The following is a 72089-nucleotide window of genomic DNA, read 5'->3' on the forward strand; positions in this document are numbered from 1 at the left end:
TCAATGTTGTTATTCATTTTTCAATTTAAGAACTGAACATTGTATGACAGGCATTAAATTTTCCTTACAATGCACATAAAATTGGAGTTGTCTATAATGCGACTTTTTGAGATTCCGGTGACGGAATCCGGCGGAAGAAATTGAGATGAAATCATGATTTGTTGCAGTTAAAATGGTTTTTTAACTGCATATTCGGATTCAGCACCCTGAAAAACCCCTGGGACGCTTTCATTGTGCAGAAACTAGTTATCAAACTTCGATTTCAATAAATCACTGCCGGATTTTCACCGGAAAAAATCGCCGGAAAGGCTTTCAAAAAGTCGCGTTAAAGACTACGGCCATAAAATTCACTTCAAACATATGTAGAAATAATAAAATAAATTAATAATTTATCTTTTTTTAATATTTAAATAAAAAAAATTCATATTTTATCCAATCAAATTTGTATTTTCCAAATAGACAGGGATTTCATTATTTTTTCCCTGGTATCAAGTACTATTACATTAACCTGTAGGTTAATGAGTTGATTATGATATAAATAAAATTAACAACTGGATTAATTAAGTTAAATACTATATTAAGAAGTTGTTTATGACATCAATACTATTAATATTAATATTACGTAAGTATTGAGGTATTTGTCAAAGTTTTATAATTTTTAAATTATAAGTAAAAATAAAATAATATATATAATTAAATAGAATTTATTTACTTATTTAAAATTAATTAGTATAATGTAAACAAATAAAAAAGTATTAGTTTTTTTAATTAATGTTTAATTAATATTTGAAAAATTATTATTAATTATGATTTTATAGAGTTCCATATTTTTATGGGCTAAATTTTATGTTAAGAGTGTTTTTATTGAAATATATAGTTTTTCTTTTCCATAAAATGAAATATAACATATGATAGTAAATGAAATGAAATTTAATTTAAAGAAATATTATCACTCATGAGTTTATATAAATTATATTTCAGGAATTATATGTTGGAATTTTATTATTCAATATTTATTTTCTTTCCACTTTATATTAATAAAATAAATGAAATTCAATTTGATGAAACATTATCAACGAAGACTCCATAAAAGTCAAACTTTTCATGAGCTGAATTTTTATGTTGTGAGTTTAACTACTAACACTTATTTTTTTCCATGGTGCATAAACAAAACATGTTATATAGCCAAAATGAAATTCATTGTGAAGAAATATCAATAATCATGGCTTTAAACAAGTTAATATTTTCATAAGCAAAATTTTATGTTGGAGTTTTGTTATTCAATACTTGTTTTTTTACCACATGACATGTGACAATAAATGAAATTCAATTTGGGAAAACATTATTGGTCATATCTTTACATAAATAAATTTTTGGTGAGTGAAATTTTATGTTGGGGTTTTGCTATTCAACACATTTTCTTTTCCACATTACATAAATAAAATATGGCGTATAACAATAAATGAATACATTTTGTAGAAATATTAATACTCATGGGTATACACAAGCCAATGTTTTCATGAGTGGAATTTTATGTTGGGGTTTTGCTATTCAACATGTATTTTTTTTCTTTCCATATTACATAAACAAAATATGGCATATAACAATAAATGAATACATTTTATAGAAACATTAATACTCATGGGTATACACAAGTCAATGTTTTCATGAGTGCAATTCTAGTTGCAATTTTCTTATTCAATACCTTTTTTGTTTTCCCTCTATTACGTCAACAAAATATCGTCATTAGTCATGGCTTAAACAGCTCAATAGTTTTATATGTAAAATTTTATGTTGGGGCTTTGTTATTCAACACCCTTTTTTTCCTACTAAGATATTACAAGTGGAAGTTATGCTGAATTTGTAGGGAAAGGTCTTCGGGTATGTTGTCACTTGGATTGTATAGGCACTACGACATCTGCTCAGGCTAGGGGATGTCACTTTGATCCCTGTCCACTTCGTTTTAGTTGTCTCCCAACAACAAGCTATGGGGAATAGTCCCTATGGAAATGAGGTGATGGAAAACAAGTTGGGAACCAACTTGTCCAGGAGACACAGTTGAATGACCTAGCTACTTGGTAAAATTTAGCAAGATTAAGGCATCGATTAGATTTAGAATTGAGATCAGTGCTTTATGCAGTCAAAATTTCTTGCTTGTTATAAATTAAAGCTAAGTAACCGGATATACAACTGCTACTTAGATGATTAACTAACCTATATGAAATGTAAGTCCTAAGATCTAGGTGAAATGCATGGATCTTGGTTACTTATAAGTTCTATGCCTAGTCTAAGTTGAACTTCCCCTCAGCTATTTTGATATCAGTCTTTGGAGTAGGTTATGTGATGAAAGCCAACGGGAAACAAGCAAAGGCTTGATTTGCAATACCTCCCCCTGTGTTCCAACCACCTACTGCCTCCGGCAATATAGACACTGTGGCTTTGGCAACTACAAGGTGACTGTTTTAACCACCAGAAAGAGTTGAATCCCTCAAGCTAAATGAGAAAGGGTTGTCCTGGGAGTCTATCAACCAAGCTTAAGCTTGAAGGTAAGTTATTAGTGCAGCTATACTTACAATAAAATGCAAGATGGATTAAGTGAGTCTTAAATTTAGGATTGTTTATATGATTCAAAACGAGAGTAATTAACAATTTATTGAAAGACAATCTTAAACAAGACCAAGTGCTTAATGATACAGGTGCCAACAATAAACAAGAGGTCCTTTATTCAAAAATTAGCCAATGAGATGCCAATAACCACTACTTGAGATAATTGAAGATCTTCCAAGATACTTCAACAAGATAAATGCAATGATGATTCCACAAACAAATTACTAATGATCATATTACTCAATGGCACTTACCAAGAGATGTTCAACTAAATTCACAAGATACTGATATGCCAAAAGATACTTAATACCAAGGAAAGTTTATGATTAAGGTGCTTTAGTGAGTGTTTATCATATATGAAACTTTGAAACTTAATGGTCAACTTACAACAACAAATATGTTAGCACACTTAACCATGAGCACAAATCAAAAAATATGCTTCTACTTGTCCTTTAGGGCAGCAACAAGTAAACCAATGTAGATCCAATAAACAAGCATATGGTCACTAGCGATGATCAATGAGATGCCTAACACTTTGCCAATGTAAACTTATGATTTTTAGCCAACTTTGAGATGTAATATTCAATGATATATCAGATATGGAAATATTTATTACAGTAGTAAGAAAATATGTAAACATTGAGTTAACAATGCCACAACAAGTGCTAAATTATGCCCAAAATTTAGAAAAAGCTTGCCAATCTGAAAAAATTAATTTTTGAGCCCTTTTAGATGTGTTATTCAGAACATATCATATCTGATTATTCAGTTATGCAAAGAAATTTCAGCAAGATAAAAACTAGATCTAGGCTAGATGATTAATTTCCAAGTGACCATAAATTTAGAAACATTTTATCATGCAAATTTTGATGTCTTTTGACCAATTATACGTGTTTCTAAGGTCTTTAGTTTACTATTATAAGTTATCTACTATAGCTATAGCAAGACAATGGAGGGTTTAGAGAGAAAACCCTAGGCCTAAGGCCTTGTAGATCACTTCTCCCAAATCTGTCAAAATTTTACAATGAAGTTTCCACCTGAAAATTCAAGTTTTTTGAGCCAAAATTTCTATAAAACACACCAAGCTTCAGTCCCAAAATAATCCCAAAATGGACAGAAGTTAAACTAGGACTAGAAGAGGGATAAAGGTAATGGAAAAAGCCAAAGGGGTCAATGTTGAGGCTGAAGAGAGGAGAAGAGGGCTCAAAAGGAAGGCTGAAAGGCAGAAGAAGGGAGAAAGGGTAGGGAAAATCCCTAAAAGGGCTACGCCTAGGCTCTGAGGGCCTTATGAACCCATGACAAGGCCTCTAGGGCTGCCGTCTAGGGAGAAGGAGGGGGGGATGAGGCCTCCCAGGCCCACGGCCAGGCCTTAAAAGGCCTAAAACCCTTGATGTAAGGCCTTAGAGGGAAGGTCAAGGCCCTCAGAGGGTACAACCAGTCCTCAAAGGGCTGAAAAGGGTGACACAAGGCCTTCTTAGGCTGACACAAGCGGCTAGAGAGGCAGACGTTGCCCTTGGGGAGGCTAGATCTAGGCCCATGAGGGCTGAAAAATGAAACTCTTGCTTCAGAAAAATCAATCTCCTTCAGGTCTGCAATTTCGCTCAATTTCCTCAATGGTTGGCCCTGCAAAATTTTTGGAGACTAGATTACCCTCAAGGGCCTAGATCTAGCTATATTCCAACTTTCTCCATGTGATCTCACCCACAAAAATAAATTTACAAATTCCCAAAACCCCAATATATATAAAAAATATCAAAACCCCAAATAAAAAAAATAATTTACAAACTACAACCTTAGCAAAGTTAGATGAACCACAATAAATATCTGAAGTCCAAACAAGGTCAGTTCATGCCCACAATTTGTGAACTCGGAGCCCAAGAATTGGGGAACCTGCAAACACTATATATTTTCTTAAGCAAGATTGTTAGACATATGGCGAATTAGATCACCTAAGATAAACCAATAATCTATCAATAGAATGATCTTATCCCCATATAATGAAAAACAAACTTTTAAAATATTAAGCTCAATATAGGAAATCTTGTACCCAACACATACCACAAATCAATGAACATTGAACACCATGAATTCCACCCCAAAGTGTTTATTATGATTAAAAAAACATTCCTAGCAGGACAATAGTGTTACATCAGCTTTTCTGCAGAAATTTCATAGCAAAAATTCCAATGGCTTGAGACTCAAATGACTCTCTATTTATAGATAAATCCTCCAAGTAGAAAAACAATGGTTATTTGGCTTGATTCTTATCAAAATAATCATGGTCATCTATAAATCTTTGATGGTATTTTAATCTTAGCCATTGAAAATATTTTTTTTGAGGAATTTTCAAATTTCTCATTAAATCCCTTTTTTATTGGCTCAAGATTAATTATTTTAAGCTAATTTCCTCAAAAATTTGACTTTGACTTAACCACCAAGGTCCAAGGGCCCAATTTTTGTTGAAATATCAATATTTACTTAGTGGGGGACCTCTAAAAATTAATTCCTTCAGACACACAAATTTTTCCACTTGGAGAATTTAATTTCTCTATCAATTTAAGTTTGACTCTAAATTAATTAATTTTATGGCTTAGGATTAATTTTGTTTTTGCGAGAAAAAATAATCAATTGACACTTGAGGGGATTTAATATTTCCCCACCCTTTAATATTTTAGCCATGGTAACTAATTATGAGGGACTATGCACTAAAATAAATTTGACATAAGATTTTTACAAATTAAACCCTTAAAGGGGGAATGCCCATTTGGCTTAGACCCTCAAATTACATATCCAATTCTCTGACACAACATGATCTAGTAGACCAAGTGATTTGTAATAAAATAATTTATCTAACTAGCTTAAATTATTCCCAAATCACTTTTACATAAGCCTCGACTAGAACGTTAAGACTCACCTAAGACTCTGACAAAGAATTCCACCCTAGCTTTGGGGTGAGGTTAGAGGGAAAAACTTTGCCGCCATCTGTGTTTAGAAACACATATGAGTCAATGAGATGAAAATCCTCCAAGGATGAAATTTTTTCCAAAATAATAGGCTTAGTTAGGTTGTTACATACATATAAGGTCTTACTAGCATCATTTACATTACAAAATTGCATAATGGTTTTACAATGGCACATAATGTTGATGGCTGATGATTTGATCTTTTGAAGAAAAAATAAGTACATCTGCTTCCTTAGAAATTTGATAAAAAGTGTGCAATAGGGTGTTCTTTAAAATTGGCCATTGATTAGATATAAAAGATGTGTTCAATTCAAAGTAAAAAAGTCATCGATCATTCTCCAAAGATGGTCTATTGAGCCTATTTCGATTATATACTATATCTCTAAAAGATATTCCACCAGGCATGTTTTAAAGAAGTTACCCAACCCTGAAAGATAAAGGCCATTGACCTCTTCAAAAACTTAACCAAAACTTCATTAATCCACTTTCAAGCATAACCCTTGACCTTGGAAAAAAGGCCTTCAACATCATTTGAAGATTCACCCCAACTTCAAAGGAAGTGTTCAACCTTCTTCAAAGTACTAACCATAAAAAAGGGCCATCAATCTACTTCAAAAGATACAATTCAAAGTAAATAAAAACAAGATATAAGACCATTGTGCCTTTTTGAAGTTATACCCAACTTTGAAAATAAAAAGGAAAGTAGGGTATTGATTTTTCTTGTAAGACCCTGATCCCAATGTAAAACGCCTTCGAGTCCTATTTTAATGCTATATTTGACTTCAAAAATCATCAAAGAGTCCAAACTCAAATAAATAAGAGATCCTCGAATGGTACACAAGGGCCTAATAGAGAACAAAGGGGTATGGAGTGGTACTAGATATGGTATCAGTGATGCATGGTGAGTATATGGTTGGAAATGCAGAGTGGTGGATGTGACAAGAGTATAAATAACAATGCATAGTAATGGATGTGACAAGGGCATTGTGCACTTATCAGAAGTAACCCATTGAGTGGGATGTAGTACATTTTCAAATAAGTGAATGAAAGAAATGGATGTGGAGATGAAGGTAAAGTTATTGCTGCCAATGGAGAGAAGTAGAGGGTATTGGTGGTCCTTAGAAAAAGTTGTGCGTGTTAAGGAAAAGATGTATGTTTCTGGCTTCTTATGTTGGATTTGATTTGAGCATTTTTTTATGATTTTTTCATTGTTCCTATCTGATCACTGAAGATAATTTTATTGTGTAGGTGCTAACTTAAATCAACATAAATGCACACACACACAAAAAATGGACATGATTTTTTTCTCTTTTCTCTTTTTCATTTTTACTTTTTTTTTTCTTATGGTAATGGTGCCATTTCTATTTTTTTCACCAATATCTTGCTTTGGAGAGCCTACAAAATGTTTTCTTGAAAAATAAAAAACCCTTTTAATTGCAAACTTAAATCTACCTCCAAGGAAGTTTTCAACTAGAAGCCTATCTTAGATACCACATTAGTTTTTTCACTTGGGAATTTGATCCAGGTGGATATTGGTGCCCACCCACCAATTCCACTTGGACCCCCACCATTTCTTCTTTCATTTTTTTAGTTTCCTTAATTGTAGCACAATTTACTATTTTTAGCAGTTTTTCGAGTCCTAAACTTTCAGGCCAAGGAATGGGGGAATGTTGAGCTCAAATGCATTGTCTCCCACAACCTCGCTAATGGTGTAAGGACCATATCAGAGTGTTATGAGTTTATGATAGGCTCTGGTAAGGTGTTCCTTTTGCAAATGCAACCTGACTTTGTCACCCACCTGAAACTTGTGTGGCACCAGATGTTGATCATGTCGCTGCTTGTACTTGGCATTTGATTTCTCCAGAATGTCATGGACCTGCTAGTGAATATGTTGGATGTGCTCAATGAAGTCGTTTGCTTTATCTGTTTCGAACTGGACATGAGCCGAATCTGCGTGAGTAGCTGCAAATGGCATGCCCACATCAATGGGACATAGTGGCTAGAATCCCAAGCCCACCTCAAAAGGGATGTGGCCAATTGAGCTTTGCAGAGCTTGGTTGTAGCTGTGCTGAACATAGGGGATGCTCTCGTCCCATGTGCGTGGATTTTTTGAGTTGTACATGTGTAGAATCTGTATGATCATCTTGTTGACAACCTCTATCTGGCCATCAATTTGAGGATGAAAGGTTGTGGACTTAGTTAGTTTGGTGTCAAGCATCGACCAGAGACTAGACTAAAATGTACTGAGGAACCTATTGTCGTGCTCTGAGATGATAGACTGTGGGATCCCAAAGTGTACCCACACTTGTTCAAAGAAGAGTTTAGCAGTGGCTTCTACTGTGATATTCTTCTTGCAGGCTGTCATAATGGCCATCTTCGAGAACCTATCGATAACCACAAAAACACAGTCGTTTCCGTGCTTAGTGGAAGGAAGGCCTAACATGTAATCCATGGAGATGGATTCCCAAGGTCAACTAGGGGTAGGCAACGGGGTATAGAGGCCTTGCTTCTTGATGGTCGGTTTGGCAATGATGCAGGCAGTGCATGATCTAATGTACTTCCCGACATCCTGTCGAATATTCGACAAATAGAAATATTTCTGCAGTACTGCCACCATTTTCTCGACCCCGAAATTCCCAACAACCCAACTGTAGTGTGCTTCCAAAATCATCTTGGCACGCTCGCTTGAAGGAACACAAAGGTGACCTAGGTGGCATAACAGGGCATCCTGGAGGTGAAAATATGGAACATGCTGACCCTCCAAGAGTGTTTGGTATGTGTGGCTGAATTCTAGGTCGCTTTTGTGGAGAAGTGGCCAATCAGAAGTCTCGTGCCCACAAGAGTTGAGCATGGTGGTTAACGCCATGATCGGTGGTCGACTGAGGCAATCTGCAACATTATTGGTGCTACCCTTCTTATACTTGATATTCAAATGGAACTATTGCAGGTATGTGAAAGTTGAAATATTTCATTTCATGTTTGATATTCTTTGTTATATTTTGGTAATGGTTACAACTTTAGTGATGACAACTGTGATATATTGGATTTTGAAATTTTGAAACTTTAAGATTGATGAATCATGAGACTCAATACATTGTAACATGTAACTTGTGGAAATGTGGTTGATGAAGATAATAACTTTTAGATGATTAGTGTTACATGGTTTAATCCATGTTTTATGCTTTTTTTATCTGATCCATCATTCTACATGCTTTTTTTGGACATATATGCATCAAAATATATAAATATAAATATAAATATAAATATAAAAATACATACATACATACATACATACATACATACATACATACATACATACATACATACATACATACATATATATATATATATATATATATATATATATAATTCGCTCCTGACCCGGGAGCTTTTGAAAATGTCGCTTCTTTCTCCCAAGCAACCTTGGTTGCAATCCAATCACTACGCTAAGTAATTTCATGCTCGAGCCACCAAACTCAAACACTTTCTTAAGTGGATGAAATTATGTATGTAAAAGGAGCTCACCAAAGCATCTAATTGCACTAAATTAAATTCATATGCAATCCAAACAAAGCCTTTTCCACATCAGTGGGTTTCTAAAAAGATGGTTACCATCAAATAAGAAAGCAATTGCATCACTAAATTTAAAGATAGTGAAAAAAAATTGTCAGCCACTATAGGACCATGCTCAATCTAAAGGATTAAAAAGGGAGCATTAGATGGACATGCAAATGTGCCCGAATTTTGTATTGCATTGGTTAAAACCAGAGCATGAACAACTTTGTGACCAAGAGATGGAATTAGATGAGTTGGTAGTTGCCCCAATGGAGATGGAAAAGGGCATCCCCATGGAAATTTTGTAAGGCCATTTGGAAATTTGAAAACCCTAGCCTTCTTCAAGGTTATAAAGAACCCTTAGAAATGTGTTCTTTGGTATAGCATATCAATAAAGGATTGATTAAATTTATTCCCAAGTAAGGAACAAATCACAAGTTGGAGGCATATAACCATACTCATTGTGTCTTAGGAGATCTTGACCAAAGCTCTGGCCACGAAATTCAAACACATCCCACATGCCATCATAAAGCCAAAGAAAACCATTTGTGATCAATTTATCTTACATACTATTAATCTTTTCTACAAGGCAATGAAGTGCATTAGGTACCTAGGCCTTGATGCTTTATTTTTCAAGATTCATCCTTAAAAGGCCAGCCTATAATAAGAGTTTTGTGTTCCTTCATCATGGAAATGATCAAGACCTTGGGTTTCAGCCAACTCTCCAATAATGCGATAGAAACCCTTTTCTTGAAGGCAATAACTTATTTTCCCATTAATCAAGCCAAGTCCTAATAGGGTGGACTCTTTCAATTAATTAGGCAAGCTTTCCTTCTCACTTGAACTTTGCATGTAATAGTTGTTAAAGTTTTAGGCTACCTCCCGAAGAACATAATGGCCCATGCATTAATCAACAACATTCAACACCCAAAGCCCCGCTATAGTGTTCTTAAGGAATTTTTGCCCTTAGGGTTTTAAGAACATAAAAGAATATCGAACCAAATTACAACACTCTTTACAACTTTCCCAATGACAATAAAGATGCAATAATGAACATATAAACAACATCAATAGAATACACATCAATAGAATACACTAGTTTATAATTCTCACAAGTTACTCCTCAATGCAATTATAGTATTGGACACTTAGGAGCACTAGTATACCAAAGTTTTCATTTTAACCATCCACAATTCATGAGCATGAAACTATATCTCCATGCATATGGATTTTAAGCACAATCCTTCACTAATTCACATGCATATATAATTGTTAAATTACTAGCTATCCTGCTAGCCTACTAATCTATCCTGACCTTATAACCGGCTTCAAAAATCAGTCATCTTACTACCTCTTGGATGTGAATTATCCCTGGCTACCACAGACTCAACTTATTACCCATATTAGCCTCTTAATCCACGGGGTGTGAGCCGCTCCTCCAGCTACTTGAGACAATCCTTGTTGTCTACTTGGAAGGACCATGATAAGTTGAAGGGATTTGGTACCTTTGGAGAATGATTTGTAGGCCTGAAGGGGCCTCAGGGATATTCTATACAACTCCAAACCCTCGTGCAAATACTGTAACTAAACCCTAGAGAGGGTCCTCGTTGTTCCACATTGCTCTCGATGCCACCTAGTAGGCTAACTAATAAGTGGAAGAGGGACCACTATCCTAGAGTAATCTCTGCTTGGATTTAATGGTTCTCGCAGTTAAGATGAATAACTTGTTGCCTCAGACAATTCCCCTTCAGAGTTGGCTGCAAACCTAAATTTGAGTTTTGGTCTGTTTTTGGGAGGGATAGACTCGACTCCTCCTGTGGTAGACTCCTTACTTCAACATGCAATCATTCCCAAACTACCCTATCTGGTCCACAGAAAAGCACCTTTCCAAAACCCTTGGAAAGCCAAAAACAAGATATATGCCTCAGAAAACCTCCATCAAATGTTCTTGTTTGCCCCAATCAGATAAGAAACATCTCAAGGTATTATGTTGCAATCAAAAACCAGCCGAACACTCCTTTACCAAAAACCAAATGAAGAAACTGCCTAAGAGAATCACATCAAACAATTTAAGAGAAACAAAAAGATTAGCTAGGGTGGGATCATCACCACCAAAACTAATCAAGAGAAGAAGTGGTCTTGAAACACTCAGAGCCTTGACTCACAAAACAAAGATATCCAACCAATAATTGATGATCAAATTATTTCATCTCTCTTATTTATAGATTCCTTATTTCCTTATTTTAGTGAGGGGTTACAAGTTTTTCCCCAACTACCCCAAATTTACCAATGTTGGCAAAAAACATTGGATAATGGGTTTCCAATTTATCATTCACTATAGCCTACAGGGTTGGATAGGCTACTTCATCCCACCTTGGGCAATTAATCAATAGGGAACATTACAATCCCCCTTGCCCAACATTGCTTGTCCTCAAGCAATTGCAAGCTCGGCTGCTGCAAAATTTGTCCTCCAAACAACTCTTGAATGATGGAATATTCCGGTGGTGTATGGTGTGCATGATATATATCTGCTAATGTTTTATTTGAGCATTCATTGTAATAATCAATCACTATGTAAAGCTTTTTTTTCACGATTTAGATCTTCATGAAGCCTGTCTAATAATACAACTAGGAACTCTTGCGCATCATCTTGAGGATAACCTGCAAACTTGTACAGTTGTTCTTCAACATCAAAACTTGTAGCATTGGTGCACTCATCAAGAATCCCAAACGTAGTATTATCAAAAAATATGCGATACATGCCAAGCTTCTATTATTCACCCAAAGATAGAATATATTCCCCATTAGTAGAGGTATCTAGACCCCCTTCTTGTTCAAGAAGATAGATGAGTCTAATATTCTCTAAAATATTTCTTAAACGTGCATCCAGTATCTATGCAACATCATAGTCACCATCATCATTCTTTTCATCATACTCTTTCCACTCTCTAGATTTTGGCATGTGTTCATCTACAACTTTGGGTTTGGGATGATCTGTGGATGACACAATCTTCTTATGATTTGAGATTTTCCCATCGCTTTTCATCTCTTCTTCCACTTCCTTTGCCACCTGTATAATAACCTCAAGTGCTTCTTCACTTGGAAACCTATATGCAGGATCCCTTGCAATGTCATTATTCATTTCAGTCCTTTCCTTGCCTCCTAGATTTCCAAAACTTTCAGCAATGAAGGAAGAAATGATTACTAAAGTAGAAAGATCTCTCTTGGACTATATGGATAGGTTGGATGGATTTTTCTAGTCTTCCAATCTAACTCCTTAAGAGTACTGCAATCTTTAGAGGATTTTGGTGCACCATTGTTTTCATTGTTTTTGTTTTCATCTAAGGATTTGCTTGGAGCCGATAATGTAAGCACTATATTCGGCAATTCACTAGATTTTCTATCATTTAGAGGTAGGCTAGAACTTTCTCCAAGTTCCTCTCATAGAGCTTGGGTTACAAATAGTGTCCTTCACATGATCTCATGCTTTCATCTCATTTACCAAGATAAGGATTTGGTGTTACAATCATTTCCAAATCGGTTACTCCATTAGAGTTAGGTCTGATATATTCAGAATTTTTCAGGGCATCCTTAGCATCTAGATCTGGAACTACTTCCATTCTCTCTATTTTTTTAGTAATATTACTTATTGGCAAATTTTCAAAATCCCACAACTTGTCTTCGTATCCTAGTGTCCAATTTCAATGCTTTTAGAGTTTACTAGGAGACTGTGTTGAAAAATTGGTAGCTTTGGTCGGTATTTTCTTTGACTAAATCAAAGGAAAAATTAAGTATTTTCAATTTTTCCAAGTCAACCTGCCCCAAGGGATACACCTCTTCGCATAGACAAATCACTATAGATTGAGCCTATTAGCTCACCTCCAAGGTAGATTTTTGGATCTCAAGTACCTTTGTTCTATGCGAGCTCTGAGGCAACATTTCTTTGTGGAAAGATGCAAGTTTTGTGACATAGCTCGTTCGAGTTCTATGGCATCATCATATGTGAGTTATGTGGCAAGTATCTATGTGGTTCATGCAAAGTTTTGTGACAAGTATCTTTGTGGTTCATATGAAGTTCTATGGGAAGTATCCTTATGGTTCATGTGAAGATTTTGTGGTGCCTATCTTTGTATTAAAGCAAAGTTTTGTGGCAAGTATCTATGTACTAAAGCGAAGGATTGAGACATTGATTTTTCTATGGATTATGCAAGTTCCAAGTCTAAGGAAGACGCCGAAATTCTTCCCTATATTGCAAATACTAACTGTGGGCCAGTGTTGATTATTTCTCTCTCCTTTGACTACTTTTGTCTTGGGAAATATTAACATCAGAAATTGATGTTTGGATTGGAATATTTTGATGTACTTTTGATGAACTGAATTCTCTCTCATAAGGAAAGAATTGTTGGGTTTTTCAATGGCCACTGGCCTAATTTCTGGTGCTCTTGTCTTATTGTTTACTATGATCTCTATTGTTAATGGTCGAAATTTTTCATGTATAAATTCTTGATGATTGGAATGCTATAAAGAAGTCTAATTATATCATTGGAAGTAGTTATCAGTTTGAAAAATTGTACTAGTCTTGATTGAAAATCAACAAATTGATGCCAATGTTAACATCCTCAATGTCACATCCATTGAATTTCTCACCAATCTACTTCAAAGACTCTCAAGTCCTATTATTTATTGGTTGGCCCTTTAGATGGTGATAACTCTTCTTAAATTCAAGAGTGCAACACTAGGGTGCAAGGGAGCGCCCCTCCTTCCCCCCACCCTACCCCGCTCTAGATGCATGCTCGGAATAGAAGTGCTTAGGGAGCAACCCGGGGAGTGCACTCCGAAATAGCTCTCATTTGGGAGCGATTTTCAAGAGCGCGCTCCCACTAAAAAAAATTGCTCCCTAGTAGATTTCTTTTTTTTTTCTTCACAAAAAAAAATCGCTCTATTGTTCAATGCTAGTGAGAAGGAAAAGGGTTGGAACAACAAATTTTACATGCTCCCATTATAAAACAACCTACACTAGTTCATATACTTGTGTAAGAAAGCATCTCGACAAGATTACACCATGTGATGAAAATAAGATTGTATGAGTCAAAAATTGTGATCAAGTGCTAGCAAAAGATAGGAATAAATACAGAATAATACCCGATCACAATACAATTCCCTCATATAAACCAAGGGTTGCCTTCTAGGGAAAAAACACTAAATTATCATAACTTCTACTATTAGATATTCCACCTAATGAACAATCCACACTAACTACAAAATTACAATATTTTACAAGGCAATTTTCTCAAAAAAATCTTTTCGGGGGTATTGCCCTCGAACCCCCGTCGGGGCGAGATCAAAAGATTGATGTCAACCCCCCTGCAAGAGTAGTGGGGAGGGAAAGTCCCCCCCATTAAATAATAAGATCAAAACATGACCGAAACAAGACCTCTAAATCAGGGAGAAAATTAGGCTCCACCGCAGCTACCCCAAATTTACCAATGTTGCCCCAAAACATTGGATAATGGGTTTCCCCCTTTATCATTGACTATAACCTACGAGATTGGGTGGGATAATTCATCCTACCTAGGGAAATTAATCAATAGGGAACATTACAGTCCCCCCTTCCCGACATTGCTTGTCCTCGAATAATTGCAAGTTCGGGTGCTGCAAAATTTGTCCTCCAAACAACTCTTGAATGATGGAATCTTCTTCTCGTGTTGTATGGTGTACATGATATATATATATATATATATATATATATATATATATATATATATATATATATATATATATATATATATCTATATATATATATATATATATATATGCTAATGTTTTATTTGAGCATTTATTATCATCATTAGTTATTGCGTAAAGCTTGTATGCTAATGTTTTATTTGAGCATTTATTATCATCATTGGTTATTGTGTAAAGCTTGTTTTTCACGCGATTTAGGTCTTCATGAAGCCCATCCAATAATACAACTAGGAACTCTTATGCATCCTCTTGATGATAACCTTCAAATGTGTACAGTTGTTCTTCAACATCAATACTTGTAGCATTGGTGCACTCATCAAGAATTCCAAACTTGGGTTATGAAAAAATAAGAGAGCCATGTCAAGCCTCTATTGTTCATCCACAGATAGCATATCTTCCCCATTAGTAGAGGTATCCCAAACCACTTCTCGTTCAAGAAGATAGATAAGTATAATATTCTCTAAAATACTTCGTATTTGTGCATCTAGTATCTCTGTAGCATCACAGTCACCGTTGTTATTGTTTTCATCATACTCCTTCCACTCTCTGGGTTTTGGCGTGTGTTCATTTGCAACTTTGGATTCCAGATGATATGTGGATGACACAATATTCTAATGATTTGAGATTTTCCATCGCTTTCCTACTCTTGTTCCACTTCCTTTGCCAACCTGTATAGCAACCTCAAGTGCATCTTCACCTAGAAACCTATAAGCGATCTCCCCCGTAATTTCATTATTCATTTCAATCCTTTCCTCACCTCCTAGATTTCCATACCTTTCAGCAATGGAGGAATAAATGGTTAATGAAGTAGCAACATCGCTCTTGGACTGTATGGATAGGTTGGATGGATTTTTCTTGTCTTCTAATCCAATCTCCCTAAGAGTATTGCAACCTTTAGAGGAGTCTGTTGCAAAAATATTTTCATTGTTTATGTTTTCATCTAAGGATTTGCTTGGAGCCAAGGATGTAAGAACTGTATTTGGTGATTCACAATATTTTCTATCATTTAGAGGCAGGCCAAAAATTTCTTCGAGTTGTTGATTTTTGTAGCTTGGGGGGTACTCCACATCCCTGGGCATTGGGCTTGTGTGTGTTGAGAAATCTAGGGGTAGCAACATAGGATGATTTCTCTTGCTTTGATAATTTTTTGTGGTATATTTTTACTTCACTTATTTAGTTTCTTCTTTCATTTATTTATTGTTAGTGTTTTCTTCATGAAACAACTACCAAACCATAAAGAACAATAAGACAAAGGACACAAGATATAGGCAATCAGCCAGGGCCAAACCTCTCCAATTGAGAGGAAAACCCACAAGAATTCTTATCTTCTTATAGACCTTCAATTTACAAATTCCAAGACCTAGACCCTTAACCAAGACCCCTCCAAGACCAAGTTTATGCCTCTCCTTGATGAGATTCTCTTTCACAAAGTCAACTTTTAGTCAATATTCCTTCCAGTAGTAGCAGCTACTTCTTCGACCTCTTTTTCGACCCCTGCAACTTCTAACTGCAATTTTCGATCACTACAGAAACCCTAGTTTCTGCACGTGTGGGAGAAAGATGGAGGTTTTACCTTTTTCTCTTCTTCGCTTGGATAGAGGCTCCTTCTTTTGCAATTCAGCTTGCAATATGAGTTGCCTTATCACTTGTTTTAGGCCTCCTTGGATGACTGCAATAATTTGGCTTCTGCTGCAACAAATGGTACCCTATCTTCTTTGCACGTGTGAGTAGCTTCAGCCCAAAACAAACTTCAAATTTTCGAATTCTTCTTCTAGAGTTTTTCTCTTCCTTCGCTGGCTTTTAGGTCACCTTTTCTTCCTTTGATCAAACTTGTTATTGCTTGGAATGAATATCTCCTTGAGTGAGGCGGAGTCCTCCTTTTTATAGTCTTCTTGTGGTCCCATAATAGGCCAACATGTCCTTCTAAGTAGGCTGACATGTCTAGCTCTTTTGAAGATCAACTTGAAGCTTACATCTTGGCTTGGTCTTGGAGGGTCATTTGACTCTATTTGACTAAAAATTCCTTTTACAATATGTAACATGTCCCAAATAGGTCATTCATACATGACAATAACTTAATGACTTGTAGACTCAATGACAAGCCCTAGAAGCTCACAATGGGAGCTTGACCTAAAAATAAATTTCCTTGAACATGAAACTCATGCCTCAAGAACAACAATAATAAATTTGTTTTTCTCATTACATCGACTACATAAAATCATGATTACATGTGCCATTATGAAGACCAAACCTAGTTACATATTTCAATAGTGTGAGTTGGCACCACAAAAACTATTTGTGGGCAAAGTACCCAAGCAGTGGGTTTTGCACCAAAATTTTGTGGGCACAAAACTAGGATTTATTTTAATGATTGGACCCTTGTAACATGTGTGGCACCCTTAATGGAGTAAGGGGCTACTAAGGCAACCAAGGGTGGCATTCTCAAGTGAGCGAAAATAATTTTTTATTTATGTGCAGTGGGCTTGTGACAAGAATACAAGTCGGTTGGCTTGTAGAAATTCCCTAGAAAGGGCTAGTCATTGCATCCTTTAGAAACATATAAATAAAGAAAAGTGAGACTTCATTTGGCACATCACAATTGCAAATATCATAAGGTGAAGGACAGATAAGGGAGCCACAACCTAGAGGAGTCTTGCCAAGAGAAGAAAGGACAAAATCTGAAGTATCTTTTCTATGTTTGGGAGGCCAAGATGGGAAGAGGGTAGGCCGAAGTGTTTGAGGAAAAATCTAGGCAGGTTTGTTGTGCATGTTTATTGTGTTCTTTCTCTATTCAAGCCACAGGTTGCTCTATGTTATTGCAGGTGGACAAATCACCTTTTTGGGAGGGTTGAGAGGCATAGAAAGTGGCTAAAACTTGGTCGTAATCACATAGAACAACAACACATGTGTAGGAGCCTTGAAGTGGAGGAATTGCGCAGTTGTATAGGGGGTTTTGGGGCAGAGTATTAGCACTAACGTGGACTAGCTGAAGCCCTAACTAGAGCCAGAAAAAAAAACTCAGAGTACAGTGCACAAGCCAATAGATTTCAAGGGCAGAAATCATCATCCAAACAGAGGTATGTTGTGTCCTTCCAAGATTGATGTTTGTTATGTGATGGTCCAGATTGGGATAGATTTGGTGGCAACTTAAGAATAGATTGGAGGATTGTTATTAGTTGTCATATTATGCCCTAAAGTACAACATTTGTGAAGGAGTACAAGTCTATAAGGAGGGCATAAATATTGGAGCCTAAGGTGCTTAACTTTGAAGGACTAAAAGGGTAGCCAAGAGGGCTAGTGAACCAGCCCTAGTTCATTGTGTTGAGAAGGAAATTTTTAGTGGAAAGTGGGAAGCCTCCAATGCCTTAAGATCTGTCAACAATGAGCAACAGTGTGACAAAAGTGGGCAACATAATAGAAGACCCTAAGTGTTGTAGACCTTGAAGGGCAAAGGAGCAGCTAAAGGGCAGAGTTGTTTGGGCCTATGTTCAGTGACCTAAAGGAGTTAACTTGACTGATAGAGGCAGATTGAGGAGTTGCAAAAAGGGAAAGCAAAGGATCGCCAAAAGTGTTTAGGGTAAATGAATGAAAGGAGCTGAGGAGCGCGCTACATCAACAAGTAGGTCAGTTGTACTTTGTTCAGGGAAGAGCGGTTATCATAGTTGTTGTTGATACCTAGCCATAGTTATCTTGTATCAAGTGCCATTATCCCTGGTACAAGAGCCCGAAACTGTTGTATTAAATATTGCTAATATAACAAAGTTGGGTTGAAAAATTGTGCCTTGAGTATGAGTTGATTCATTGTTATTGTTTTCCACTATGGAAAGTAGTATTGTTGTGGCATTTAAGTGTGTTTGTGTTTGAGATTTTATGACCGAAACCAGATTCTTGTGTGCCATGGAAATTCAACACAAGTCTCCTCTCACAGGGCTTGGGTTCCAACCAATGACCTTCACTTGATCTCACGCTTTCATCTGATTGACCAAGATCAGAATTCGTTCCAAATTGGCCGCTCCATCAGAGCTAGGGCTGATATATTCAAAATTTTCCAAGACATCCTTGGCATCTGGATCTGGAACTACTTTTGTTCTCACTGGTTCTTCAGTAAATAACTAATTGGTGAATTTTCAATATCTATCAAACCACTTGTCTATGTATCTTAGTGTCTAATTTCAATGCTTTTAGAGTTCGCTATGAGACTGATGCAAGCGCTAGCATCCTTAATGCCACATCCGTTGAATTTCTCACTAGTTTGCTTCAAAGACTCTCGAGCCCTATTATATATTAGTTGCCCCCCTAGATTATGATAACACTTCTTAAGTTCAAGAGTGCAACACTTAATGGAACTAAAACAAATATGTGACTCTAATGAATGTCATTCTGTAGTGATCTAGGGCTTCTTAAGTAGCTAGGGTTTTGATCATTCTTTCTTGTTAGTAGTATTGTAGACATGCAGATAAAATTTCCACTAAGCAATGTTATTCAATAAACCATTTGATACAAACTGCAACTAAATCATTCAACCATTAAACAACTTGATACAACCCAATTTCAACGATCCAGCCCAATTGGAATCTATCCCAATTCAATTATTATTTCAACCGAATGATATTTAATAATTCAAATGTACCCTATATCTTATCAGATTAAGCTAAAATCCCTAGCTAGACATAGATCTGAACCTTTATTATAGGGTTGTACGAGAGTTTGAGAGTCCAAATAAGCTCAGGAATGTAATCAAACCCTTATCTACTTCAGTACTCCTTCAAAAGTCAGTCCCGCATCTGCGGCGTTAACCCCGAAAAACTTGAAACTGTTTCTAATATTCATTTATGCTCAGCAAATTCTCAGATTGTTGTTCATGCTCAGTTCGATGACCTCAGAGAGGCTTCATCCACACTTTGACCACAAAAGATTAATGGGAAGCTGACGTTAACCGAGAGATGCTCTGCCATATTTCAATTTAGTTTCTCTTTACCACAAGAAGGTTGTGCAAGGGTTTGATCACATGGGACTTCGATATGAACTGGATTATTAGGCTCAGTATTGAAAGCTTCACTCTGTCTTAGAAAGAATCTGCTTAGCTTAAAAATTTCTCTTTGTCCAGAAATAGCCTCAGAGACAACTCAAATTTCCTTGGAAACTTAATGGAAAATTTAGATGGTTGCAGGAAGGATGCCAAAGGATCTGTCCAAGATAACCTTGCATAAATTCGGCCTCAGAGATACATAAAAAATGGCATTCAATCGTAGATGAGGCTTTGGCCTTCTCATATGACTCACTCGCAAGTATTAAGGTTAAGGAAAATCACTATTAATCGTTGCCACTTTACATTTTCTAACATGAAGTTGGTCACAGACCTAAAAGTCTGAGTTTCGGTCTATTTTGGGGAGGGACAGTCCAGCTCCTCCTATGGTAGACTCCTTACTTCAACATAGTCACAATCATTCTCGGACAACCCTATCCAAGCCACATAAAAGTACCCTTCCAAAACCCTTGCTCCTCCTATGGTAGACTCCTTACTTCAACACAGTCGCAATCATTCTCGGAAAACCCTATCCAAGCCACAGAAAAGTACCCTTCCAAAACCCTTGGATCATTGCAGACAATATATAGGCCTCAGACAGCCTCCATGGAATGTTCTTTCTCGTCCCAATCAGATGAGATATGTCTCAAGGTGTTATATTGCAATGGATAACCCACTGAATTCTCCTTTGCCAAAAACCAAATGAAGAAACTACCTTAGAGAATTACGTCAAACAGTTTAAGAGAAATACAAAGATTAGTTAGGGTAGGATCACCACCACCAAAACTAATTAAGATAAGTGGGGGTCTTAAAACCCGAAGAGCCTCAACTCACAAAACAAAAATATCTAACCAGTCAATGATGATCAAATGATTTCATCTCTCTTATTTATAGATTCCTTATTGGGGCTCTTCTCTTTATTTTTGTGGGGGGTTACAAGCTAAGTCACATGACAAGAGGACACGAGACATGGAGGACACGTAAATATGAGTATTTGACATGAGACACAGGGACCCCGAAAATAGGAGACGAGGGACACATTATATATATATATATATATATATATATATATATATATATAATATTGAAATATAGTGCCTAATCCATATAGATATGAATCATGATGATATCTATTTAGTATTTAGTATACACTATTTACTATTTAGTAATTTACTAGTTTGTCTATTAATTTACTACATAAGTGATGTTCACAGTTCAATGTTCATTGTTCATGTTATAACTTTTGTTATTAACTTCAAATAGGTTCGATCATGTTCAAAATTCACATAAGGTAGTTTATAAATTATAAATTTATGTGTGTTCAAACTTCACTGTTGACCAGAGCATTAATCGAGTTTTCCCTCCCTTTAGACCTCAAAGTTGTAGTGAGTAGTGAGCACATGATGGGGAGTTGGGCTTTTTATTTCAATAAACGATCTATACATGGTCACTGGTGTATAATAAAGTTAAGTTCCATAGGCTATAACACAAGTTACAGGAAATTTAAGTGCTCCAAACTCTCAACAAAGCATGTGAACACTCATCTCTTGCATCTCTAGGTCCAGGTCGATGTGAAGTTGTGAATTGTGAGCATTGCGCTCGAATTTGATGGAATTCCTCACACTATGCAACAAATTTGATTTCGACAGTGATCAAACTGGAATTTGACGATGAACAATGACAAAAAAAAACCATGTTGCAGGTTTTAAATGTCACTTTTCATGTGACAGGTGTCCTAAAAGCCAAAAATGTCAGGGCATGTTTTCGCCACGTCCAAAACACGTGTCTCGATGGGAGGACATGAAGGAAAACGTCTTTGACACGATTTAGGGCACATGAAATACATGACACGAGACCCTGAGGGACGTGTCCTGTGACTTAGGTTACAAGTTTAGCCCCAATTTTGACTTCCTTCTCGAGTTTTGCCTCGGCTACCCCAAATTTACCCAATGTTGCCCCAAAACATTGGATAATGGCTTCCCCCTTATCATTGACTATAGCTTATGGGGTTGGATAAGCTACTCTGTCCTACCCTGGGCACTTAATCAATAGGGAACATTAGACCAACTTGAACAAATGGTTAATGGCCATTTTATTGATAATTCTTTCTTGACCATTTTGAAAGCAAATGCTTGATGGGCAACATGATGGATTTCCTATGAATTATTGTGAAGCCTCAAGTTCCAAAATCCAAAAGGAAAAAACACAATGCTTCCTACAAAGCCATAATCATATCCATGAATGGATTTTGACTCTAGGGTGGTCTTGTAGATACAACATGGCCTAGCTTTCAAAATTATAGAGATCCTCTTTACCCTTCAAGCCTCTCCCAAAAAGCTACAAGATAAAGTGGTTCAAAAAATGGAGAAGAAGATAGGGAATTGGATCAAAAGGCAATATCTTTGCCTACCAAATTCCAATCTACAACAAAGTAATGGATGCCACTCATGTTTATCATTCCTTTTGATAGGTCCCCTCTCTAAGTGCTAACTAGAGAAAAGCTAAATTCCTCATCAATTTCTATTCGGCTAACTTTGATGAAGACAAAATTTCACAAAATAAATTGGAATCGATGGTCTTTCTAGGGATTGGGAGAATTGGGGATAGTAAACACACATACCTAAGCTCTAGCCCTATGTGCAAAAAAATCAGTATTATTATAGTTGATGGTAATGAAACTTGGAAGGTAGGAACTACATAGTAGTGAGAGATCCCCTAGGGAAAATTTCTTCAAGAAATCTTAATTTGAAAACTCTTTTCAGCACTCCTACTCATGTGGAAATCAAAGGCAACTTTGTGTCCAAGTGTGCTTGGAACACATGGAAGGTTGTTAAACCAAAATTCAAATTTGAAGAGGGGCCCCTCAAATTAGGCATGTATTTCAATTATCAAACGATCTAGTGGCCCAAAAAGTTGCATTACAATAGTATTATCACATGATTTGGTGGTCTACTATGTTGCATTATAATGGTAAACCTATGGAAGAAATGGCATAATTTATTGCCAAGCACTTGTACAAGTAAGGCATTCAAAAAAAAGATGTGTTTGACCCAAAGGCTAGAGATTGGAGGTCATGGCTAGCTTTGAAGGAGGAATTCAAACTCAACATATATGGTAGATTGATTTTGAGGAGAGCTAAGAGAGACTTGTTCCTAATAATCTCCTCATCAAAAATGGTGCTTTAAGCATTTGTTTCCTAAAGGTGTGATTAGCGCTAGAACCATTGTAAAACATTTAAGGAATATATGCCTATTATGGTTATAGATGCCTCTAGCCTAAGCCCATCCTTGACGTGAGGCTCAATAAGCTATGGAGACTCAATTCCAAGCGAAAAAATTGGTTGTTTCAACTGTAAACAATTTACAAACCTTTCATTGAGATGAAAAAGGGTATCTTTGCATGGTCTCTCACCCTAGGAGGTTTGGCCCTAGGAGATAGTAATGTTCTAAAACCTAGAACCAACATTGACCAAGGGTCAAACTATACCAAAATCAAAATTAGTTGAGGGTTGACCAAACCAACCAATGAATCGGTTTCTAAACTATTTTATTAAGAAATACCCAAAATACAAATACACGCACACATGACGGTCAAGGGATGAGCAAACCAAAACGAGAACTAGCCAACGAATAAGTTTCTAAACTAGTGTACAAAAAAATACATAAAATATGAACAAACACACACACACACACACACACACACACACACACACACACACATATCTATATATATATATATATATATATATATATATATATATATATATATATATATATATATATATATATATATCTATATCTATATCTATATCTATCTATATATATATATATATATATATATATATCTATATCTATATCTATATCTATATCTATATCTATATATATATCTATATATATATATATATATATATATATATATATATATATATATATATATATATATATATATATATATATATATCAAAACCATTAGGTACCATTTATGAATATACATGGGGTATTATTATATAGCATAACTTGGGATTTGGGAGAAGTGGGGCACTATTTTTTAAATTTTTTTGGAAAGGCATAATAAGATTGTATCATTCAAACCGAATTTTGAATAGGTCAATTTGATTCACACAATGATCTAGGTCCCCAAGTGAACCAGTCAAACCAGCCAATTCCACTCCTAGTCAGACTAATTTTTAAAACACTGGGCCATAGACTACAGTACTTGGGAGTAACTCGAGCCAAGTGCCTGATCTATGCATGAAAAGAGACAACGAAACATCCCTTTTTGTTCTATGGTTTTGATCAATCAGCCTAGAATTGGGTTTATAGGTTCTATAGTCAATTACTTCCCATCTTACCTAGAACAGGTTGAGAAATCTAGGGCATCAAGATAAGGTGATTTCTCTATTAAAGATAACTACTTGTGAATTATTTTTACTTCAACAGATTAGGATCTTTCTTTAGTTACATTATTATAGTGTTATTCTTCATCAAACAACTACCAAAGCATAAACAATAAAGAGACAAGAGACACAAAATGTAGGCTATCAGCCACGGCAAAAACCTCTCCCACTTGGGAGGAAAACCCAAACGAATTCTTCTTCTTATACAGAATTCAATTGATGAATACCAAGACCAAGACCAAGACTAAGACCCTTGGCCTATTTCCTCTCCAAGACCAATTCACAAACCTTCCTTGATGAGATCCTTCTTGAATAAAACTTATTGCTCTTTCCTCCTCCTTTGTTCAATGCAAGTCAAACTATCTGCACTTCTGAAATTTCAGTGTCCTTCCACAGATCTACAGTCTATACTTCTGTAGTTTCACACATGTGAGGAGTGAGAATGAACTTGGAGATGCCTTCCTTCCTTCACTATTCTTGAGGACTCTTCTAGGTGAATTCGGCTAGTAGTGGAGCTGATGAGGAAACCCTTTTGGCGACCTTTTTCTTGGACTGATATACTACTGCAGAAACCCTAGTTTTTTGCCACACATGTGAAGATATTAGCCCAAAGACAATGCCAAACAACTCGATCTCCTTTGCTTCTTCTCATTGATTATGGGGTTGATTTCCTTGCGAACTTCACACTTATTTTGTCACTTCAGAGCTTGACCAAAATTCTTCCTTCTGAAATGAGGCGGAGCTACCTATTTACAGTGGTTGCCCATGAAAATAAGCCAACATGAGTTCTATGTGAGCTGACACGTCCTTTGATGTAGATCCTTTACTCCATCTTGAAGTCGAGTTGATGGAGGCATTTGTGCTTGGTCTTGGAGGGCCTTTTTATTCTTTTAATGACTCACACAAATTTGTAACATGCCCAAGAAGGGTCCTTCACATACGACATTGAACTTCTATGTGAGTTGACATGTCCTTTGATGTAGATCCTTTACTCCATCTTGAAGCTGACTTGATGGAGGTGTTTGAGCTTGGTCTTGGAGGGCCTTTTTGTTCTTTTAATGACATACAAATTTGTAACATGCCCAAGAAGGGTCCTTCATACATGACATTGACTCAATTTCACTTTATGACCAATCCTAAGGGCTCACAATGGGAGCCTTACCTAAAAATAAAATTCCTTGCTCATGAAACCCATGAGACAAGCATTACAATAATAATTTTATTTTTCTTCTTTGCATCAATTACATAAAATCACAATTACACATGTCATTATGAAGACCGAACCTAGTTACACTTTTCAACACTCCCTCTTAACTAGGGAGGTATTCATAATCTATACAAGGTACTTAGACATTCTCAATCTGAAGAATTCTCATAAGAAGAGTCAGATTGGTAACCCATCTATTTAGCATCATATCAACCAGCATTGTCACATAGCAAGGCCTTGACTAACAGATTTATCTCTCCACAAGATCATAGCACAATGCTGGTGGGACTAATGATGTATAGACACCCTCCTCATTGTCTCTCTCGGAACATACTCCACCCGGGTTCTCAAAGTGTGTTCCACCAGGACTATTCTTATCTTGAATTCCCAGTCCTCAAATAATATTGGTCCTCTACAACTGCTCTTATCTTGGATGCCCTAACTCATCCTCAAAGAGTATCGGATGCCAAATGTTTACCCAATCCTCCATTCTGTCTTCCCGAGTAAAGATAAGAATGATGTGTCTATCTCTCCCTATTAATTAGGGAGGACATACCTATTCCAATGGAGGAATGAGGAATGTACCTAAGCTCCCTCTTGGCTTAGGAATTTGCTTCCAAGTTTCTACCAATTAAGAAACTTGTTTCCAGGATCCCTCTTAATTATGGACCTACAACAACTCCTCAAGTGGAGATAATGCGACAACCAACTGTTGGAATAATCCTCCTCAAGATGTCATGAACTTATCCTCTTTATTCACGGGTCTTCATATTTTGGGACTTCTTCGTAGGGAATAGACCATCCATCACTTTCATGCATGAGTTAGTGATGTCATTATTCCTTTCATTGGAAAGTGATCCAACAATTCCTGTTTGGCTTCCTTCATGGCATGCTACCTTCTACATGCCATGTTTCCTTAAGGATCGTTCATCATACTACATGGACATCAGGGGTGGAAGATATCCATAGCTCTTCCCTTAGTAGCCCTGCATAAGCCCATCCAGATATTTGTTCACAAATAAGAAATGAACACTAAATCAAAATCACCTTTGTGATGGTATTTCATCATGACACCTTTTAGTTTGCATCAGCATCATGCATATGCATTTGACACATCTCCAAAAGATATATACTGTCAAGGGTCTCTTTTATCTTTTAGACTTCATCAGAGTCTTCATATCTTTCATGGAGATATCCTCGTCAAATCTTCTAGTCCTTAGATGTTGATTACCTTCTACATGGTTGCATATTCCACGATCTCTTTCCTTCTCACTTCACACATTCCCATGAACTTCCAATCAAATTTCTTCCAATTGTTGTCAACCACCTCATATTGCATATGTGGACATATTATTTTGATTTCATCTAGACAATGTGTGACTCATGCCTTCCGGCATCCTTTCAGAGGAGCATATCCCTTTCTTTTGATCATGCTCTCAAAGTAGAGCATTCATCAATGTTATGTGCAACCATATGACATGACTCTAAAATATCGAATACAAGCATACATACCTCATTTTCCTTTAGGTCATCTTAGACTTCCTTGCAGCTTTCTTGATTGAAAGAACTTCAATCCCTTGTTCTGATTCACCTATTTTGATATCATGCCATCAACCCATCAATTACACAAGTTGGAATTCCTAATGAAACACTTGCTTCCCCTCTTGATCGGTGAACCTTCCGATGAAGATTCCATTAAAGAATCTTGGGGATATCGATGTTGATTTGGGGTAGCATCGAATGTGCTCTAGCCACAAAATTTGGTGGAGAGGTTGGGGCACATGAGATCTCCAATACCCAGAAAGGGTTTGGGCAGATTCTAAACAGTTCAGGAGATATTAAAATAATTAATATTTTTAATGGAGTCCTTAAGTCTAAACTTAGGGAAATTAAAATATTAATGTGAATTAATATGAAACTGTGTTAGAATGGTCCAAAAGACATGGATCAAGCCAGATCTAATCTTAGCTGTTTATTAGAGACTTAATCTAGGTCGTTGATATGTCAACGAGAAAAGTATAAGAGGAGGCTTGAGGGTCACTTGGAGAACGCACCAGATGATCAATGATTCTATTCTCTAGAGCGGGGTTTGCTAAGAGAGATAGAATCAGTGATCAGGAGAGCAGCTAAGGGACATTGAGTAAAGGGAAATAGAGAAGGCAGAGATTGTGCTGGGAGAGCAACGCATCAACCAAGGAGGGTGATGCAGAGCCAGCAAGGGCTCACGTAGAGGCAGCCAAGTGCTGCATAGAGCACCAGAGAGGCCAGCGCAGCTGACGCAGAGGCTCCCAGAGTTTACGCAGGGCCTCTTGGGGCTGACGCAGGGCCAGCGTGAGACAGAGAGGGGTTGACACATTCCAGTTTTGGAATATGCTTGGGTTGCAAAGCAGTTTTGTGCTAAGGAGCTGCCGAAAGGGTTTTCCGAGGTTTTAGCCAGGAGATTTCTCTCAGCCTGTGAGGTATAGCTGCTAAGGAAATTCTCTGTTGGGTAGGCCAATTTCGGCACCCAGATTGTACTATGATATTGCTTAATAAGAAAACCCTCAGATAGCTACACCGGTTTTCCCACATTGGGTTTTCCGGGGACATTGGTCCAAAAATAATGGTGTCATGTGGTGTGTTTGTTCTTGTTTCTTTTAGTTGCTGATCTGTAATATGTTGACCATGCACTGGTGTTTATTTCCAATATATACTTTGTAAATAACTTGTTAAAGAAAAATAACAAGTAGGTAGGAATAAATCAGAAAAAGTGCATGGAGGGTTTCTAAACTAAGTAAACTTAGAAACTTCAACACTCGAGTATCCCCATCCAGCAAATGTTTCTTTTTTAATGATGTACGATGAACCTTGTCCTGGATGACTTTTTCCCTTTTTCCCATAAGTGCCACTTATGCTTTTAATGAGGTTATCAAGAGCTACATCCTTCCATAGACCTAATTCAACTATCATTCATGCTTCCCTATGATGATGTCATGAGCTCTTGCTTCTAATGCCTTTATGATGCCATGATGCATCCTATCATGCTCTTCTAATGATCCCTATCATGATAGTTATACTTTGCAACTGAAAAGAAACTTGAAAAGAACTAGGTGACGAAGACTATCTCAATCATAATAGAGATCTTTTACTTCCTCTTTCTTAGACTTCTTCTTTTCAGCTTCCTCTACTTCTTCAGTGATATGGGCTTCTTCTCTTCCTCTTTTGTTATTGGCCTTCTTGATCTTAGGACAACCTCCCTTGTAATGCCCATATTCTTGACATTCATAGCATTGAATCTTAGCCATGTTCTTCTTCTTTTTCTGAGGACCAAACTTTCCAAACTTTTCCTTTATTTTTGTCATTGTAGCATCTGCTTGATTTTGCTCACTAATCCTACATCAGATTTTTCCTTTAGCCTGGATTCTTCAATCTTGCATAGTGACCATATATCCTAGGATGGAGTAGCTTCTTTCTTCCCATAAATAATTGAAGTAAAGTTACCCCACTCCTCCGGTAGTGCATTTAGTACTACTGTGGTCATTTCTCTATCAGACATGACTTCTCCCAGATCTTGAAGTTGATCCCTGATTTCAGATATCCTCATAAAGTATGGGGCTATTCCTTCTTCTCTTGACATCTTTAGCTTGTATAGTTCTTGCCATAACGAGATGACTTCTCCTGTAGTGCTTACAAAATAAAACTCTACCAGTTTGTCATAAATTTCTATTGAAGTTTCTAGTTTTGATACATATGGAATGAGGGGATCATTGATGGATTCTATGAGAATCCTTTGAGCCCTAACTTCCCCTTTCATATATTTTGCAAGTGCTTGAGGATCTTCTTTCGTTGGTTTGGTAATATATCCTTATACATGATCCATGACCTAATTTTTAATGAGATTTAGATACGTCCTCTTCTTCCATGCAAGATAGTTTGAATCCCCAACCAATTTGTTGCTTTCCTTGCAAAAATACATTTTGACAGATTCAGATGTGGACATGAATATACTTACTTGTTAAGATGCTTCTTCCACTTGTTGCTTCCTGGAATTTGATGATGATGTAGATAATATAAAACTTCTCCTTGATGAAGATAGTTTTCTTCAAGAATGATCCTTCACAGAGAGAGAGAGATCGCTTCTGGTGATGATTGATGATGAGTCCTTGATGATTTTCTTCAAGGGTAAGGATTTTCCTTGCTTCAACGAGAGTGCCTTGGAACCTTTTGAAGATTATGACAACGTCCTTTGTTTCCTTTGAATGAATAAACTTCAAGCTATCTTGATTTGTAGATCTCTTCAACTTGATGAGGGTCTTTGTGGTCTTTTGATGATGACTGGAGGTTCCCAAGAATTCCTTTTGATGTAGATTTTTTCTTTGATCTAGGGTTTTGTCACTTCCTTGTAGATCTTGACTTTGTTGATGATCTTCTTAGATTTGCTTTGATGTCTTTCTTGAGATTTGATCCTTGAGTGTCTCTTGATAAGATGCCCTTCCTTGACTTTGTCACAAGTTAGCTTTGATACCATGTTGAGAAAAATAGGGCATCAAGATAAGGTGATTTCTCTATTTATGATAACTGCTTGTGAATGATTTTTACTTCAATAGATTAGGATCTTCCTTTAGTTAGATTATTATAGTTTTCTTCTTCATAAAAAAACTACCAAAGCATAAACAATAAAGAGACAAGAGACACAAAATGTAGGCTATCAACCAAGGCCAAAACCTCTCCCACTTGAGAGGAAAACCCAACGAATTCTTCTTCTTATAGAGACTTCAATTGACGAATACCAAGACCAAGACCAAGACTCTTGACCTATTTTCTCTCCAAGACCAAGTCACAAACCTTCCTTGACGAGATCCTTCTTGAATCAAACTTATTGCTCTTTCCTCCTTCTTTGGTCAACGCAAGTCAAATTATCTACACTTCTGAAATTTTAGTCTCTTTCCACGGATCTGAAATCCATACTTCTACATTTTTACACGTGTGAGGAGTGAGACCAAACTTGGAGATGCCTTCCTTCCTTCGCTATTCTTGAGGACTCTTCTAGGTGAATTCAGCTAGTAGTGGAGCTAATGAGGAGACCCTTTTGGTGACCTTTTTCTTGGACTGATATACTACTGCAGAAACCCTAGTTTTCTGCCACACATGTGAAGATATTAGCCCAAAGACAATGCCAAACAACTCGATCTTCCTTTCCTTCTTCTCGTTGGTTATAGGGTTGCTTTCCTTGTGAACTTCACACTTCTTTTCTCACTTTAGACCTTGACCGAAATTCTTGCTTCTAAAATGAGGCCGAGTTGCTTATTTATAGTGGTTGCCCATGAAAATAAGCTAACATGAGTTGTATGTGAGCCGACATGTCCTTTGATGTAGATCCTTTACTCCATCTTGAAGCCGACTTGATGGAGGTGTTTGAGCTTGGTCTTGGAGGGCCTTTTTATTCTTTTAATGACTCATACAAATTTGTAACATGCCCAAGAAGGGTCCTTCATACATGACATTGACTCAATTTCACTTTATGAGCCTTACCTAGAAATTCACAATGGGAGCCTTACCTAGAAATAAAATTCCTTGCTCATGAAACCCATGAGACAAGCATTACAATAATAATTTTATTTTTCTTCTTTGCATCAATTACATAAAATCACAATTACAGATGTCATTATGAATACCGAACCTAGTTACACTTTTCAATAGAACACTCCCCTCCTTAGGGACAAACTTTCGTGGATCACTAAGTTTCAAGCCACATCACATTTAATTAGCACTGAAGTTCATTCATAAATGAAGCACTAAATGTTTAGAAAAAATTATTATGATAGAAGACTTCCTGAGGATGATGGCACACAAATATGCAAAAGTTTGAATTTGTAGATTACAGTTAATTAAAAAAAATTGAGATGGAAATAGCGTATTTGAAACAATTGCTATAATATGAGGTGGTGCGCCTTGCACAATGAGTAAGGAGACATTTACAAACTCCTCTTCCTATTATGCTCTATGTGGTGAGCCTACTAATCTTCCATAGCACTATGTTAGTCATGTAGTCTTAGAGCATCAAGAGAGGCGCCACAATAGGCATCCTCCACCTATTCCTCCAAATGATAAGTTTCCAACATTAACTCTTGTTATATATAAAGATGAGAAGCCTCCAGACCCAAGTATGACAATGATGAGTGGGAGCCCATCATCATTAATCTAGAGTCAATGGTTGGAGTGTGGGGCTAGCCCCCAAAGACAAAGATGATCCTCCACCACACACAAGCATGATTTCTAGTTCTTTCAATATAGGTTGACTAGCCTTTATTTTTGTTTATGACACTTATTGTTCACCATATGGTAGTGTTTATTCAAAGTATTAGTTTTGTATTTTAGTAGATCTCTAGGAAGCTAGGCACTTTTGGGCTCTATGTTCATGGTAGTTGCTCTATGCAACCCAAATTCTTTTTTTATAAAATGTATAATGCATACTTTGATCATATTAATAGATAAAGAAAGCATTTTATTCATAAGAAAATTTGAATAAAAAAAGGGATGATTTACTCAACAATGCTACCAATGCTACCTTTTGACAAACAAAATTATAGGACATGCATTATTGAAAGAAAAAAATACCAAGAAGCACTCTCAAGACAACTTATGCTTGGGCTTGTTGTTGAGCCAAGCTAACTTATAACCTAGCCCCAAGTCTGACTCTTTGTCATCGAGTCAAACTTACCAACAATAATTTATACCTATAGGTCACTTGTAGCTTACTCACTACCTAGGGAATCCAACCCATAAGCCAATGAAAAAACTTGTCAACACCACATACAAATTCTAAAAAGGAAAAGAAAAACACTCAATTTTCAATGGTTTTTGTTGTCAAAAATCAGTTGCACTAAACACTACAACCGAACAAGCTGAGAAACATTTAGCATACAAATTAGTCATAGGGTACAAAGATTCAGACAAAAGTATGTTTGTAAGTAAACCCAAAAGGCAAGTTTAAATTAAACTTTGTTTCAAGTCCAACAACATCTTGGTTTTTGAAAATGATGTAGTAGTTGCAACATTTATCAAGCTACTTTATGTAGTGTTTTGCTTTATTATTGCAATTTAAGTGTCCCTCATTTTCTTAGCAGATGAGAGGCGCACTCTCACGGACATAAGTTCAGGTGGAGGTGGCAGACTAGGTTCCAAATGCAAGGCATAATAGAGGCCACTACAATCAGTATATGTACATTATAAACATCTCTTAGCATTTAAAATTTCTCTTGGTAGAGTACTTTTTGATAGGAGTGAAATCAAGGAGGACATCTTCCTGAATTTGAATCAGATGCAGAGGCACACGATATCAATGGATCAAAGTCTCGGGCATCTCAAGAAGAACATGGGCATTCATCCTAATCCTAGTTGCTCCCCAGGCAGCAGCAAGGAGCCCATTCCAGTCAAAGCCACCAATTCAGTTAAATTTGTTTGAATGTCTTTCTGGTACTCTATCTTCAACACTTTTATGTTTTAGTTATGTAATTTTCTGTTTAAAAATGACCCTAGAGGCTCAACAGCTAGTCATAGTATTTTCATTTTTAGAACTTTGATCAATACTCTCTCTTTTGCGATTTTAAAACAACTGAAGTTCTGCATCTGGTCTTGTTTTGCCCAATGGCAGACAAGAACAGTTGTCAAAAGACATGAATGTACACCTATGATTTAAAGGAATGTTAAAATTTACTTTACCAAAAAAAAATGTCCAACAATTTCTTATCACCAACATACATACATTTTAAACCCGGATCTATTAAGTATTGAGAGGGGGAATCAAAAGGAAACCAAGGAACATATTTCAGGGTTTATCAGTCTTTTTCTGTTACAAACCCTTATCGTATTTGCAGGGCTTGCGGTGATTAGAAAACCCCTCAATGGAGTTCAAGCGTTGCATCGCCCGTTTTGAATGAGCGACGAGACACGAGAATTGGATGCCGAAAATGAGACTGGATTGAGTTTGATAAGGGCAGAATTCATTGTTAGTGGCGCACAGGGGAGCAAAGCTCAGGGGATCGACGATACCGGTAGAGGTGAACTAAAGGATTGGGGAATGGGATATTGAACAACGGGAAAAATATTTGTGAACTGAATTATTTATTTTTTACTGCGCACATGATAAGGGTTTTGTTATGGTGTGGAGAGGCGACGACAAGGATGTCAAAGAAATATATAAATGATCCTTTATATTTGTCTTTAGTGAGATGAAATAGTATTTGGCAAATGTACAAGGGTGTGATGATCACAGGATTTCAAGAAATATACTAGTGGTGGTGTTTGGGATTTAAAGGTGAGGGCAATTAAATTTTTTGTTTTTTCATTTTAGGGATCTTCGGAGAGAGAATTTAAATTTGATATTAATAATGTTGAGAATTTAGAGAATTTGAATTTGATTTTGATATTAATAATGTTGATAATTGATTCTGATGGGGTGTTTTTTAAGAATGATGAGGGATGGGTGGTGTTCTTTTTTTACGTGGGGCATTAGCTTAGCATGATTGGGATTAAATGCGTTTTGGGAGATTGCTTGTGGAAGTTTCTCGATGCAGGCCTGAGAGTATTAGGATGAGTAATTGAAGCGATGGGTATTATTTTCTACAAAGATATAAGTCTATTTTTTTTGGAGAAATAGGTTTGGGTTAGAGATTGGTTTCCTTTACTCGTTATCCCTCTGTTGGTGGCGAGATAAGCCCAGGAAGGTGACCCTCCTCACTCGTTGGCTCGTTGTATTTCTCAGCCTCCGTTGCAGTCGTATGTCTTGGAATCTCGGCGTGGAAAAAAGCATACATTGGGAGTAAGATGGTGAGGGGCGGAGGCAAAAAGGTAATGTTGAGGTCGTTGAAGCAGCTCTCAACTTGACCCAAGCTTTCGCTTGGGTAATTCATTGTTGGTTTATTTATTTTCAGGTGTAGTTTTTTGTGTGGATAGGAATATTTCCAGCCACGGGAGTTCCTTGGCCTTGCTCTGGCGGGGAAAAGGAATAGACTCTCTCATCGTCCTCAGAGGTAGAAGTTGGCAACCCCGACAATCCTGTGGCTGGAGGTTAGTGAAGTCAAGGCCGAACCCGAAAGTCAAAACCTTGCTGCAAGGAAGAAAGTGGGGTGTATTTTCAATCTCGTCACTAGCAGTCAGCCCTGGTATAAGCCTTAGAAAGAATTTGCCTTCTGGTGGCACGGTAAGTAAACTAAAGAGAGGTGGGGCGACCGCGGGGAGGAGCTCTAGCAAACCACACTGACAATGTGGAAAGAGGAACGACGGTCACTGCAGATGCAACGACAACGAGGACAATCACGGAGGGGAGGAGGAAATTAAGGACGAGAGGAGCATGAGGGGGATGGAGAGTTGGACCCTCCTTTCAGGGACTCGCCTAGCCGAGTGAATTTGCCTACTCTTTTTTATTCGAGAGAAACTCAAATCCACCTACTCTAACGCATTGTTGAACAACTATCTCAAGTCCAGAATGAGGACAACGTTGAGTTGGTTGAGCGTTTGTCACGGATCCGCAAGAACCAAAGACGTATCTTAGACCGTCAGGCTGTTCTGCGAAGGAACTAGAGGCGTCCTTAGGCCTACATGGACAGTTTCAAGACTCGCATGGCTCAGATGGAACCTCACATCCCCGAAGCCTTTCATCATCGAAAATGTTGCCCAAATAACAAAGGTCAACCCCACTTCTCCTCCACTTCTCCTCCTTAGTTGCTCAAATGATTACTAGTTGTTTATATTTTTTTGGGTAAATTGTTAGGTAAAATTTCCTCATGGAGGGCAATGGATGTAATGAGTTCTTGTTTTGTAAAGTTTCTTTTTTTGGTTTTTTTATTGAAGGCCAACAAATTCGTTCCGAGTGAAGCCAATTTTGCACTCTTTCAAAACTCCCCATGATGTAACATTATTATGATATAACGAAAAAATGTTGACTTACCAAAAAAAATGTTGAAAATTAAATTTTGATTAATTTATATAATTTTTATGTTTAACATGAAATAGAAGTTGTAACAATATATTATATGAGATATTATAGTGAAATGTTAAACAAAAAATAATTATTATTATTCGATTTTAAGGTCACGGCCAAGACAAACACTAAATTGGTGTATGAGACCCCCTTGTTTGTGGGACAAGGGACCCACCTCTGCGCAACGATTTGACTGCTAACTCTATAGAAGGCATGCATACTCTACCCCCCTCTGGTTTTTAACCTATGAACTCTTAGGAGGAAACACATGCTCTTAACCATTAGGTTTAGTTTGAAAAGTAATAAAAAGACAAGTCAATTCAATTCAATTTATTATTTTAGAATTTTGTTTTTATTAATAAATTTATAAAAAATAACAAGTGTAATATGTAGAGTTGTTGTCTACTAAATGCTTTTTATGCAAAAATATTTGATATCAAAGTTACTGTAATTAGGATATAAAGAATACTACTATTATGTAATAAAATTATCTATATTTATAGCAATTTTTTAGCATATTTTTCTAAATAAATTACTATGTTGAATAGCAAAGTTACTTTTATACTTGTAACGATAAATGTAATAAAAAACACATAAATATTATTATGAAACTTATTTTAAATATATCATAATTAATATTTTTTAAAGATTTCAAATCTAATTTTTATATTTACAAAACATATAGTATTCAAACATATGAATTATTTTATTATAAAATAAAAAAAATGACTTGCTTATATGACCAATGTATAATTTAATGAAATTAATGTATAATTTAATTAATTTTTAGAAGATATAAAAACAAGTATAATATAATTTTACAGACAATTTTTCATGTTTCATTTTAAAGTAAATATAATAAAATTTCATTAATTTATAATTTTAATCCAATTTTATTAATCAAAAACCAATTTAATAATAGATTATTTGAAATTTTTATAATATATCAAATTTCTATTATTTTATAATTTTAATTAAATTTGATTAATATAAATTAATTTATAAATAAAAATTGATTTAAAATTATTTTTGAATTTTGTTAAATTTAAAATAAAATAATAAAATATTTGAAATTTTAATATATATGAAATTTCTATTTAATTTTTTATTTGAAATATAATTGGAAAAAAATATTATTAAAACAAGTGCAATATGTATTGTTGTTGCTTAATACCTAGCTGTAACATCCCTAAAATGACTCATGGTAAAATAAATAAAAAAAAGTTACATATCAGTTATGAAAACTAATTCTAAATAAGGATGAAATCAAGAAAGGAGGAAAAACTGTTCGGTAGAACTGCGGGATGTGGAAGAGGTGGCAAATGTATTTCAGTTGTGAACTCGTGGATGGATAACACACCGTTTCGGATTTTCGGAGGAATCTTTTAAGCTCGAGGCGGAGGGATTTTTAGTTCTTGGTTTTTTGATGCACGTATTCCTGGTGGAGAGGGATGCCGGTGAATTAATGGTGAAAGAGTAATGTGAAGGAAGGGGAAGATGGCGAGTGTGGGAGGTATTGCAATGGGGGAGTGGCAAATCTCTTGACTGTCACTGCGTTTTCCGTTGGCATTTGCATTTTCTGAGGTTGCAGCTGATGAATGAGAGAGAGTACTTTCCGAAAATTGCTTCTGAACCAAAGGAGTATCAACTGTGCGTAAGTACAGAGCGCACATACGTTTTCTCAGTTGGATGCGGAAGGCTCGTTTTCTCAGTTGGATGCGAGAAGCTCTCACAATGCTAAAGTCGGACATCATTGATCATGCCGGTCTTGACTTTGTTGTTTTCCATAGGATCTATATTGTGGGTTTTTAGAGATAAGCTTCTTGGTGGTCAACTAAAGAGATAAGTATATGTTGTTTTGCTCATAGAAATAACTATTTCGGGTAAGGAGAAAACATATTCAAACAATAACTATTGCATTCTTGACATATTAAAGAAAAATAGAAGTAAATATTGCATTCTTGGAGAAGAGAATGCACATTAAAGAACTAGATGTAAATAATGCATTCTTGGCATATTAAATGAATAGAAGTAATTATTGCATTCTTGGCATATTAAAGAAATAGAAGTAATTATTGCATTCTTGGCATATTAAAGAAATGGAAGTAAATATTGCATTCTTGGAAAAGAGAAGGCATATTAGAGAAATAGAAGTAAATATTGCATCTTTCGAAAAGAGAATGCATATTAAAGAAATAGAAGTAAATATTTCATCTTCGGAAAAAAAAATGCATATTAAAGAAAGGGAAGTTAATATTGCATTTATGGAAAGAAAGAATGCATATAATAGAAATAGAAGTTAAGTTGGATTTTATTGGAAAGGGAATATGCTTTATTGCATTGGGATACTAGTTAATTTAGAAGTTTCTTGTGGAAAATTTATGCATTGCATGCATAATAGAAATTGCTAATCATTCTAACCTTCTTGAAGAAAAAACTTATGTTTTATATCCACAAATATAGTGTCTTTTTAGGAAAAGAGAGGATTCTTCATGCATGGAAATAATAACTTATTAAGAGACTTTTTGAAAATCAAAGATAGAGATTCTTTCCTTAAAAGACACACATGAATAGTGTTCATGCAAGAGCAAGAACCCTTACTTGTATCATTAAAAGATTATGTGCACTGCATATACTAAAGAAGGGCTATTAGGATAAACTAATGGTTAGATCTCTATGTGCAAGGGCGCATAACAATAGTTATTACCTGGTATGTAAACATAATCATTGTGTTATATGTTTAAAAAGAAAATATGGACTTGTAAAACTAATGGTATCATTGTGTTATATGTTTAAAAAGAAAATATGGACTTGTAAAACTAATGGTTAGATCTCTTAGAGAGAGATATGTACTAGTGTGAATAAGCATTGTGAAAGGTAGAACATGAATTTACTTGAATAGATGCACTAGTTAGCTAGTATGTTATGCCTGCTCATGCAGATGAGTAGATGTTAAAAGATCACTTTTAGAGATTGTTTAATGAATTATTAATAATGTATCTAATATTGTTGCCAAAGCTTGTTGACAACTACATTGACAGGAAACAATGGCGGTTGGTGCCAAAGGGGAAGTGATGTTTAACATTATGGCAGGAAAAGGATTATTTTGGTCCATGCAGACGAGTTCAAGTTGTAGGGTTGTCCATTACTAGAACAATCATGCCACAATGAATGTTGCATGTGGCGGTATGTAACCGAAAGATTACATGGAAATTGTATTAGCTTTTAGCTAGTTATGTGATAACTTAATGATAACTCATTGTAATGATTTTATAACAATGGTTAAGGGATGGAATCCCTTATAAGCCATTGAGTGAGGGGTGAAATCCCTCACGAGCGTTTAATAATAAGAGTTGCTGGTTTTCACCCTACGGGGTTTCCAGGGTAAATTGGTGTTCAAATGGTGTGATTGCCTTTTGTGTCAGTTTGATAATGATGAGTCCTTGATGTTGATGGTTCTTTATTTGATGTGACAACCATAATGTCCTAGTACATGATTATATAATATGGTTAAGGATATCAAGAAATGGATGCAAGGATTCATGAGACAATTTATGTCATTACACTACCACAGTGGTGGTTAATGGTTATGCAATGGTTATGCAACTTACTGTCTTGATGGGAATTTACTTGATGTACTAATGAATATTATATTTAATGGTTAATGATGAATTGTGGAGTTGTGAATTGGTTAATGACTTGTGGTAATTTGTATAAAAAAATTCTAACTCCCCACTTTTACATGCGAGGTTACCGGGGTATGTGACTCTAGCTCTTATGCAAAAAGTAATTGGATTTTGAGATGAAATGAGTACTACAATATTTGAAAAATAAAAATCAAAAGTTGGTCTTACATCACGGATCTTGTTGACACACATTATCAAGATGTGCAAAACATATTTTTAGAAATCTAATTGTTTCAACAATGTAAATATAAATGACATACATGATCAGACCATGCAAAAGATTGATTTTAAAGTTTTATATGTATCCTTTTACATTGGACTCTAAGAGAAAGCATAAAGCCTGTCGGTAGCCATTTTGTAAGATTTATGAGAAGATAATCTAAACATCACACATATAGCAAGTTTATGTAAATAGTACGAATTTGTAGAGCAGACAATCCAAAGTGTTTTTCTTCAATCCTGATTTGCATTAAATTACAAACTGATCCACCCACTTTATTAAACACAATACTATATATAATTGTAACAGATATTATATATTTATGAAATTAATCAAATATATTATATTTAACAAAATCCTTGTGAATGATTAGGCTACTATTGGGCCTAGAGTATGCCCTAAAACTGTCTTTGTTATCAAATATATTATATTTAACAAAATCCTTGTGAATGATTAGGCTGCTATTGGGCCTAGAGTATGCCCTAAAACTGTCTTTGTTTGGCTAAGAGCTCGTCTTCCTCAAACTTAAGGAAACATGTTAATGACGCAAGACCTGGAGGCATTTGGCAGGAGTGAAAGTTTACCCCCTTACGGACAACCTACGGACTATTCTAGAGTATGCCCTAAAACTGTCTTTGTTTGGCTAAGAGCTCGTCTTCCTCAAACTTAAGGAAACATGTTAATGACGCAAGACCTGGAGGCATTTGGCAGGAGTGAAAGTTTACCCCCTTACGGACAACCTACGGGCTATTCTAGAGTATGCCCTAAAACTGTCTTTGTTTGGCTAAGAGCTCGTCTTCCTCAAACTTAAGGAAACATGTTAATGACGCAAGACCTGGAGGCATTTGGCAGGAGTGAAAGTTTACCCCCTTACGGACAACCTACGGGCTATTCTAGAGTATGCCCTAAAACTGTCTTTGTTTGGCTAAGAGCTCGTCTTCCTCAAACTTAAGGAAACATGTTAATGACGCAAGACCTGGAGGCATTTGGCAGGAGTGAAAGTTTACCCCCTTACGGACAACCTACGGGCTATTCTAGGTGGCGTGGTTTTCCTTGAATAACAATGATGAGTCAGCGTGCATTCGTGGATAGCAACCAGAAATGATTGTCCTCACTATTGGTTTGACAACTGAAATACGATAGGGTTTCCCCCCTCGTGAAAAAAATATTGGGCTACCACTAACAGTTTGACACTGTAACATTTGATAGTGAAGCAAGGTACACCCACCCATCTTGGAACACGTTAAACTTTATTGTTATTGTTGTACACTGAAAAAAATCCCTTCTTCATGCATTTAGTTAGTGATATATAAATTGCACTGAATTTTTTAATAAGTTTTTTCTCAAAGCTTGTGGAGCCATGAAAGCTCCTCACATCAAAAATGCATCTAAGTCATTTAACAATCCCTCTTACCCTTATGACATTATTTATAAATCTTATTAGGAAGCTACAAATCCAAGTAAATGATCGTCATTTTTAACCCATTAAGTGACCAATGTATTAACTATATGAATCAATTTCAAGGATGTAGTGCAATGGTTAGTTGGAGAGATTTAGTCCCCACAGATCTCGTGGTCCATCTTACGTATATATATTTGAAAACCAAAAATAAAAAAGTCAAAGGGTAGTATTAATTGTATGAATCAAGTTTCTTTCAAAAGTAACGATTAATTTCTGGAAGGATATTCACAAACTCTCGATAAATTTTGTGAATGCGACTATCATAGATAATATGATGCATGAAAAACAAATTTGAGAGCAAGCAAACCATACAAGAATCTTCGAGTGAACTCTGCTATGGATACAAAGAACCTGAAAATTTGAAAGTGATAGAGACATTACATTACATGAGATTTACAAATTTATATGGCTAAGCAACTGCTTCTGCAACATATACGGAATGATAAATTTGTAGGTTTAGGCTTTAGGTTTGGTCTTCGGTGGATTGGCGACCATCTGTGCAAAAGCAGCCACCCTCTTCTAGGGCGCGCACCAGTCTATAGTAAAATGCATTGCAACCTACAATGCCCCAAAATCTTTATACAAAGAAAATTAAACTCGAAAGGTTTAGTAGAAAGAACAGACTGAGGATTTTAGCAACGTCTCCATAATGAAAATATACAGTAGAAATACACAGAAATCTGCAAGAAGTAAAATTACGAAACCATGTGTTGGATTAAACAAATAAGATGACAAACCGGGCAGGCTTGAGCTTGGGCTCACCCCAAGATGATATCCCATGATTTGTCAGAGTCGACCACCAGGACGCTCAAACCTATGACCTATTCCTGGGTATCCATGACGCACAGAGTGCTTGCTTGATGATTTTATTTGAGGTTGTTATGGGAATTTTGTAGCGGAACTCAACGTTCTTAGCAGAGAAGAGAAGAGGGTGTTGTGTGGAGAAGACGAGGTGGCCTTTTTTTTTTTCTTTTCTTTCTTTTTTCTTTTCTTTTTTTTGGTCTTTTTTGGGACAATTCCTTGAACGAAATGATTCTGCAAGTGGGAGTAAGTAAAACATATTCTTTTGGAAAAATATCGAAAGATACTAAGAAAATGAGCAAAATTAATAAAGGAAAAATATGAAGAAAATCAAAAAAGGAAAAATGAGTGTAGGATGCTTTTCCTCTAGTAAAAACCCAAAACATAATGTAATATGCAGAGTGACTACTTTTGTTTTAGTAAAAACCCAAAACATAATGTAACATGCAAAGTAACTACTTTTGTTTTAGTAAAAGCCCAAAACATAATGTAACCCTCAAAGTAACTACTTTTGTTTTAGTAAAAGCACAAAACAATATTAAGTTGTGTTTTGAAATTTTATTATTGAAAAAAAAAATCTCATAAATGATTTTAACACCATATAAAATAGTAAATTTTGATTTTTAAAAAAGTTAGAAAATAAATTTTAATTTAAAAAAAAAATGATTTTAGCACATATAAAATAGGAAATTTTGATTTTTAAAAAAGTTAAAAAATAAATTTTAGTTTTTTAAAAATTTATTTTAATATAAAATTTTAATGTTATTTTTTTATAACCAGAAACAATATAACAGAGATGTTCCTCATATAAATTATTTTTATAATTTTAATATTTTCAAAATAGATTAATTCATAAAACAAAATTAATGTTGATGAATATCACATGGTTGTGATAGTAGTGAATATGTACAATAAATTAAATAATTAATACTTTTAAGTGAGTTTAAAACTAAGTGAGTTTAAAACTATGGATATCACTGTATTTAAATTTAAAAATTTGTTTAATTTTTAAAATGATAAAATTTAAAATTTAAATTTATGGTTTAATTTATTTAATTGATTGCATTGCAATTTCAATTTATATATTTTAAATATAATTAAATTTTAAATAAATATAACATATATTATTTATGAATTAAGATAAATATTAGTTATTGATTTAAATGACTTCCTAATATATTTTAAATAATTTAATATTATTTGTTTAGAATGGAATATTTTACTTCATTTTAGTATAAAGGTTAGCTCTAATGAAATTTTATGTTGCAAAGATATGTAATTAAGTTAAAATTTCTTGTAAAGAAGTAATAATTAAACGGGTAAATAATGTATTCTACTCTTTTATTAGTCTTTGTCATGGCATATTCGCTTGTTGATCACTATTAGTTTAATAGTATAATATTAGTAAATCCAAGTTATAATGTTTAACTTTGAAAAACAAATAATTATTTTTCAAACATTTGATTGGACCATAATTAAGGTATAGCCTTTGTGCCATGTGGATAACTACTTTAGATTATTTTTCTATAATTATAGATGTAGTTACAATATTTATGCCATGATTTTAAATATTTGTGCAATGATTTTTCATTCTTAAGCTTCATAATTAAAATATTTGAAAATGGTTCATACTCATGTAAATAACCTATTTACTATCATTTATTGCTCACTATAAGTATTTACCATTATTTGTATTTTTTTCAATGCTTTAACATTTAGGAGTAAAAGTGTAAATGTGCCAACTTAGTAGTGGTTACTACCCACCAAAATTCACGCAAATCTATATCTTTTAATAAACAATTAACTTTTTTAGTTCATATATCAAATTGTATTTTTTCTAAATGCATAACATCCACTTAAATGATAAAGACTAAACAAATAAAAGATTGGTTAAAAAAACCCTAAATGATTAACCATAATCGTTGTCCCATACTAAAATCCATAAGTTCATAAATCCAAAAATATTTAAGGTTTGAGAATGACACTGAGCGACAAACAAATGTTTCCCTCAGAAAAGTCATTATGGCAATTCGATTTTCAATTGCCTTCATTGTCTCGTGCTAAAATCACAATTTCATAAATCAAATAATTTCAAAGATTAAAGGTAGTTGGTGTGAGAAAAGTAGTCCAAAAGCATTTAAGTAATTTGATTGAGTTATAAGTTTTTATTTTAATTTAAATAATTTAAATTAGCTTTTTTCCTATTTAGGAAAAAATTAATTATAAATATTTTAAATTAATTGAAACATTAAAAATATATTTTAAATATAAAAAATTAAAGTTTTGCTAGAAGTTATTTCATTTAATTTAAAAATTAAAAAACAATAATAATTTTAAAATTTTGGTAGAAGTTATTTCATTTAATTTAAAAATTAAAAAAAAATAATAATTAAATTGAGATTAATGTTCCCAAACAGGAACTATACATTTTTAATAGGTAACAAACATTAGGGATTTTAATATTTTTAACCAGATCTAGAATTACTACTTGAGTTGAATATTATGTATTATAATTATTTTGAACATAAAAAATTAGAAACTTATGTAACGTATAAATTAATTAATTTTTAGAAAATAAAAAGAAAAGTATAATATAATTTTATAGTGAATTTTTATATTTCATTTTAATCAAATTTAATTAATATAAATTAAGTTAAAAAATAAGTTAAAAATATAAATTGATTTAAAATTGTTTTTTATTTTTGTTAGATAAAAAAAAATCAATTATATATCAGATTTTGATTAATTTGTAATTTGATTGATATAAATTAATTTATAAATATAAATTGATTTAAAATTTGTTTTTTATTTTTGTTAAATTTATAATAAATATTTGAACTCTTAATTATATATGAAAAAAGAAACATTATTAAAACAAATGTATATGCAAAAAGTAATTGATAACAATTATTAAATGCATGAACAAATTCTTAATAATAAAACATATTTGAATACGAAGAAAGTAATAGAAGTAATTAATGGACTAAATAACCTTGGAGCAAAATAGAGATAGGTGCATAGAAAATTTTGGATTAAACATTAGCCCCAACATTATTATTTGTTACAAAAGTTAAGGGTTTATTGAAATGTGTTTGTGCACATTTTATTCCATCTCTAGCTTATGGGACCAAATAAGAAGGAGAAAATACAATATCTAGTATCTTTATATTAAATAATGTATATATATGATATAAATAAAATAAATAATGCCTTAAAAAGCTAATTATTGTAACAAACTATTTATTTAACTTTAAATTTATACTCATCTTAATTCAATGACAGACAAATAATATATGCTAGAATTTCTATGTGGAAAAAATCAAATTCATATTTAATAAAATATCTACTAGCAAATGTACCGAGAGGTGCAAAGCAACACCGATAGGAGGAGTGGGGGAATGTGGAAGGCAATATTTTGCACGTTATTGTTTGTAGTATTTCGAACTTGCAGAAGCGAAAGATCATATGCCACTTTATCATCTCAATATAACCATTCAAAATCTATGAGTAAATATTATGCATACTACATTGTACCATCAAATTGACCATTCGATCAAAACGACAAGTGCACGGATATAACATAGTAGCATGATGCAATCATATTGCCCTTAAGTGTGCATAAATTTGATAGCAGTATGAAATTCGATGAATTTTCCATACAATTTGTAAATGATTTGGGCAACCTACTTTCCACTACAACCCAAACACCTCAAAATTATTTTTAAAAACCACTAAAAAAAACATATAAACCCTCCCAGTGGTACGTCCTAGTTTCTAGAGTCATGCCCTATGTCTGCAATTCAATTCTATTAACCCCAAAATTCACTATCTTGATAGACTTGTCTGTAGATATGAGCAGATTATCAAACTTCATATCCCTGTAAATAAACCCAATACTCTGCAGATACTCCATGCCCCTTGCCACATCCAATGCGTGCTTCACTGTTAATTTTAAAGGCACTGGGCGGTTCTGTCTCCTACTAATTTTAAAGGCCCTGGGAAATTCTGTCTCTTTGCCATAGACTACCTCACAAAACCCCCCTTAGAATACTCCAATACACCAAACCATAGGTTTCTTACAACCCCATATGAATCTCACCACATTCTCATGCCTCAGAGTGGCGAGCATCCTAGACTTCCTATGTGAATTGTTGCTCCAAGATTTGGACTTTCTCTGTATTATCCTCCGGTCTCTCAAGGATCTTCACTGCAACATCCTCACAATTGTAAGTACCTTTATAAATTTTACCAAATGCCCCATGTGCAAAAGGAGGACCCGTGTTGAGTTTTCTTAAGTCAATGGTCCACTCATCATATTCCTCAAGGCCATCAGTAGGGCACCTATCATCCATAAGCGCATGTGCAAGGCCATCTTCTCCAATGGTATGAGTGGCTATGTTATTATGGGCCACACGATGGGCTATGGATCTGAATTTTGCTTCATTTCATATCCATAAAATTGTTCCCTTGTATGCCTGTCACCATTATTGTTACAGGGAAAAGTGTCTATTTAGAACTGCTCTATCCCACTAAGGTGTGACAGCTGCCTTAGAAACAAATAGAGAAAAACTACTTTTGTATTTCCTTTATGAACTATAGATAGAGAGGAATAGAAAGAACCAACCTGTGTCTTGCGCTAATCCTTTGATCCAATCCCTCTCTTCTTTGATAGTCTCCAGCTACCTGCTCCCTTACTTGCCCAGCTTCAAAAAGTACCTGTAAGATCACAGAAGAAGAACACTATACAAAGACATGGATCTATATTCATAAACAACTCAGGATCAGATTTAAGTTAACCATACAAATGTAACAAGCATCAATGATACAAAAGCATGGAGGAAAAACTCAAATAGTTTTTATTGATAAACAAGAAAAGATCCAGGAGGAGTTACAACCGGTGGTTCCTGACCCAGCATCAACCTCCCAGCAAAGAAGCCCCTCTTCACCTCAAACAAAGCATAGATCACCCAATACTCTGATGTTTGTCTCAAAAACCAACAGCAATTCCTTACAATATGCAAAATTCCAGCCTCTGGATCTCTGGGATGAGGGATCCATATATAGATATCTGTAAGGAGGATGAGTCAGCTTGTGATTTGATTAGTGTCTTCTCTCTGTCAGTTCTTGCTTCCACTTGGAGACTGAAGGCCTCTTACTCATCCTTGGTCGAATTCAGTGAGGCAAGTGTCACAGGAGAAGATTCTGGAAGCTTCCATTGTCTCTCTACCTCGCGGAATGACATTGCCATTTGTCATTTCTCGCCCATCGCACCCCATAGAAGGGAATTTTGTGATGCAACGCACCCTCATAGTGTATTTAGGTGCAATGCAACGCACCTAGCCAGTGGAGCAGCTGAAATGATCCTGTTTTGACTTATTCTGAGCAGTTTCTGGTGGAGAACTTCTGGGAGAAGCTGTAATCTGTTGACCTTGTTCCTTTAGGGGTTAGAACAACACTTTTAGGGACTTAGGAGCCCTTGGTTTATGGACATTTCATACTTGGAGTTGTAGGGCACAAAAATGTCTATAACAATTATTATTGTCTATTATGTCCTTCTTGTCTCCTTGGGCAGGATAATCATGATTCAAATTCAAGTTCATGTTCCCACCAGAATAATAATTATTCATGTTATTATGCTGACCATCTCCAAAATTCCTCTCTCTATTCTGTTGGTGTAGTGGTAGTCTCCAAGATCACTCGTCGTCATCCCAATTCTGAGCCTCCTGAAGTGGCAACAATCTGCGGGGAGGAATACTAGTCGGGAAACATCGTAATTCGCCCTCATTCTTTGCAGCACCAAGTTGAGGGGTGATAAGATCGTTGGAATGAAAGTCCGTTTTGGACCAAGCAAACGTTTCATGTTTGGATTTTGTATTATTTGCATGTGCGTGCTTCTCTGCCTTCTTTTCATTCTCATGACTATCCTTAGAAACAACAAATAGTTTGATTTCCCATGGATTATCCACGCTCTCCTTTTTCAATGGTGAGGGGAGCAAGGGGTGGATATGGTTTTGTCTTTGTCGTGTTTGGCTATAAGGGATCATTGCTTTTGTCATGAGAGAAGGAGCATATACCCCGAGGGATTGTTTCCATTTGTTGTCAGGGTAACAGGATTGGGATTTGGCTCTTTACTCCCATAAATGTCGTTGAGGTTCATCGAGGTGAACTTATTATTCCCTCTTCCCATTCAAATTTCATAGAATGTCACAATGAACCAGATAGAGTTCGAGGAAATTGGAGACAGATCTGCAATGAGACATGTTTCAGAGGCTCATGTTGAATCCTGTGAGAATTGATGTTGAAGGTTTCGTTGCTAAGAAATGAGAGAAATAGAGTCAAAAATGTTGAAGCTCTTCCGATCAATGGAACATTGTGGATTCTCAAATCAGGATGCATCAATATCATTGTTCTCGAATTGTTTGAGCCAACACTGTTGTCCATAATGGACATAGACATAGACCCACCTCCATTACTTCTCTGCAAGCTTCCCATACTCTTCACAGACATGCTCTTCTCCAAGCCTATGATAAAACCATTAAGTGAAATCATATTCCACTATTCTATAATGTTCTCCTTCTATCATTCTCAGATAATTTATTTACCCCCATCCCCATTTTTTTTTCTTTTTTCTTTTTTTATCAGAAGACCCCCATGCACAAATTGATCACCTTTAGTTAAAAATATTTCAATCTATCAAACCCAACCTTAAAAAGAACACGCTACTACCATCAAAATTCAAAGAGATACACTATACCCACAAGGTTTATTTGCATATCAATTGAAACAAGCATAGACATTGTCTATTTTTGCAATACAAAGACATGTCTAATCCAAAAATTGTTGGCTATCTCTAACCAAACCTAGCTTTGGTGATCTCCTAGGGTTAAGAAAACCCACGGTTCTCTGCATGGGTATCGTTGGGTGATAAGTAAACTTGGATATATTGAAAACTTTGTCCAAATATCTAAGTTATTGTGTATGTGTAATGTTATATTATTTTGATAATTAATGTCATGCCTTATAACTATGTGCATTTTTTTCTTCCAACTTCAACGCAATGTAGTGTTTTGGATATAGCTTACCCAACTTCATTTGCTCATAGTTTATAACAAACATGGTTCGTATATGTCCTTCGAGAGATGTGATGCCAATTCTTTTCATCTATGAGCTTGTTCAATATTATTTTCTCAAGTGAATACTCATTGATTAATTTAGGAATCTTAATAGTTTGAGTTTCACTCCTTTAGATTCTTTCTTAATGATCCACGTTGACAACAATATCATTGAGCAGGTGTGTGCAAATCAGAGAAGATTATTGTGATGTGAGGCATCGCATCCTATTAATCTTGAGGGTAGTATATATTAAGTGATGACCACCTTTATTACTTTTGGGATGAAGATTACTTATATAATGATTTTTCAAAGTTTATATTTTTTATAAATTCAACTTAACTCAATTGTAGATTTCATAAATATTTTAGAATCCAATTGATGAGAGTGAAGTCAAAGTCAAAATATGTATTGAAATAAGGATTGCGTTCTTATCACTCTAAAAAGTGAATAATACCAGGCAGATGTATATCACTTCTCTCTGGTGATATAGGGAGAATGTACCATTCCAAAAAGTTGATTTCCAAACAATACAATGTATTGCTGAATAAGTTGATTCTCTAGAGATATAGGGAGAATGTACCATTCCAAAAAGTTGATTTCCTAGCAATACAATTTATTGCTGAATAAGTTGATTATCTAGAGATACAGGGAGAATCTATCGCTCCAAAAAGTTGATTTCCTGGTGATACAAAGCATATCGCCTAAGTAGTTGAGGCTCTCCGATATAGGGTGAATGTCTATAAATAGACCTGAAAAGATTCTTTTGGAAGGCGATGAAATCAATTTCTATCTCACATAATTGATTTATATTTGTAACACATTGAAAACCTCAATATCAAATTATTTCTATAGCCACACTTATAACAAATTTGATTTTAGTCATCACAATGAAGTGTTATCGTCAACTTTGAGCTCTCAGATGGAAATGACAAAGGCCTCATTTAATTCTATGAAAAGGCCTCGTCAAAGACAATCCTAAGAGAGATGGTGTTTGTCTTAATTTTTGAGTCTTGGTTGTTCCATAAATTCCCAAACAGTTATAAGGTTACCCAAGGTATATTTCCTTGTTTTTTGTGGCCTCGTGATGTCTGATAGTAGATTTGTAATGGTTGAAACCAATGCTTTAACCATGGTCTCGTGGGAGAGTTCATAAGGGTGCTAGATTTTGGGTGGGAAAATTTTAGCATTCATTCTTGTGGGCATGGTTGTAATGTTACTCATGTTGCTAAGTTTTCTAATTGTTTTCAATCTAATGGTATATTTAAGTTTTCTAATTGTTTGCAATCTAATGGTTTCTTTATAAATCTTCAACAAATTAGGTACTATGTAGTCCCAAGTTGCCTCGAGCTTCATTTATTTTTTCCAAATTGTTTTTATCATGAGTAGTTTCACGGAATGCTTGATAATATCATATTCCAAATAAATTGTTTTGTGTTTTGTGCTTGTTTATGATCCACAAGTACATGTTTCCTATATAATGAAATGTCTAACTTGTTATGCTTGAATATTATAATTACTGTGTATGAAATCATGGACGACACACAAATATCTCATACACTTGGTTAAAAGGATTGACAAAGCACATTGTTCATACAATGGTCTTTATGCTAATACATGTAAGAATTTCTTGAGTAAATGTTTTGCATGAGTAAGGCCTTCCCTCTCTTTAAGGCGATGTGGAGGTCAAAATGGGCTTTTACTCTTCAACCTCCCTTTCAAGTTGATTGGAGCAACTTTGTTTTGGTTGAAAATGTATATTACATTGTAAATCAATATACATGTACATCAAGATTATCACATCCAAGAGCCAAATAAATATCACACAAGATGCCCCACCCTACATAAGCAATGAGATTTAGCATTTCTTCTTTGGATCCAACTTGTAGAGTATCTATACCATTACTAAAAATGGCATTTTTGGTAGAAATCTAAACAACTAGGGCCCAAATATGTTAAACAAAGTATCTACCTCATTAAAAAGTTGCTCAACAACATTGTTTCCATAAGCAAGACATGCTTGTGATTCAAATCACATCTCAAATACTTCTACCTACTTGTTGTTCCGAAAACACACTCCTTTCCAATAAAGAGAGACAAGGAGGGACATTGTACTTAGCACTAACCCAGACCCAAATTAGAGCCAGAATGAGTTTTTTAAGAGAGGGTGATTAGGAGAGTGCCTTGGGTTATCAAGATCATGATGGTTGATTTATCATGAGGAGATGGAGTAGAATTCCCGAGCCATGATGAGTACATGGGTGGCTAATAAGCTTGGAATTAAGTTTGTTTACCCTGAGCTTCACCAACTCAAAAATAAAGAGGTCACGTGGTTTTATTTTTTTAAGTGAAATGTGTACAACAAAATTTTTGTTGGTGGTGGTTTGTCATCTTTTGAGCCTGTTGAACTGGTTAGCTTAACTTAAAATTTTTCATAAATCTTCCAATTTGTGAAATCGATAGTGATCTTGAAGGAGTAGATGTTTAAATTGCAAATAGGTTGTGTTCAAAATTGACAGCTCAGTCATTGAGATCAATGGTTATATCGAAAAGGAAAAAGTTTATAGCTTGATTACCCACTTCCTCAAGTAATGGGATACTATAGTAGGTTCCACCTTTCCATTTAACAATGATGAAGAGATAATGACCATAATCAAGTCCTACATATGAATATGGACTAGATTTTGTATATAGATATATCATTAAGACTTAAAAAGAATATACAAGAAAAGTTAAAGAGACAACGGAGACACTAGAATGTTCTCTCTTAAATCCCAGTATGCAAAATAATGAAGAAAGATGACACATTGAAGTTTTCTAATAGTTATACTTTAACCATATATTATGTAGTCTGGTCATTTTAAATTAGCGATGGGACATGAGAATTGGATGTTGAAAATGAGATTGGATTGAGTTTGATAAGGGCATAATTCATTTTTAGTGGTGCACAGGGGAGCAAAGTTCAAGGTATTGATGATATCGGTCAAGGTGAACTAAAGGATTGGGGAATGGAATATTGAACAATGGGAAAGATCTTTGTAAATTGATTTAATTTTTTTTATTGCACACCTAATAATGGTTTTGTAATGGTGCGGAGAGGCTAAGACAAGGATGTCAAAGAAATATGTAAATGATCCTTTATATTTGTCTTTAGTGAGATGAAATAGTATTTGGAAAATATAGAAGGGTGTGATGATCATAGGATTTCAAGAAATATATCAGTGGTGGTGTTTGGGATCTAAGGGCGAGGGTAATTAATTTTTTGGTTTTTTAATTTTAGGGATGTCCAAAGAGAGAATTTGAATTTGAATTTGATATTAATAATGTTGAGAATTGACTCGGATGGGGTGCTTTCTAAGAATGATGAAGGGATATGTGGTGTTCCTCCTTCACATGGGGCATTTGCTCAACATGATCAGGATTAAATGTGCCTTGGGAGATTTCCTGCGAAAGTTTCTCGATGCAGGCCTGAGGGTATTAAGATGAGTAACTGAAGTGATGGGTATTATTCTCTGCAAAGATATGAGTCTAGTTTCTTGGAGAAACAGGTTTGGCACTGAGGCTAATTTCCTCGGCTCTTTATCCCTATGATGGTGGCAAGATAAGCTTGGGAAGGTGACCCTTCTCACTCGCTGACTAGTTGTATTTCTCAGCCTCCGTTGCAGTCATTTGCCTTGGGATCCTGGAGTGGAAAAAGGTAGACATTGGGAGCAAGGTGGTGTGGGGTGGAGGCACAAAGGTAATGATAAGGTCGCTGAAGCATCTCTCAACTTGACACAGGCTCCCACTTTGGTAACTCACTACTCGTTTGTTTATTTTCAGGTGTCTCTTAACATTTTTTGTATGGATAGGAGTATTTCCAGCCATATGGAGTTCCTTGGCCCTACTCTGGTAGGGAAAAGTAACAAACTCTCACATCTTCCTCATAGGCAGAAGTTGGCAACCCCGAGAATCCTTTTGCTAGAGGCTAGTGAAGTCAGGGCCAAACCCGAAAGTCAAAACCTTGATGCAAGGGAGAAAGTGTGGTGTATTTTCAATCTGGTCGTGGGAATCACATAAGTCAGCTCTGTTATAAGCCTTAGAAATACTTTTCCTTTTGGTGGCACGATAAGTAGACTGAAGAGAGGTGGGGCGACCGTAGGGATGAACTCCGACAAGACCACACTGGCAACGTGGAAAGAGGGATGACGGTCACTGCAAATGTAGTGGCAATGAGGATGATCATAAAGGGGAGGAGGAAATCAAGGATGAGAGAAGCATGAGGGGGACAGAGAGTTGGACCCTCCTGTTAGGGACTCGCCTGACCGAATGAATTTTCTTGCTTGCTCCTTTTGATTCTAGAGAAGCTCAAATCCATCTACTCCAATGCACTATTGAACAACTATCTCAAGTCAAAAATGAGGACAACATTGAGTTGGTTGGGCGCTTTTCAGTCATCTGCTAGAACTAGAGACGTATCTTAGACCATCAGGTTGCTCTGCGAAGGAACCAAAGGCGTCTTCAGGTCTACATGGATAACTTTGAGACTCACATGGCTTGCGTGGAATCTCACATCCACAAAGTCTTTCATCCTCTATAAAATGTTGCCCAAGTAGCAAAGGTTGACCCCACTCCTCCTCCTTAGTTGCTCGAATGATTACTAGTTGTTTATACTTTTTGGGTAAATTTCTGGGTAAATTTTTCTCATGGGGGCTATGGATGTAATGAGGTCTTGTTTTGTAAAGTTTCTCTCTTTTGTTTTTTTTGTATCTGAATGTCAACAAATCTGGTCAGAGTGAGGCCAATTTTGCACTCTTTTAAAACCCCCACGATGTAATATTCTTATGATATAATGAAAAAATGTTGACTTACCAAAAAAAATGTTGAGAATTGAATTTTGATTAATTTATATAATTTTTATGTTTAATATGAAATAGACATTGTAACAATATATTATATGGGATATTGTAGTGAAATGTTAAGCAAATAATAATAATAATATATGTTTATTTTAAAAAGTAATAAAAATACAAGTCAATTTAATTAAATTTATTATTTTAGAATTTTGTTTTTATTATTAAATTTATAAAAAATAACAAGTATATTATGTAGAGTTGTTGTCTACTATATGTTTTTTAATGCAAAAAGTAATTGATATCAAAAGTTATCCTAATTAGGATAAAAATAATACTACTATTATGTAAAAAAATTATTTATATTTATAGCAATTTTTTAGCATATTTTTCTACATAGATTATTATGCAAAGTCACTTTTATCCCTGCTATGTTAAATGAAATGAGAGGCAAATGAATATTATTATGAAACTTATTTAGAATATATCATAATTAATATTTTTTAAAGATCTTAAATACAATTTTTATATTTAAAAAACATATAGTGAAAGTTGACTATTCAAACATATGAATTATTTTATTATGAAGTTAAAAAAATATTTTATTATAAAACCAATGTATAGTTTAATTAATTTTTAAAATATATAAAGAGAAGTATAATTTTACAATGAATTTTCCATGTTTCATTATAAAATAAAAATAATAAAATTTCATTAATTTATAATTTTAATCAATTTTTTTTTCTAAATAAAATTACTCTATTAACATGAAAGGGGTAAAATTACATCTAGACCGCAGTAAAAAACAACTGCCCTGTAGGAGCGGCAGTGAAAAGGAGAGACACTGTCCATGACAGAGAGCTTAGCTGAGAACTAGAATTCAAATCCCACGCAGGGGAGCAAGTATCGACCTTCTTACTATGCTTGCAAAAATTCAAAGAAACATGCAGATTGAACCATATCTTGCAGGTGTGAATCCATTTATCCGCATGAACCAAAAAATGCCCGCTATTATGGGCCGCATTACAAGTGACAGAAGCAATAGAGAGAGATCTACACATCTGGACGCTCTTCCACAATTCTGCACCAACCGAACTCAGGAAGTTCCCTAGCACGAGCCGCTTCAGATTCATCCCTGGCGCGAGGATCAGCAACATCAAATGGACCAGGAACCATCATTTCCATCACCACGTCCGAGGCAAAGTGTATTGGGATCTCTGGAACCTGCAAAGTGAGAGGATTCTGCACAGAGACAGAGACCGGGCCCTCTTGTTGGGCACTGGACTCGCCCACCGCCTGGGCTTCTTCATGAAAGATCACTAAGACATGAGCCGTTATCCTTGGACGATTCTGAGTGCAATTGAATGAGAATATCGCAGAGCCGAAAGAGGGAGACGATGAGGAGTCTCGAGGGTAGTGGCTGGGGAGATGGACGCGTCTTCTCCCACTGCGAGTGAGGGGGTAGTGGCCAGCAGTAAGTTCGCTGGAGAGGGATGGAGAAGTGGAGGTCGTGCTGGAGGGTGCATGCTGAGGAGTTCCCCTACGGCTCCTCATCCTATGGCGAAGACGAGGCATAAAAAAAACCACAACAACTCTATTAAAACAGGACCGCTCATCCACCGCCACCGAGCTTAGGCTAATTAAAATAGCATCCGAACGACGGCAGGAGACCTCCCGAGGACACCGGGGAAGAGATGGGGGTGGCTTCTCAGGATTGCCTGAGCAGAACCAGATCCACAGGGCGACAGACCAAGACAGACTATAACCAGACCAGCAAAGCACCAGAAACTCCAGAACATTCCCATAACTGAACCTGTATTTATCATACTCCATCCTGCCTCGAATGGCACCCATCATAACTGCTGCATTGAATAGAGCCGAGGCATCACTCAGTCCAGAGCGTGCGAAGGCGGTAAGGAAATCGGCGGACAGGCTGTGCGGATCAAAGCCGCCTGAAGTGAAACAAATGCACCCAGTGATCCCCGAATGCCAAGGTTTAATCTGCGTCGGTTGATAATCCATGTGGTACAGGGCAGGCAGGTGTCGTCTCACCTCGCCCCACCCTTGTCCCATCACTTGTCCCAGCTTGCTAGACACCCGCATCCGGGGAATTTTAATCAAATTTTATTAATCAAAAACCAATTTAATAATAAAATATTTGAAATTTTTATCATATATCAAATTTCGATTAATTTATAATTTTAATTTAATTTAATTAATATGAATTAATTTATAAATATAAATTGATTTTTTATTTTTGTTAAATTTAAAATAAAATAATAAAAAAATTGGAATTTTAATATATAAATTTTTATTTAATTTTTTATTTGAAATATAATTGGAAAAAAACCATTATTAAAACAAGTGTAATATATAGTGTTGTTGCTTAGTACACGTCTTTTATGCAAAAAGTAATTGGATTTTGAGATGAAATGAGTACTACAATATTTGAAAAATAAAATTCAAAAGTTAATCTTACATCAAGTATCTTGTTGACACACTTTATCAAAATGTGCAAAACATAATTTTAGAGATCTAATTGTTTCAACAATGCAAATATAAATTACATGCATGATCAAACCGCGCAAAATATTGATTTTAAATTTTTATATGTATCCTCTTACATTGGAATCTAAGAGAGAGCATGAAGCCTATTGGTAGCCATTTTGTAAGATTTACGAGAATCTAATCTAAACATCACACATATAGCAATTTTATGTAAAGAGTACTAATTTGTAGAGAAGAAAATTCAAAGTGCTTTTCGTCAATCCTAATTTGCCTTAAATTACAAAATAATCCACCCACTTTATTAAACACGATATTATATATGATTGTAACAAATATTATATATTTATGAAATTAATAAAATATATTATATTTAACAAAATCTTTGTGAATGATTAGGTTGGAGTATGCCCTAAAAATTCTTATGCTTGGTTAAGAGCTCGTCTTCCTCGGACGTAAGGAAACAAGTTAACAGAACCCTGCCCCCTTACGGACCACCAATGGGTTATTCCAGTTGGCGTGGTTTTCTTTAATAACGATGATGAGTCAGCCTTCATTCGCATTGTCCTCACTATTGGTTTGACAACTAAGTTTGATAGATTTTCCCACCCTGTGAAAAAAAAGATTGGGCTGCCACTAATAGTTTGATATCGTAATGGATGATAGTGAAACAAGGTACACCCACCTGTCTTGGAACAGATTAGACTTTACTGTTATTGATGTACACTAAAAAATTTCCTTCTTCATGCATTTAGTTAGTGATATACAAATTGCACTAAAGTTTTAAATAAGTTTTTTCTCAAAGCTTGTCGAGCGAGGAACGCTCCTCACATAATAAATGCATGTAAGTCGTTTAACAATCCCTCTTGCCCTTATGAGATTATTTATACATCTTATTAGGAAGCTACAAATCCAAGTAAATGACCACCATTCTATAGCCCATTAAGTGACCAATGCATTAACTGTATGAATATTGCTTCATCCAAAGGTAATGATTAATTTCTGGAAGGATATGCACAAACTCTAGATAATTTTTTTGGATAATTTTTGTGAATGTGACTATCATAGATAGTATAATGCATGAAAGCCAATTTTGAGAGTGAGCGAACCACACAAGAATCTTTGAGTGAACTCTGCTTGGGATACAGAGAACCCTAAAATTTGAAAGCCATAGAGACATTACATTATATGAGATCTATGTATTTATATTGCTAAGCAACTGCTTCTGCAACATATAGGGAATGATCTAGAATTTTTTGATCGGCTCTGCAAACCCTTGAGATCCGCATCTCGCACGTTCTGCAGACAGTGAGCGCGCCCGCTCTCTTCCACCCTGATCCCTATGGGCGTGTCCACCTAGGGCTCTCCTTCATACTGCGGTCGGACTGGTTCATGGAGGAACACGCTGCTGCCTGCTAGCTTTTGACAGGTCCGTTCCCTAGGGCTGGCGACCATGGAGGTGTTGGTCACTCCCCAAGCGTCTCTACCTTCTCCATCGCCGCTCTCGCCTTCTGAGGTCTTCAATCGACTCTTGGAAAGGCTCCCAAAGAAGAAGAATTATGAAGCTGCGAAATTTGTAAAAAAGTTGGATGATATTCTTGTGATCTCCCTTCCTCCAGAAACCCCGATCCAAGTTGCATTGTCTTTGGCCGAACGGGCTCTCATCGGCCAGTTCACTGGGCTATTGCCATCCCCAAAAACCACGGAGAGCTGGGTCAACAGAAACTGGGCGCCGTTGATCAAAGAAAGTGTTACCTCTTACTTTCTGGGGAGAGGATAATTCCTCTTCGAATTCACATTAAAGGACGACAAAGATTTGATCTTCCAAAACGGTCCATACTTCATGGGCCCTCAAAGTTTGTATCTGAATAAATGGACTTTGGACTTCGATCCAGCAGTAGATGTGCCCAAAACAGTCCCGGTGTGGGTTAGACTTCCAAATCTCCCAGTGCGTTGTTGGAATTGGGACTCTTTGAGGCACATTGGAAATGCCCTAGGGAAATTTATAGACTGAGCGAACAATAAGGACCAATATGACTGCACCAGGATCTATGTAGAAGTAGATCTGGAGGTGGGGCTACGAGAGGCCATCAAAATAAATTTCGGAAGCTGGTCGCACTTGTAGAAATTGGACTATGAGCAGCTATCCTTCAAATGCCGGAAATGCCATGTTTATGGTCACTTCGCCAGAGGCCGCCCGACCAACAACGAGGTTGTGCAAGGGAAGGAGGACGGTTGGAATCAAGTCAAGCATTCCAAACCTTATCTCAAGACACAGAAGCTGGGAGGCCCTAATGGCAAAGGACCTCTCCAGGCCTCTGCTCAGTAGATCTCGCCCAAGCCTGCTTCAGAAAACAAGTTCGTTTCTCTTAGCTCGCAACCAGAGGACACCCAGGAGGTCGTGGTCCAAAAGGAGACAGAAGCTACTCAGGAGTTCGAGAACCAAAAACCAGTTTCTCCAAGTAAAGGCACCCCCGCAGCCTCCTCTAAAGGAACAAGTGTTGCAGATCCCAAAGGTATGACTTTAGAAGATGAGGAAGAAGAACAGGAAACAGACGAGTCAGAGGAGGAAGGAGAAATAGGAGAGTCCCAAACCTCGGTAAGAAGATCTACAAGAGGCCATAAATCTGATAGGGAAAAAAGAGAGCAGGAGACTTACAAAGACAAGCTACAGGGCAGCCAGCCAACTCTGGAAAAACTGCTAGCTTCAAAGCCTAGGATGTTGAAAAATCAGACCCAAGGCTCCAAGGGAACCCACCAGAAACATAAATAATGAAGGTCATCTCCTAGAATTGTAGAGGTATGGGGAGTAAAGTTAAGGAAGAAGCCATGAGAAGCTTAATAAGAATAGAAACTCCAGGCATACTTCTCGTCCAGGAGACTAAGCTGGAAGACGTAGTCTTCTTGCAAGCAAGAAACTTTGGTTTAAAAGTGAAGCAAGAGCAATCTCTGCCTGGGGCGCCTCGAGAGGGATTGGTACTCTATGGAACACCAGCAAATTTGCAGTCATCTTTGAGGCTAGGAATATTCACTGGTTGCTGCTGAAAATGCAGAATCTGGATACTAAGGAAATCTTTTGCCTTTTCAACATATACTCTCTAGTCAATGTAGGGGAAAAAAGGATTGTTGGGACTCTATAAGGCACCAAGCAGACTTGGTAAACCTGGAAAATATAATTATTGCTGGAGACCTCAATCTCACTCTTCACTCGTCTGAAAAAAGGGGAGGCAGTGCAGTCCGAGATCCGGCAAGGGAATGGGCAGATCTTATGCAGGATTGGGACTTGCTAGATATCAAACCCTCTTCCAGTAAGTACTCTTGGTCTAACAAAAGAGTGGGCCCTGGCCATATTGCTACCAGATTAGATAGATTTTTCATTCAAAGCTCCTATCTATTACTAGGTTTAGAACCCAGATTGCACATTCTTGCTAGCAGCATCTCGGACCATAAGCCCTTAAAGCTAGAGCTCCTAGCCCATCTTGATCTGGGTCCTATTCCCTTTAGATTTAGTCCCCTCTGGGTCAAGGAGCCAGACTTCATGCAAACAGTCAAGGAATGTTGGAGTCTGCCTGTCAAAGCATTTCCTTTCTTTATCTGGGAGGAAAAGCTTATAAGGGTAAAAGGAGTTCTAAAACGATGGGTCAAAACCCTGCCCAGCCCTGATACCGAAAGAAAAGCCATTAAAGCCTCTCTTGTCTCTCATCAATCTAGAATTGAGAACGCTATAGTCACAGAGGAGTTGTTAGATCAAGAGGCTCATCTGCAACAGTGCTTTCATAAGGCCTACTTAGCTGAAGAAGAATACTGGAGATTAAAATCTCAAAATCTCTGGCTCAAAGCAGGGGACAGGAACACTGGTTTTTTCCACAAACAAGCCCACGCCAGGAAATGCTTCAACACTATTTCTGAGATTAAGGAGGATATTGAAACTCATAGGGATTTTGAATGCATTAAGAAAGCAGCCATTTCTCACTTTCAAAACTTGTTTAGTGAAGATAAGGATCTGCACCAATACTTAGATCTGTTAGACATTATTCCCTCTGCAATTTCTCCTCGTATGAACGAGATCCTTGAGGCCAAAGTCACTAAAGATGAAGTTAAAAAGGCCCTTTTTGATATGGATCCAGATAAGGCCCCGAGGCTGGATGGCTTCTCTGCCAGGTTTCTCCAAGCTTGTTGGCCAATTGTTGAAAAGGATCTTCTCAAAATGGTTCAAAAGTCTCAAAATACTCAGAAAATAGGAGGCAGCACAAACTCCGCTTTCTTAGCCCTCATTCCCAAGGAAAAAGGTGCCAACAACTTCAGCAGATTCCGTCTGATTTCCTTATGCAATATTGGGTACAAGTTAATCACCAAGGTAATTTCAAATAGACTGAAGCTCATTCTTCCCAAAATAATTCCGGAGAATCAAGGAGGCTTCATCCAAGGAAGGCAGATCGTGGACAACTTCACCCTTGTTCAAGAGGCAATTCATTCAAGTCTTCTTCGAAAAGAACAAGGTATGGTGATTAAACTTGATTTAGCAAATGCCTTTGATCGAGTAAATCATAGCTTTCTTTTAAAAGTCATGAGCAAGTTTGGTTTTGGAGCAAACTTCATTAAATGGATCCGGGCATGCATCTCAGAGCCATGGATTGCTCCTCTTGTAAATGGAAGAGCCACATATTTTTTCAAAACTTCGAGAGGGCTTAGGCAGGGGTGTCTTCTTTCCCCATTGCTATTTGTCATCCAATCCTCTATTCTTAGCTTCCTGTTAGACAAAAAGATTCAAGATCAAGATATTAATGGACTGTGTATTGCAAGAGGGATCAAAAACATAAATCACGCCTTATTTGTGGATGACACTCTGCTTTTGGGTTCTGCCTCTCTTTCCTCTGCCTCTAAGTTTAAAGCAGTCTTGGATGAATTCAGTAAGGCCTCAGGCATCGTTGTAAATAAGAACAAATGTCACATCTACAGCTGGAACACTTCGCCCAGATTGCTATCCACTATTTCTAGATGTTTGGGTTTTGCAGCCTCCTCTTCTTGGACCTCTTTCAAATACTCGGGCCTTCCTGTTTTTCATAAGAGACCTGCGAGCAAAGACTAGCTCCCTCAGTTGGAAAAATTCAAGACTAGGATCTAAGCCTGGGGTTACTCATGGCTCAACGCTGCTGGCAAATCTGTCCTAATTAAATTAGTGCTTACCAGCCTCCCTCTTTTTCAATTTGTTGGGCTTCTCGCTTCAGCAATCATATTAAAAAAAATGGAAGAGTTGATGCGGAGGTTCTTTTGGAAGGGAGGAAACAAAATGAAAACAAGATTCCCCTTATCAGTTGGGAAGCAATCTCCAAGCCTCAGTGAGAGGGTGGTCTGAATTTCAAAAATCTCTTGCAGCAGAATGTGGCTATGGAAGCTAAGATTATCTGGAGGATCATTGCGCCCAAGCCTGGCTGGGCCCAGTCGGCTCTCTGGACAAAGTATTTCAGAGGTCCTCGTTCTACCTGTTTAGACAATGTGATTCATTTGCCTAACTCGTCTTTCCTTAAACTGTATGTTAAAGCTGCTCCTTTAATCAATGCGCACTCCTACTGGATCCCAGGAAATGGCAAAGAGATCAACATCTGGACTGATAAAATTATGAATATGGACCCAATTGAAGATAGAGCCTCCATTAGAGCGCTGCGTTGCTAGATGGATAGAGAGGGGCTGTGTTCGCTGTGGGATATTTCTCTATGGAGCGATTCTGTTTGGGCAGGTTGGAAACGTATTGAGGTGCCGGCTCATCTGATCAACGAATGGTCCACGTTGCTTGACCTCCTTCATGGATTGGCGCCCACGCACATGAGGAAAAGAGATTCGAAAGGCTAGGGGCTGAATGCCAGAGGCTACGCTGTCTCCATGGGATATGCCACGCTGAATGAGAGGCCATATGTCCCCCCCGACCCAACACCCTGGCAGGGAGTTTGGCATGTTCCTTCATGGCCCAAAGTCGACTTCTTTGCCATGGCAAAATCCTAACGTATGACATATTGCAGAGGAAAGGGTTCTACGGTCCCTCCATCTGCTCACTGTGCAACGAAAATGCAGAGACAACAGTCCATTTAATACTAGAATGCAACTTCTCTAAGCAGATCTGGTTCTCCTTTATTCACAATTTGGATCCCAATTTCTTGCTTCCTTGTTCCATTGCTGATCTTTTTTCAAATTGGGCAATTAGATATCCTAGCCCACCTCCTAAAAATCAGACAATCAAAGCTGCATGGGCTGTCCTTCCAAAGGTTATTTGTTGGCAGATATGGCTAGAACGAAATAGAAGAATATTCAGAAATTCTAAGCAGAATCCCAAGGCCTTAGAAATCAAGATTAAATGTCATGTAAAGGAGTGCTTGACTGATATAAAAGATGATTCTAACCTCAACCAACAGGACATTTCTTGGGGATCATTTCTTGACTTGCAATTTCAATCAGTAGTTAGAAACGTCCCTCCTCTTAAAGAATGGCAAATAAGGAAATCTGAACTTGACTTTCAAGACTGGCTCAAATCGCACTCAAGGCACTCTCTCTCCTTTGATGGGCAGCAAAGGGCAATCCCGGCAAAGCTGGTGCATGAGGTGTTGTTGTAAATCCAATTGGGGAAATAATTCATTCCTTTGCTTGGGGGCTTGGACATTCAACCAGCATTCAAGCTGAGGCTTTGGCCCTCTTTCAAGGCCTCAAGATCCTCAAAGATTTAAATATAAATGAAGCTAATGTTATAGGTGACTCCCAGATCATTATAAACGCAATGGTGTCCAATTTCCCAGCTTTGGACCTTAAACTAGCAAGGCTGATATCCAGAATTAAGGGCTTGGAAAACGCTTTTTAGAAGTTGAATTACTACCATGTGCTGAGAACTCATAATAAAGAGGCGGACATTGAAGCCAACAAAGCTGCCCTCCTCTCTACCGGGGTCAAGATGAAAGACGAAGAAGAATCATGGGAACCCATTCCATAAGCTGATTTTGCCATGTTTTACTGCTTGCTCTTAAATAAATTTGTATGTATCTTCAAGTGGGGAAAAATCTCCGAAATCGAATCTATAGATTCCTCATTAAGGAAGAAGTCTTCAAGCTTTAGCTGCATTCTCATTTTTAGCAGTGAGATGCAACAGGATATAGACATCCTCAATGTATTCAGATTTTCGACTTGCCAAGATGAATACAAATACTCCATAACCGTTTCTGTCAAAGAAAAAACATATAGGGAATGATAAATTTGCAAATTTAGAATTTGGGCTTGGTCTTCGGTGGATTGGTGACCATTTGTGCAAAAGCATCCACCCCTTTCTGGGGCGCACACCAGTCTGCAGTAAAATGCAATGCAACCTGCAATGCCCCCAAAATATTTATACAAAGAAAATAAAACTCAAAAGATTTAATATAAAGAACATACCGAGGATTAAAGAAACGTCTCCATAACAACGAAAATATAGAGTAGAAATACACAAAAATATGCAAAAAGTAAAATTACGAAACCATATGTTGAATTAAACAAATAAGATGACAAACCGGGCAGGCTTGAGCTTGGGCTCACCTGCCCCAAGATGATGTCCCATGATTGGTCAGAATGGACCACCAGAACGCTCAAACCCGTGACCTATTTTTGGGTATCCATGACTCACAAAGTGCTTGCTTGATGATTTTATTAAGGTTGTTATGGTAAATTTGTAGCAGAACTCAGAGTTCTTAATGGAGAAGAGAAGAGGGTGTTGTGTGGAGAAGGCGAGGCAGGGTTTTTGGTCTTTTTTTAAAGGACAATTCAAGCACGTTGCTGAAAATGGTTCTGTAGGTAGGAGCCGATAAAACATATTTCTGGAATATTTAGAAAAAATATGAAGAAAATCAACAAAATTAGCAGAGAAATATGAAGGAAATCAAGAAAGGAAAGATCACTATATTATGGAGAGGAAAGATCAATATAATATGTAGAATTGTTGTTTTTGTTTTAATAAAAATCCAAAATATAAAGAGAATTTATGGTAAGGGTCATTATTAATATTAAGTCTCTTTTTGAAATTTTATTATTTTTAAATTATTTTTTCTCATAAATATTTTTAAAATAAAATAAATTTATTTTCTAACTACCAATAAAACAGCAAAATTTGATTTCTAAAAAAGTTAAAAAAACATTATGAAAACTTTACAAGTTTTTTGGTTTTAATAGAAATAAAAGTTTTTAATAAAAAAACCAAAAATAATATAACAAAAATGTTATATATATATATGAATGGCTCATAAAATGAGAACAACGGTTTATGAATACCATATGATTCGTCAGAATAGTCACTAAATACTATTTTAGAAAAAATGGAAGGTTAAATAAATTAAATAAGTAATACTCTTAAGTGGATTTATCAATGTATTTAAATTTAAAAAAAAAAAAATTAAAACGGTAAAATATAAATTTACAGTGTAATTTATGTAATTAATTACATTGCAATCTCCATTTATATATTTTATAATATTTTTTAGTTATAAATTACATTTTATATAAATATAACATATATTATTTATAAACAGATAAATAATAGTTATTTATTTAAATGGCTTCCTAATATATTTTAAATAATCTAATATTCTCTGCTTAGAATGAAATATTTTACTTTATCTTAGTATGAAGATTAGAATACGCTGAGATGCTCTTAGCTCTGAGGCAAATGTATCTAGTTAACCTAAAATTTTCTGGAAGTATATTTAAATGTGTAAATAACGTATTCTATTCGACTTTACTTCATCTTAGTATGAAAATAGGTTAAGGATGCTCTAGATGAAACTCAATGAGTAATTAAGCTAAAACTTTCTAGAATGAAGTAATATTTAAATGTGTAAATAATGTGTTTTAATCTCTTATTAGTCCTGCCATGTAAGATTGGCTTGTTGACCACTATTAGTTTATTAGTTTAGTATTGAACAATCCAACTTATAATGTTTAACTTTGAAAAACAAATAATTATTTTTCAAACATTTGATTGGATCATAACTTTATTAGTTTAGTATTGACCAATCCAACTTATAATGTTTAACTTTGAAAAACAAATAATAATTTTTCAAACATTTGATTATACCATGTGGATAACTACTTTAGATTATTTTTTTATAATTTTTGGATGTAGTTACAATATTTATGCCATGATTTTTAAATATTTGTGCAATGATTTTTCATTCTTAAGCTTCATAATTAAAATCTTTGAAAATGGTTCATACTCATGTAAATAACCTATTTACCATCATTTACCACTCATTATAAGTATTTACCATTATTTATATTTTCTTCAATGCTTTAACATTTAGGAGTAAAAGTGTAAATGTGCCAACTTAATATTGGTTACTACCCACCAAAATTCACGCAAATATATATCTTTTAATAAATAATTAACTTTTTTAGTTCATCTATCTAATTGCATTTTTTCTAAATGCATAACATCCACTTAAATAGTAAAGACTAAACTACTAGTATAAATATATATACTTTTGGAATTTTTTGCTAGCTAAATTTTGACAAAAATAAAAGATTGGTTGAAAAAAAACTAAATGATTAACGATAATCGTTATCCCATACCAAAATCCTTATGACCAAAGTTCTCCCAATCTGCCATAAACGTTTTTAATGATTTTAATTAAAATATAAACTTTAAGAATCTATAATAAAAAAATATAGGTCTATATGATCTTTGGAATTTTTGCTAATAAAATTTGAGTTGTCAAAAACTAAATACTTAACTATAATCATTATCTCGTACCAAAATCATTATCATAGCAACAAACAAATGCTACCGTGAGAAAAGTCATTATGGCAATTCAATTTTCAATTGTTTTCGTTGTCTCGTGCTAAAATCACAATTTCATAAATCAAATAATTTCAAAGATTAAAGGTGGGGTTGTTTTCAGAAAAGTAGTCCAAGAGCATTTAAGCAATTTGATTGAGTTATAAGTTATTATTTTAATTTAAATCGCGTTTAAGCAATTTGATTGAGTTATAAGTTATTATTTTAATTTAAACGATTTAAATTAGTATTTTTCATTAAAAAATTTAATTATAATTTTTACAAAATTTTAAATTTTAAAAATTTTAAATATATTAAATTGATTTAAACATTAAAAATATATTTTAAATAATTAAAATTTTAAATTTCATTAAAAATAATTTTACTTGATTTAAAAATTAAAATATAATAATAGTAATTAAATTGAGACTCATGTTCCCAAACAGAAACTATAACTTTTAGTATATACCAAATATTAACCATTTTAATATTTTTTAACAAAAATCTGCAATTAATACTTGAGTTAACTACTATGCACTATAATTATCTTGAACATAAAAAAATTAGATTAGAAAGCTATGTAATATATAATTTAATTAATTTTTAGAAGATATAAAGAGAAGTATAATACAATTTTATAGTAATTTTTTTATGTTTCTTTATAAAATGAAAAGAATAAATTCCATTAATTTATAATTATAATTAAAATTTATTAATACAAATTAAATTAAATTAGAAATATAAATTGATTTAAAATTAGGTTTTTTATTTTTATTAAATTCAAAAAAATACAATTATATATCAAATTTTGATTAATTTATAATTTTATTAATATAAATTGATTTTTTTTTTTAATTTATAATAAAATAATAAAATATTTGAAATTTTAATCATATATGAATTTATTTATTTATTTATTTTAAATATAATTGAAAAAAACATTACTAAAACAAGTGCAATATGGAGCGTTGTTGTTTAGTACTTGCCTTTTGTGCAAAAAGTAATTGATAACAATTATTGAATGTGTGAACCATTTGAATACCATTAAAGTAAAATAAGCAATTAATGGAATAAATAACCTTGTTGCAAAATAGAGATAGGTGCATAGATAATTTTTGATTAAACATTAGCCCCAACATTATCTTCTGTTACAAAAATTAAGCATTTATTTACGTGTTTGTGCACATTTTATTCATCTTTAATTTATGGGACCAAATAAGGAGGAGAAAATACAATGTCTAGTATCTCTATATTAAATAATGTATATATATGATATAATAAAATAAATAATTTATTAAAAAGCTAATTATTGTAATAAATTATTTATTTAATTTTAAATTTATACTCATTTTAATTCAATGGAAAATAAATAATCTATGGTAGAATATAAAAAATTACAATGTCTAGTATATTAAAAGAAAAAATTTAGTTACACAGAGGCTTAAGTGTGAGTCCAAAAGATTCATAATTTTTTTTTTTTAAATAATGATTAAAATTGTGAAGACGAAAGAGAAAATCTTATTTATTGTAGTGTTGAATTAGATTTTATTTTTATATCTCATCATGATTTAAAATTGAATTGTGAAAAATATATAGTATAGGTAAGGTTTATTGAGGAAAATGATTGAACCAAGTCCATTTAATAATAAAATTCACAGCAAGGAAAAATCAGTGTAATATGCAACATTGTTGCTTTTGTTTTTTAAATCGGCGAGGTTAGTAAAAACTAAAAACATAAGGACAACTATTTTTTTGGAAACGAAAATAAAATCTATAAATTTGGATTTTTTTTATAAATTAAAATAAAATCTATAAATTTAGATTTTTTTTATAAATTAATTTATGAAAACACTTTTAATTTTTTTAAATAATTTTCAATTATGAAAATTTGATTTTAAACCACATAAAATTAGTCATCAACTTCAAATTTTAAAAATTCAAAAAATAATTTTCTTTTTCTAAAAAATAAGTTTAATATTTAATTTTCCAAAAACATTAATAATTTTTTGAAATAATTTCTAAAAAATTACAAATTAATTAAGACTCAGAACATTTTGACCCAAATTGATTACAAATACTCTAGTAGGTATAAAAGATAAGATTGATTCTACTTCATATAAAAAAAAAGTTATATTTTTAACATCTTGAAAATAAATGATTTGTTCATAAAAAGAGAAAGTTGTTGATAAATACCACTTAGTTGTTCATAACATTCCATAGGTAATATTTTAGGAAGATTGAAACATCAAATAAATTAAATCTATAATACTCTTAAGTGAGTTCAAATCTCGGAATATTAATGTATTTAAATTTAGAATTTCTTTAATTCTTAAAAGGATAAAATATAAATTTTAAATTTATGGTTTAATTTATTCAGTTAATTACATAGCAATCTCAATTTATATATTTCATTTTTTTTTTGTAAATAAGCATCGAAACTTCTATTCATCATTCAGAACAAAATTACATACATTGGTTTTTGTAGCTTGGTATGTTGGTCTGGAAACTAGAATAGCTGCAATATAGTCATATTCTCATTAGCCTCTTAGATATTCCATTACAAACATTTTTCTTCCTAGACAAACTTTTACAAAATTTACATCCAAAAGGGTAGCTCCAAGTTTGTCCATGATTTTTGCTAACTATTATTTGCCAGCCTAGCGGCTCGACCCTAACGTACTTCTGAGACTTGACAGGACTAAATATAACATGACTATATAATACTTCGAATAGCCATACCAAAACATAACAGAGGCATATAGGTTCATATTAGTCAACAGGGTCATCACTTGCAGGGGGTCCGCTTACTTTGGAGGGCCTTGGTCGCTACCTTGGAGTGATGACTCTCCTCTCGTGTTGCGCAAACACACACGACGAACAATAGCCAATTAGTCCTCCACATTGTCGGGTAGAATGTCCAAGTGATGGACATAGTGCAGGAAAGTGTCAATTTTTTTGCTATAGAATCAATCCGGTCCTTCTGACATCGTTCAATGTCGACCAGAGTGCGTAGGTAGGTCTCCAACCTCTCTACTCACCGTTTGAGGATCTCAATTGCCTTGGCTGAGCTCTCTGAGGCTTAGTTTCTGTAATGATTTTTCCCATCACAGTTTTTATATTGCTCGCGATGTCCATTTTTTATGATATAGGGTTTCTCGGGTCCGAATAATGCCTGTGTCTATCACCTAGTCAACCTCCTTCGCCACACAGTGCTCTGATTTTTTCAATCTTAACTCCCAGACTTCTTGTTCTTTCACTTCCAGAATGGCCTTTCCCTCTTCCGGGACAAGGTCCACATAAGCTTGTGTCACCTCTCCATTCTGGTTCTCTTACGAAAGGTGGTTGATGATTGTTCGTCATAGGGTCATCCCCTACGATAAACCTTCTTGCCCTATTCCATACTTTGGAGGATCACTATTCCTCTCAACAGCAGGAATTGCTGAATTGCAGAACTTTATGTGTGAGAAGCGAGGAATAGGGGCGATAAATAACATTCTATGCCCAAATCCCAGAGTCCCCACTATGTTGCAACTTGCTTATTTAGGCCATAATTGCCATATCAGGGTGTGATAACTAGCACAAGTTCATTCGTGAGTGCCACGTCCTCCCCCGAGTTGAATTTAGCTAAGATTTGTTCGCTATTACACAATTTTACATAGGGATTAACTGTGAGCGTCTACTCCTTGGATTGTAATCACTATTGTTCTTGGAGATATGTGTATTCGTACTTAGGAGTGTACCCTCCTCTACTTCCACCTTACCTTCCTTTAATCTCGACATATAGTCTTTCTGGATAACTCCAATGCCACTTTGTTGTAATGGTCGTCGCTTGTGTTGGTTATGAGTTGGCCTTCTCATCGAGTTCCCAATAATCACTAATCCTTCTTGGGATTTGGTCCCCTCAGAGTGCATACCCTGCTATCTGGTGTTTGTCCACGTCCGATCACCCCCTTTCATGTCTAGCTCGACTATGTTGGTACAATCATCCTTGAGATGGCTTGATATGACCTCCTTCAATCCATAAACACCATGTTCTACCAACTCCTTTGCTCCTTCATTTTCCATCATGTTCAACAGTTTGTTGGCAGATTAACAAACAAGGTGAAACTCGAGGTTCTGCATGTGAGCCAAGTAGCAGTGGATCCTCTGTATGATCTGGCTCAAGCGCTAGTGCTTTGTCACTTTCCCCAGGCTAGAGCTGCATTGTAGCCTTTTGTCTACCCTGATTGCTAAAGTGGAATCTCCCTCTACTATGCAGTGATGGAAGTTCGCTCTGATCAGCAAGTTTAGCCCTTGTTCCAAAGCTAGAAATTCTACTGCATTGGTCATCACCACGCCCAAACTTGAGTAATAAATTTTGAGGATTTTGCCAATGTTATCTAGGATTTCCCCTCCTACACCAACACGGCGCGGGTTTCCCTTCGAGGTTCTATCAAATTTTAACTTCAGAAAGCTTACCTATGGAGGTGTCTAAGTCTTTTCCAATCCTTGCACTCTTGGTTCCTTTCTCCTATGAGGCTAAGGTTGGACTCCTTTCAGACCTAGGGTTTCTAAGATTTGACTTTCTTGTGCTGTAGGATTATTATTTTCACTTCACACCCGATAGTTGAGGATTGTTTCCTGTATTTGGTGAAAGATTTGGGAGATTAATGAGGAGGTTGAGGATGATTTATCTTGGAATATCCATTGATTTCTCTCTTTCCATACCACCTAGATCACGAAACCAGGATTGAGACTCCAGGGAAGATTAACCCCTTCATCTTTCAGAATTTATCCTCTCTAATTCTTTAAAGTCACATGGATATTGTCTCGTTGTCTGTCTGTTTACCTAAAGACCTGAGCTACCTAGTCTGTTAGTGTGGCTTTGTATTCACAATTGTTTAGGAGATGATTGATGGTTTCCTCCCTTTTTTAGCATAAGCTACATCGTGAGGGTCCTGGAAGCCCTTGCGGCAGAGATTTTCCCAATCAAGAATTTTCCATTGTAGTACCAGCTAAATGAGCATTTTAATCTTCGGCCACTGTAGATATGACCAAATTTTATTCTAATTCGGCCCCTCAATGTCTGGTTGATTCTCCATGAGGTATTTTCGTGCTTCCTTTAAGGTAAACTGACCACCTTCTTGTCTTCCCCATCAAAGTTGATCCTCATCTTCCAATGGGAGAATCCTTCTAAGCTGAAGATCTTCATTCAGACCTTGGGCCATTTGGGCCAGTGGCTGCTGTGTGAATTGGTTTAGGGTTTTCCATTGTCTTCATTTTTAGTTGGTTCTCCCAGGGTCCCAATATTGATGAATTGTTTTTTTACCTTCTGCTTGTAGTGTTTCTTGTAGTGCCATTCACTCTCATCCTATTAATTTAGGTTCGTGCTACCATGCATCTTCGCAAAATAATGTTGTTATACCATTTTGAATCTCCTAGAAACAATGTTCCTATATCAAACCCCTGTTATTACAGGCTAAGTTCCATGTGGCGGATCCTACTCTTTTATCATTAAACCATATTAAACCCTAAGGAGGATAGTGTGGAGCATATTTGGTCTTCCAAAATGAAGCCCAGGGGAGGTTGACATCCTTAATTTATCACCACCATAATTTGGCTCCACAGACAACGTTCAATTTCTATGGGTCAAGAAGGCCTATACCCCCCTGTGCTTTGGGATTGAATTTTTTTCCCAACTTACCAATGCCCACTTGTTTTTTTCCTCTACCCCATTCCATAAAAAATTCCTTTGGATTTCTTTGATTTTGTTAAGGATGCCTTTGGGAGTTAGGGGAACAGATAATAGAAACATAGGGATAGCCTGCAAAACTGATTTGGTTAGCACCAATCTACCGGATAGGTTTAGAGCCCTGTAGGTCCACCGACTGACCTTGTGTTGTAATTTTGCAATTAGGGTCTCCCAAGTGGTTTTCTTGTCAACTTTGTCCATTAAAGGGACTCTTAGGTACTTTGACAGTAAGGATTTTCTTTAAAAGCCTAAAATGCGAGAAAGGTTTCTCTGCACAACAATATGAGTATTAAAAAAGAATACCATGGATTTGGATTGATTGACTTCCATACCTAAGGCAACAACAAAATCCTTGAGGATCTGTTTGTAGGAATTTACCTCCTTGACTAATGGGATTCCATGTAGCATTGTGTTGTCCACAAATTGTTGTTGGGTGGTTAACTTGAATTTTGCATATGAATGTAATCCTATGATCTCCCCTGTGGCTATCACTGATTT

The 72089-nt window shown here is 35.5% G+C and overlaps 1 pseudogene; it reads right to left on the reverse strand.

Moving 5' to 3' along the window:
* Positions 1 to 12018: 12018 nt before the first annotated feature.
* LOC149182873 (serine/threonine-protein kinase STY13-like) lies at positions 12019 to 48136 on the reverse strand (annotated as a pseudogene).
* Between the last annotated feature and the right edge of the window lie 23953 nt (positions 48137 to 72089).

The sequence above is a fragment of the Pinus tabuliformis genome, chromosome 3_2, assembly GCF_031772625.1.
Source record: "Pinus tabuliformis cultivar Carrire ecotype Pingquan chromosome 3_2, CPIR1, whole genome shotgun sequence".
Classification (NCBI taxonomy): domain Eukaryota; kingdom Viridiplantae; phylum Streptophyta; class Pinopsida; order Pinales; family Pinaceae; genus Pinus; species Pinus tabuliformis.